The sequence below is a fragment of the Sylvia atricapilla genome, chromosome 6 (genome assembly GCF_009819655.1).
Source record: "Sylvia atricapilla isolate bSylAtr1 chromosome 6, bSylAtr1.pri, whole genome shotgun sequence".
Classification (NCBI taxonomy): Eukaryota; Metazoa; Chordata; class Aves; order Passeriformes; family Sylviidae; genus Sylvia; species Sylvia atricapilla.
Window position 1 is genome coordinate 6133729 of NC_089145.1, and position 72089 is coordinate 6205817.

Consider the following 72089-nt stretch of genomic DNA (forward strand, 5'->3'; position numbering starts at 1 on the left):
GGGCCGGCGGCCAGCAGCGAGCCCTGCAGCCGGGGAGCGGCTCGGCGCCGGAGGGGTCCCGGCGGCTCTGCCCCATCCGCGGCGCGGTTCGGCTGCGGGGCCGGCCCCGCCCGGCTGCGCTGCGCGGGAGCGGCTCCTCCGCGCTGCCCGCGGCCCAACTTGTGCTGGGGCCGGGCGCGCTCCCTCGGCGCGGGTGGGGTGCGTGGCCGCCGGCGGGCGGTGCTGCTGCCGCTGCCCTCTTGCCATAATTCGTGTGTATTGTTGTTATTATTTTATCTGCCCGCAGCCGGCCCCGGTGTCCCCGAAGCCGCGGGGGTTTTGTCTGGCACCTCGCGAGCCGCGGGACTCGCAGGCTGCCGGGCTTCTGTTCCCCGCGTGGAAAAAAGAGAACTTTTGATTTGCTTGCTTGCTTGTTCCCGAAACACGAGCAGTCGCGGGGATTAAAAATTCCCGATGTTGCGGGATTGCTTAGGTTTTAATGAGAAAATCCCTAAAAGTTGTGTTAATTTGCGTTACTTTTAATGGAAGACTGGCGGCCAGGCGGCGTGCTATGAGGATCTGGGTACCCAGCGAGGTATGTCTGAGCGACATTCTGTACAGGTGGGGGCCTTTTGGGACCGTGTGTTGAGGATGGACCCCGGTAGGATGTAATCCAGGTGGAGTCCTTATGGCTGAAATTTAAGAGTAGCATTTCACCTGTGGTTCGTTGAGACTGTTAATGTGTTCAGACCGTGGTCAGGTGTGGGCTCTGAGCTCCCAGAGCTGTTTATTCAGGGAGGATGTTCAGTCGTAGCCCAGCTGGTCTAGACCCAACTGGGCACTTTGGATATTGGTTGCTGTGGTGGGGGAAAGGGGTAACACAGATTTTGGGGCACTTGGTTGTTTGTTGGTTTCAATGTCTCTGCTGTGTGGTGATTTCCTCCACAAACCTTACCATTTCTTCCTTCTTTAAGTGTTTGTTTTGTATTTAATTGCTAATTAATTGGCATGAAATTAAATTTGTTAATAAATCCATCTCCACAGTCAGAAATGCACAGAAATTAAAAAAGTGCATCTTATTTTTACTGGGGATAATAAGAATAAAACCTGATCTAGATATTAAAAAATGTTTGTTTGTGGCTGACTTGAAATGGTTCTTTCAGCTTCAGAGGATGCATTTTCCCCTCTTGTTAATATATTGTTTTAAATATATGAAGGCTTAATGTAGCTAACTTGGGCAGTGACAATAAATACCTATAACACATGGTCCTAGGTTGGAGGCATGTACTAGGTAATAAATCAAATAGATCCTCCTGTGTTTCCCCAGAGAGGCTGTTTCCATGATGGTTAAAGCTGAACACTGAATGCACAGGAACTTCCCAGAGACTACACTTTCTTCCTTTTTCTTTTTTTCCCTAGTTGAGGGGACCCTTAACGTTGTGTCCTTAGCTGCACTGGTTATGTCATGCTATTCCAGGCATGGCATTACACGATGTGACTGATGCAGTCTCATGTGTCACATCACAATGAAATCACTGGAGGGAAAAAGTTTTCCTTGGTGGGACTTAAGGATACTTATAAAATTTGGGGGTTTTTTTGGTTGTGATATTGTTGCCAAGGGTCAGAGGCCGTCTGTTGCCTTCAAGGTATCTGTCTGATTTCTTTGGCTATTGGCAGGTTTGAAACCACAGATTTAGGAGGGGAGTTCTGGTTGAAAATAAAATTAGAAACATCCTGTTTCTCTGTAAGAGTGGGTAGATGTGTTTTTAGATTACTTTCAAATGGCAAAGCATTGCTGCAATCAGCTGTATTCTTTCCTTCGCTCTTTAGAAGAAAGAGAACTGGCTTAATGACCTACTGCTTCATGGTGAGAGAGCATTTGAAGTGATGAGGCAAAAGCAGTATTTCTACCTGTTGTCTTGTCAAGATTTATGCCTTGGCATAACAAGCACCTCAGCATGCACAACAAGCATTTCCACTGGATTGTGAGAAATCTATTTTTTATGCTGTTTATCCTTCAGTGGTGGGAGTGTCTGATGATGTTCATATTATTAGTTCCTTTGTTACATAGGACACAGGTTTGGATGTTTTTGGTGCTTACCAGGCTTGTAACAACATGCAGCTAAATATGTGCTCTTACACCATGCTCAGCTGAGGTGGCTAGAATTGATTTAACGTTTAGCCTTTTTAGTATGGAATTCAGTCTAGTAAATATGTTTTTCCTGCTGCTTGCATATTGAAGCCGACTGATATTGATCCCACCTTACAAATTAACTCAGGAGACTCTTTGTCTCTTGCAGTAAACTTGTGCTTCTCAGTTCAAAGGGAGCAGCATTTGAAGCTGGTTGACCTGCTAAGCTGTGATTTCAGGTGCTGCTCTGCTTTCTTTCCCAAGTAATAATAGAACCTGTTTGTTCACGCATTATCACGCTCAGGATTTTGGGAGGTGGCACTCAATAACTTTACAGACTGGGGAGAAAGGTCTCTGGGCAAGAGACCCCAGAAGAATAATGGATTTGGCTTTAGATCTGTGACTCTGAACTCTGGAAAGCTGAGTTTGAGTTGATCCTCGCAGGCTTCAGTCAATGTTGTTGCAGTAGGTTCACCTCTGATGTACCATATTGTTATTCTGAACTGGTTTTATGCAAGAGGCCCCAAAGGCAAGGTAACACTTTAAATAGGCATCAAAGCCTTTTGAGAAGCTTGATGAGGAGTGTAGTATGTTCAAAACATGTAATTATTGTATCAGTTCTGACTTGTGGCTCCTGGTGGTGGGCAAAAAAATATCAGTAGCTATGTTTTCTTTCAAGCTGGTAAAAACTGCCTTTTTTTTTTTCCTCTTCTAGGTATTTGTTTGAATACATAGAAGAAGATGACAAGTGTGCATGGATGATTTTACGTAATTAACACCTGCTAGATTTGCAAAAGGCAATTATCACTGCGAAGTGTTTACATTGATTTATGGAGGAAGGTGGCCCATGAGAGGGATGCTGAATAATATCAACACAGTGGATTAAATGCACATTTACACCTTTATTGACATATAAATTATCTGTGCCAGGAATGCACTGAAAAGGCTGCTGATGGAGCAATAATGTGGCACCAAACTACTGGATTTGGATTCAGCTCTGTCATCCTCTGTAAGGCACCTACTGGAAAACCTTCAGCTGAGCCACTCTAGGATATAGAGGCTCACAGAATGGCTGCTTGTTAAGATAATGGAGCAGTGATGGCAAGCAGGAATTTAGAAGGATGATAAGAGACATGGACGAGTTTGAAGGAAATGATCTCGCCTTTTTTTAAAATTATTTTTAGATTTTTGTTGTTTATACTATGGATTTTTAGAGAAAGCTTAAAGAGGCTGGAAGAGTCTTTGTAGCAGGGAAATGGAACCTGGCTCTGAATCCAGCCAACATCAGAAAAGAAAGACTGTGACACATGGACTGGAAGATCAAAAAAGGGTAAGTAACAAAAGGTGGAAGCACTTTCTGCTTAAAATTACTGAAGGAGATGCAAGTGGCAGAAGAGCTCCACATAATGCTTTATCACTTGCACTTGCTGCTTGCTATGCTCAGTCAGCTGTACATCTCTTCTCCTGATTATATGTTTTAGAAAATGTTTGTCTTTCGCTTCAAGCTTCTTCCAATGTGTGGAGCAAAGAGCTGAGGGAAGGGGAAATTGTGATATGAGTGGAAAAAAAAATCTCTAGAATTCTGGCTGTTGATGAAAGAGACATAGAGTGCAACTGAAATGTACTGACTCTTACTGAGTCTGGTCAGATTATTGATTTATTGTAAGTTTAGCTTTTTTGCTTGTTGATATCATTAGTGGAGTGGTTAGTAAAAAATGCTTTCTTGGCGTTTGTTGTTGTAAGTTGCTGAGAATGGTGTACACTTGTTGGTGTCCTTGTCTGGTGGTACTGTTTGCATTTTGCTGCAGTTGCCAGATGTAATTTTGGCTTGAACCAAAATGTACAGTGGAACGTGCTTAATGTCAGCTGTTGGTATTTATTTTTGCACAAGTGGCTTTATGGCAGCTCTGCGTGTCCAGGTGGTGTTGGGTTATCCCATTCTGATGGGTTTGTGCACTGAACTGACCTAAGGAAGTCCTTGTCTCAGACAAAACTGTAGCTGGTGAACAACTGGGGACTCCAAAGTTGTTTTGTTGGCACCAGTCAAGCAAACTAAGACTTGACATGTTTCTGCTGTATAAATCATTGATGTCGTCCTCCATGCAGAGTTGATGGGAGATGCAAAATGCCATGTTCAGCTCTGTGTGGAGAGTTCCTTTCCCCTGCATGATTTTTATTTCAGTTGAAAACCGAGTTAGAAAAAAAAAATTGACCGTCAGCTATTGTTTTGCTGTTCAACAGCACTGTCTGATTTTAGGGAGAGGGAGATTTGTGTCACAATTTCATCAGGTCTGCCGAAGAATAAAAGTGATTTCCCTGCCACTTCCATTAGAAATCTAAGCAGCCTGGAAACTTTCAAGAATTGGATAAAATGCAGCTGTTTGCTTGGAGAGAAATGGCATTTGGGGAACATTTATTGGGGAACAAAATAAAACTCCTGAATGTATCTTAATTGCGCCGAGCATGATCTATTAACTGACAAGCTGCCAAAGTCTTCCTTCTACTTTTTTCAAGGAAGCATTTTGGGACTGGAGTAAATCAATAAGGGTTGAAACAAAATACCTCTATTGACTTAATTTCTGGAGGCTGCTAGAACACTTTTACTCCCCTCTTCATGGTACAACATTATACTGCATGTGGGGCTTGATGGAAAAAACATTTGCAACTTGTGACACCAAAGTATGCTGTAATTGTTTTGATGCACCAGAATAATATGCAATTATGTCTGTCTCTCCTTGCTGATAGGTATGGGAGCCTACATCTCCCATCTGCTCCTGGCTCTGAGTGTTTGGTGCACATGTAGCATAGGGTCTCTGAATGTACAATATAACCCCAAGTGAGGCTCAGTGGCAGCTGGGATAACATCAATTGGTCATGCTTTGCTGATGTTCATTTAACTTGAACTCTAGCCGTCATGGAGATTATTAAATTTATAATGATATATGTTAGTATCCATTTTAATGACTCTGCATGCTTGGGTGATCTCTCTTGCTTCTGTTTGCAAAACAAGTCTTAATAGAGTATTACATTTCATTTCCTATAGAATTTTTCAGGGAAAGCATACTGATGAGGGTTTTGCTTAGGCTTACTAGGAAAAATCAGTTTGGAATAATAATAATAATAATAATGGTGATGCACCTCAGTTCGTGTTATTATGGAGTCGAATAGTGATGTAAACTTCAGTGTTCTGAGCTTAAAATTCTTAGACTTCTGGTAGGGAAAAGTGTATGTATGATCATTAAAATTAATCATCAATAGACAGATTTTTGTTATTGGAAATGAGACTTGTGCTGGAAGAAATAAGCCCAAGCTCATTTTAATCAGGTGAGTACATTACCGTTTTTATCACCACATCTTTAATGGGCATAAAAGTTAACCATTGTTTAGTGTTTCTGAAGCAGTAAGAAATCAGTCTGTGCATGCACATCCCTCGATGATGGATCTGTCTTGCCTTTTCCCAAGTGAAATACAGAACGCTATGTCTGCATTTGTGGTGTAGAAATGAAGCTTAGTTTCCTGTTTGTTTTTTTTTTATAAATGTATTTTTAAATATCAACTTAGTAGCTATATTGATCAAAGCAAGACAAGATTTAGGATTAGTGCTTGTTTTTTAGAAGGATGAGGTTTTGCTTTTATAGTATTGGCTGGTCTTCAAGAATTCAAAACTGGCCTGCCTCTGACTTTGCTAAAATCAGCCAAAGCAGCTTGCTTTTCCACTCATCACAGCTTTCCAGGCTGACTTTGAAGAGGACTCATATTATCTTTGGGGTGGCAATGCAGCCATCTACATATCTTAAGTTGGCTCTAGTGGGAATTACATAGCCAAATTCCGTGTGACTGTTAAAGTACGAGTGAAGAATTTGATCAGGTTTAACAACCATGTAAGCTGACCATCTGAAGGTAGCAGGATTACCAACATGAATACTAATGTGAATAGTGAGCAGGCTTTATGCCAGGATATGACCTTGGCAACAGTGTCTTTAAATACAAGAGTAATACAGGTGATGCTGCAGACTTTTTGTCAGTCAAGTTTATATGTAGAGTAGTGTTTTGGTATAAAATGGATGATCACTCATAGCCGTGAGTTTTACTTTTTTGGTTTTCTTGAAGAAGAGAATTGAGGTAAAAACTGCTGCTAAAATATCTAGTTAGGTACATTTTCATGTCCTGTATCATGAATAGTGTGGTGCTGCCCTGTGTTCTGATAAAATGCATTTTCTGCTGATGAGTAAAACAAAATATTTCTGCAGTTGATTTCCATCCTTCGTTCCCCCTTCTTGACTTTCATTCAGGGTCCATAGCTCTAAGTTAGTGGGACATCCTTAAGCAATGTGTATGTTCAATAGTGACAGAAGTGTCTTCTGCTCTGCCTGACTGAACCCTCTTTGACTGGATGATGAATAAATGTAATTGTGAAATGCATTCTGACTTTGGAAGGATCTCTGTAAATGTGTATTTTGTGCTTAGATGTGCTGTACTAAACATTTGTCTCTGCTTACTTGTGTTTTCAATTATTTAGGAGATTTGCACTTACCTGGTGTACTGGGCTGGTTGGTTTTAGGAAGGAGTGTGTTTGTTGTCAGTAGCACAGAAAGTAGCCTGGCGTGCTGCACCTCACAGGATTATAGATGGCCGATTGCTTTTGTACATTTTGATTTTGACTGCAAAAAAATTGTCGCCTTGGACTTTGAAATATCAATGCAAGCTTCCTGGCCATGCTACTTCAGGGGCAAAGTGTGTCTGGCACTGGACCTTGAAAAGCCAAACTGATGGTGGTCTATTAGCTTGTTCCCCCTATTGCTACTTGATAGTAAACATCCTTAGCTCCTTTTTTTTTTTTTTTTTCCTTTATTATTTTTATTTTGAGTGAAGAATGTGCGAGTGCAGTTTTACAGTGTTACAAGCAGACTAACACTGTTTTCAAGGGGTGTCTTCTCTCTTGCCTTGTTTTTGTTGGAGCAGTTCTTGTGATACTCGTGACCGAAGCCATATGCTTTAGCTTTCTCCTGGCTTGTGTTTTCCCTGGCTTATTATTGATACACTTCCCATTTGCTTAGGATGCTCTGCTGCTACCTTCATCTCAAAGTCGGTTTAGAGAGCAGAAGTAGTCTCAGATGTGTTGACCTGCTTTATACTGAGGACTTGTATTGCTAAAGCAGAGTGATGGTGGCTAGCACTGTGTTTATTAGCAGAATTTTGTGCTGAGACATTAGTGCAATTGGGTGCTGTGCTGCTGAGCCAGTGTGGAAGCACTCAAGTATAACCATTTATAAATTGCAGCAAGACTTAGCTTATGAAATTACAGCAAGCTGTGTTGTGCTGTTTTGATAATTTCACTAACAGGGTTTTTATGGAAATATACCTGCAATAAAAATCCACTGAGCAGGAGAACTGACAATGTCAGCTTCTCCTTTATTTCTCAGACATTTAAAACCTTCTGTACACATTAGAATATCTGTTGAATTTTAGTTCCTGACTGGATTTTATGTTTTATTATGGTAATTAGGATTGTTAATAAATTTACTTTAAGCCGTATAATCACAGGATGATATTTGGGAGCTTTTAGTTACATAGATGTATCTTGGTGGTGTGTCCAGGGCTTGGCTTCTGCTTTAAGGTCCTAAGTTTCCTGGTCTTTAAGATGCTTGTGTAACCCTTTTTGTGGGTGTGTTGTCTGTGACAATTTTAAACCAGTCTTCACTGTGAAACTCAAAGAAAACAGGTGTTTTAGTGATGCAGATTTTCACCATAATGGTTGCTACAAGGTATTTTGTTCTTCTGTCTTATCTGGAAGTTCTTTCTACAATGGTTTAAGAGAGAGTCATAGGATTGTGGCTTGGTATTGCAGCCAGACCCTGGTCATGAAGAAATTTTCCATATTGGTCAAAAATGTTTATGTATACAAACAAAGGGTCTTGCTTATTCAGCTGATGTCTCTTGTAATCTTTGTCTAGTTAAAAGAATTTGCAGACTTTTTAAGATTCAAAGATTGTGTTTCTCCAACTTGTGTAAGTTTGTGTTAGGATGTGATACAAAGGATCTGTGGTGTGATGTCAACCAAGATTAGGCTGCAAGTAGTGAACTTTGTGTGCCTGAGGGCTCTGTGGCATAGTCTCCACCAGAACTGACTGTGTTATTCTGTCAGTCTTCCATCTCTTGCCCTGACCTTTCCCTAAGTCTGTGTGTACTGTACAATGAAAAAAGCTGCTGTGTGATTCCTTGAGGCCTTAGGCTTGCCCACGTTTTTGAGCTTTACCTCTGTTTTGTAAAGTGAGTAAAGTACCTGTGGCACAGGTACATATGCCATGGCTCTTCCTCACACCAAGTGAAGTTCATTATCTCGAAAATAACTTGACTCAGGAGTTCCAGCTGAAGTTCCAAGTATGTGGTAGAAATACCCATGTGCAAGCAGGTGGCTTAAGCCATGAAGGACAGTCGTGGCTTTCCACGTGGACTGTGGCTTAAAACTCTTTGAGAGGGAGGGAATGAAGTCGGTCAGGAGATGAAAGCAAGTGGATGATGAGATGCATAAACAACTGCTGCTTGTGCTGTGGCTCTGTATTGATGGGAGAAATGTGAATGAAGCATTACACCACAGGGATAGGACTCTGGGAAACTCTGTGGGAAACATCTGTAACACCTTTTGCAAATTTGCTGATGGCACTCTGAGCAGGGTGCCTGGTTTTGGATCTCTAGCTTAAACAAAAATAGAGCATGGGGGTGAACTACTATATGCTTGGAGGCATATCCACTTTCCCCATATGAACAGAAAGCAGAACAATTATTCTTGAGGGTTTATTCCAAAATCCTGGCAAGCATGCCTCTGAAAATGCTTGCATAGTTGATAGATTATGCAGCAGATAAGTGCAGATGCCATTGCTAATAGAACAGTACAAAATCAGGCAGAAATTATTTCTGTTTGCTGAATTTTTCTTGAATAATGTGGAAGAGTTGATTATTTCCAATCTTAAAGGAGTGAGGATCTTATCAATCACTTAAAGGAGTGCTGATTAAGACTTTATATGGCACCCCTGACTCTGCTCATGCCTGGTGGATCTTCCCTGCTTCCATCTGTGTGTACCTACACAGCATGTAGTTTTAAACTGGCTTTTTCTCCCCTCTTCTCTGATGGTAGATCAAGACTGCCTGGTGTGATCTGCTGCTTCAAATCCTGTGACAGTGTCTGGTGTGCTGTAGTGCCAGTGGCACTGATCAATAGCTGATCCTTCAGAGCTGGACAGAAAGCCAGCAACATGATGCATCAGCTGCTTGCCTTGTGTGCAGGGAAGAAATCCAGCCCTTCTTCCAGCTGCTGCTGCTGACAACAAGCTTTAAAACCCTAAAGCATTGCGTATGATTGTTGTTATCTTGGATGACTGTGAGTATTAATGGTCATAAATTAGCTGGGATATTTCAAAATTTAGCCAGGCATCTTGATTCTGTGGAAAATCCCCAGTCTGGGCTGGATTGTGTATCCTGTCTCCTCTAGCTGGCTTTGGGGTGCCTTGTCTGGGGCCCTTGTGAGTGTGGGCTAAAGAGTGAAAGCTGAGCGTGATGCTGTAGCTGTGGCTCAGTGCATTAGTGAGCCTCTTACTCCAGTTTTCCACATCCTGTGGTATAAATGAGGATCTTATTGCTAGGATCCTAATGGTTTCATCAATCTAATTTCAAAGGTAATGAAACCAAAAGGTTCAAGCAGTAAATACAGGTAAGTGCTAATGTAGTATAAGGTGTATTCTTTGGAGTATAAGAATACTTGTTTCAAAATAAAGTTAACTTTGATATTAAAAAGGGTTGTAGGATGCTAAAGAGAACTTTCTGCTTAGTAAAAAAAAAAATTCTTCTGTTAATAGTTAGATTGGAAAAATAATTATCCCTAATACCAGAGTGTTTCTGGAAATGCTTCTGCAGCTTTGAAATGCACTTTGTCTCTCATTCCCTTCTTTTACAGTGATTTAGCAGAAGTTGCTGTATTTCCCTCATTCTTTCTGTGATTAAGGTGTAGCAAACCCATGTTTTCTGTGCCACAGGATGCGTTTCACCTGATGCACTGCTTCAGGAGCCAGCCCACTTCCCAGCCCTTACACATGGGAAAAGTCCAGTGGAAATTCCTGAGTGTCAGATGACTCAGGGTTGCAAAAATTAGTTCTATGTCTTGTGCATTTAACAAGACAGGTGTCTCTCTCTCTCTCTGTTACATAAAAGGCAGAAGAAGGTAAATACTAGAGGTTGTGTTTTAATTATTTTTATAAAGCAAGTGTGACTGTCAGATAATGTACATTCTGACTCATTAGTGTGTAGTTTCCCCACACACCTCCTCAGAAAAATGTTCATTATTATGCAAATGGCTATCCTCTGGCTTTGAAGTAATTGTCACTTGGAATAATGTGTGGGCCATGGTATAAAATACTTCAAAACCTAAATAGCTGGGAAATTCAAATTGGACAGCCAGACATTGCCTCTTGTTATGTCTGTGCCTGGAAGCAAATTTGATATCCCTGAGGTCTGCTATCTATTGTGATATTCCTGGTGGAGGGAGTGGTAGGAAAGGGAATGGGGAAAAGGAGGAAGGAGTGTACAGGAAATAGCCTCTGTGATAATTCAGACTTCTTTACTAATTTTAGGGTGTATTGCAAAGCTTGGAGTCTTCCAGACTCAAGGATCTTCCAGAAAGGGAGGCATTAGGGAGAGACAGACATGCATTTGTCAGTGTTTATTTTTAGGCATTCAGTGTTACGGGGTTTTCTGCTTGATTATAGTCTAGTTTGACAGATGTGGTATAGATTTATTTATGCTTGCACACTGCAGCAATTCATAACTTTAAGAAACAAGTATTAGTGTCATCTTCCAGTAGCAGCAAAGCTCTAGCATATTCTTTAACAAAGCAATTAGGTTTCTCTGTTAAGGTGTAGATCCAGTAAAACAGACAACTTTAAGCATATTTACTGGTGCAGTGCAGATAAAGAAATTCTTGGTGAGTGTGACAAATGTGTATTTCTTGGGTATTCCTGCTTGAAAATCATCATATGTCTGTGTTTGCCCTCACGTTCATGTGTTACTTTCAGAGGGTAGTTAGGAGGAATACTTTAAATGTAACAGAACCTGGCAGTAAAATAGGTGTGTTACAGAAGAAAATGGATATTTTCTTCTAAAATTGTTCAAGGTCACATTGCTTTAACTAACTGGTAGGAGACTGCTGGACTAAGTGAACTTACCCTCCCATCTGAATTCCCTTTGTAATGCAGTACCTTATTATTGTTTTCTACATCAAGGCCTCATTTCCCTTTGCAGAGGAAGACTGGAAGGGATAATACCTGTGAGTTTCTTGCACAAACCCTTGTGCCAGTCAGTTCACTCTCTGTTTCTGCCCTTTATTTGGGAATGCAGCGTAACCCAGAGGAAGGATGTGACAGTGACCCCTGGTCTCTGTGCAGGGCATTGTGAGGAGATGGAGCCAGTGTAGGTACTTCAACCTTTCCCCAACTGCTTAAGAGTCTACTGCACCTTCTGCTGGGGGCCAGACTCATTTTGGGAGATTGGGAGACTCCTGAAACATTCTATGGAAGTAAAAGTCAGTGAGACAATGGTCATATTTTTTTTTTTTTTTTTTTTTTCTCTCTCTCCTCTTGTGGTAGAACTATAAAAAATCCCTTCTTTACAGAAGAATGTCATTCATCCTTTGGAAAGAAGTGATCTGGCTTACAAATTAGCCTGTCCTTGCAGCATTAGGGAAAAAAATAGCCTGGTATTGAAGACTGCGATTCCTTTTCTTGCTAACAGATTATGATGTGTAGATGTCTCTTGAGGCCATGGCACATTGATGGTAATAAATAAGTGCTCAGACTTGCATAGCTATTTTTCAAGTATTCTGCACTAAAAAAAGGAGTTGTATTCAAGGCAGCTGAGGGGCAAGAGGGTAGCTTCTGAGATCTGGTAACAGTTGAGAAATTCTAGACAAGGTAGGCTTGTTATGAAAACCCTCTCTTATAGGTGGAAAATGAGAACTCTACATGCTGCTAGCATTTAGCTTGCAGTTTATTTTCTAAAGTCTTTCAGTTCTTCATTGTGATGACAGCAGTGACTATCAGATCCTCAGTAACTTGGAGGATTTGTTTTGGATAAACAACATACATCCGATATGACTACTCCAAAATGTAACAAGGCAGATGGAATTGCCTGTGTTATTTCCCTGTCTCTCTCTAAAACCTAATTCAGATGCCTTGTTTTCTTCATTGATGTTCACTGTATCATGTCAAACAAGGTAATGAATTTTAAAATGTCATCAGTTTAGTACTGTGATACTCAAAATTTTTGAGTAAATCCTGTGAACGCAGTAGGGATGATAGTGGTTAGAAACTGGAGAGATCACAGAATTGCCAGGCTTTGGGTAAGGAGAGTTGGATTGTAGTTAATTTTTTTTTGTGATATGAGCATGAACTGGACCTCAGTTGTTCTATTATTGTTCCATTGGTTCATAACATGAATGTTAAACTAATCAAAAACTAGATGGTGCTAATTCAGTTATTGAAAGTGTGCCCTTCCCATATCAGCCTTGATCAAAATCAACGTAAGATATTAGAAATGAATGAAAGTTGCATCAGCCATATTTAAATTGCTTAGTATTTGAGCTTTAATGCTATTTAGGCTGGTAGCTCACGTTCTGTGAATGAGAAGACCACCACAAAACACCAGAAAGATCTTTATTTCAAACATGTAATTTAAACAGGTTTTAAATACTGCACTCCATTAATGTGAAATTCATATTAATCTTATGGGCTGGTTTGTTGTTATTGTCTCTTTAATTTGCCTTCCAAACTGGCATAATTTTGATTAATAAACTGACTGCTGGAGCTCAGGCTTGGCAATAGGAAGAGCCTGTCTTGAAACTCCTTTTCCTTTAAGATGCTTGACTTAATAAAAGGAAGATCAGTTATAGTGTGTATGTGTTAGGACTGGAATAAAATATTCATAAATATTTATCAGGTGGGGAAAATAAATACATGGGTGCATCCTTTTAAAACTCAGATGACATGGCATAATAGACCAGCTGGCAGAAGATGAAAGGTGAATGTGGGGGAGATTTTTTCACCTTGTGTAAACTATGTAGTAACCTGAAGTGCAGTACAGCACGTCAAAATGCCAAAATGGATGGCAGCATGTACAGGCAAGGCCCTTTCTAGGTAGATAGACAAATGATTGCTTTCCTAAGAGCCTGGAACTTGGAATTGATGGTGGGTGGTCTGATGCCAGGTACTGTATTCACAGTGGCTGAATGTGAAGTCAGTGTGTGTAATACTTTGACAGAATCACAGTGAGAAGATACGTACTGAGTGGCATTAGCAGAAAATCCAGGTTTTGTACCATCCATTATGGTCAGTAATGACATAAACACAATGATTTGAGTCTTCTGAATTCACCTGTCTTTATCTGTAGATGTATTTTCGGCTTGTAGATGTAGCTGTTGGATTTTCCCATGTGTATAAGCATATTTCTTCCTGGAGGAGAATATTAGCTTTCAATTGTAAATAATAACAGAAAGATGGAGCTCTGTGGTTCAGGAGGGGAGTGTGTGAAGGGGGTGGGAAAGAAAATCCTCCCCCTCTCATTTTCTAGGTTGTTTTGGCAGGATCTGGGTTGGGAAGTGCTGCAGCCTTGGTGGTGATAACCGGCCCAGCCTGGGTGGGTCTCAATAGCAAGAAGCATCTCAGGAGCTTTACTAAAAACTTCAACCAAAAAGAGCCTTTCACAGTCTAAGTGTGTCACAGAGGTTGGACTGATCTGTCTGCTACTGTCCTCCTGCTGCAGCTTCACATTTCAAGGGCTACCTTGTTTGGATGACCCCTTCAGTGCTGCTCTATATCACAGATGAGGATATCTGAGACACACAGCTCCCAGTGTTGGATTCCTCTTGGATTAGCTAAGTTGGTTTGGGTTGGTTTGGGTTGGTTTGGGTTGGTTTGGGTTGGTTTGGGGTTGGTTTGGGTTGGTTTGGGTTGGTTTGGGTTGGTTTGGGTTGGTTTGGTTTGGTTTGGGTTGGTTTGGGTTGGTTTGGGTTGGTTTGGGTTGGTTTGGGTTGGTTTGGGTTGGTTTGGGTTTTGTTTTTTTTCCTTTTGGGAGTGGATATCATTTTCAAATAAATCCAGCTGTCAGCGTGGCCCTGTGTGGCTTTTAGGCAATGTAGCTCCAAGGTCTTTGGCTGATCTTTGGGAGAGTGGAAGAGAGATGGAGGATGGGAAGCTGGAGTAGAATTGACTTGTTCTTGCAGTGCTGGTTTTGTTTTTTATTTTTGGGTGGAGGGGGTTTTCTGTTAGTTAAATGACAGTTAGAAATGGACAGTCTTGATAAATGATGAGAAATACTTGTTCAAGACTTGCAGGAAAGAGCACAAGACACATGGAAAGCAAGTATGATGCAAGCATTCACCTCATATGAGGAAAACTGCTTAAAAATTGAAGTGTCCTTATTTCTAAACAATAACAAAAGCCCCCCTAAACAAACAAAAAATACTTCTTATAAACCTCTGCAGCCTGTGAATAACTGTACTGCTCCATAGTGGCTTTTTTATTGTTCCTTGGTGGCTTTTCGTGTGTGCATCGAGGTGCAGACAATTCCTGTCTGTACAGAGTTTTGGTGTGTTCTGAAAAAGAGTGAAAAATGTCCCACGAGCCAGAGGTCTTTGTGGAAATGGGGGTGATCCTCCTCTGGTGCTGCCCTGTGCTGCTTGGGAGCAAGGACAGCTGAAGAACTTTGTCTCATTGACATCAGTTGTACAGTTTTTGAAGATGATGGAGTAACTGCTGTCCTCTCCTCCGTGTCATTTCTTCTGCTATTGGGTGATGGATCATGACTGATAAGACTTTGTCTGCAGTAAAAGCTGGTCACTATCAAGTGCAGAAGGATTTAGGATTAAGATTGTTCCAAGATGTTTTGAATGTCTCAAGATGTGTGTGTGTGTATAAAAAAAATCATAGATGCTAATTAGTTTATCTTGCTAGGTATCTTCCAAGTAAACCACAAATTTATTTAATAGATGTCATGATTTTGGATGAGAGCCTATTATAAAGGTCTCTTGTGTCCTGCTTCTTTGGGTTACAGTTGTGGTTCCAATAGCAATTTCTACACTAAGCCTTTTCAGCAGGTGTATTTTAAATATTTTTTATTTTTCAGTGGATCCTTTCTGGGGTGGAAAGCTGGAATCCATAAACGACTTTACAAATGACTTGATAAAGCATTTCAAACAATGGCAGCAATTCATGAAAGCTGTTCTGTGGTTGGGGAGGAGTCTAAGCTGGGGAATGGAGAGAGAAAGGGGCAGAGTCTGTCCTGCCTCAACCCTGCCAAGTGCTGCGTGTCCCACCATCCGTGCTGGTAGATGTGCTCCGTTCACCCAGCAGATCCTCAGCTGCATCTTTTCCTGGGGTCAGGAGGACAACCCCATTCCAGAGGAACCTCCACGTGGACTAGCAGCAACCTCAGGCTGCCAGGAGTGCCCCAGAGTGTGTTGTAGCTGCTGCCCCAGCTGGGTTTGGGCCTCTTGAAGAGAGGTGGTGTAGAGTCTTGGTGTGATCCTTGGAGGATACAACAGCATCTAATTCTGTTTCCTTAAAAAAGCACGTGCTTTTAGCCAACCTAAGGGGTGTCCAGTTATCATGACCAAATTCATCTGGGAGTTTGGAATGGCTATCCTTCTTCTGAAAGGGAACAGTGTGCCGAAATTATTCTATTGCAAGTCAATTGCTGTGATGAACTTCAATGATAATCTTTTGTTGCCAATTAAGGTTAGTAAGCTAGAGTGCTTTTATGTTATGAGTTATTTTCCATTCCAATATCCATTTCTACTAAACTAGAAAGTGTATTTCAATTTAGAGTTTTTTTACAGCCTCTAAATAATGAAAGCATTCAGTCTTGATTTGTGGTTAATGGCTGGATAAAGACTGTTTTTATTTGTAGTGCAGTGTTGTCTCCTTTACAGATAATGTCAAAGATACCATAAAACAATGTGGTGACTGTTTAATAGGTTCATTTCATCTTCAGTGTCTGAGAGGAAGGTGTGACCGTGCACTTCAGCAAATGGTTCAAAATTGAGTCTTAGGCTCCAATATCTTAACTTTTTGTGTGTCTACAGTCCAGGCACGTTGTCAGCCAGCATATGTGGCAATGCACTGCATGTTCACAGAGAACATCGTGCAGTTAAACCCTTCTGAAATCCAGGCCTTTGTGAGGCAGATCCAGGCAGCATGTCAGATGTTTGAGTGTTGAACTTTGGAAGCCAAGAACTATTCATAACCATTGATGATAACTTAATATCTCTGTGTGTGTGTGTGTTTTTTTTTCTTTTTGGCCACGTGCCCAGATTCTATAACGATGAGTAGTTATCTTTGCAACCTTTCACATTGTTGACAGTGATTAATAACGTGTTGTGCACACTTCCATTGCATCAAATACCAATTTTTTTGGATAATGGGAAAAGAATATCTAATTAGGGAATTAATATCATTGACTTCACACATTGTATATAATTCAAGTTGTTTTTTTTTTTTTTTTTAAGTAAGAGTAGAAGTAGTAGATTGAAGTATGATTTTTGTGTAGTCATGAGAGTAGAATATTAGGTTTTAGGTTAATTTCTATCAGGTTTCTGTAATACAAATGAAATGCAAGCTTATGAACACAGAAGCATATTTTTAAAGGATTTTACTGTGAGAAAGAAAATCTTCTAAATTACTAGATTCTGTATATACCCTTTTGAATGTTAAATCCTAAAGCAACAAAGATAGCAGATGCTTGTAAAAATGAGATGGCTGCAGCTTAGAAATCTTGTTTTTCCTGAGCAAAACTGCTTAAAATTGCCAATGTGTGCACTGATAAGCACTCAATACTAGGAACTTATCTCTCAGGCAGTGTGTAAAAAGTGTAGAACTGATGATTGGAAATTAGGAGATGGGTACTATTATCATACTTGGATACCTTCCATGTGAGTACATGTCCTTCAGTTGCTGTATTTTTTTTTTTTAAGTCAATGGCATCTAACCTGAAGCACTTCTTTTTTTTCCCCCTTTTTGCTAGTATTGAAGTAGTTTGCATATCACTGTATCTCATCAAGAAAAACTGAACCATAAATAAGGTCACCTATGCTAATTTTCTACATTTTTTCCCCCTAAGGTGAAATTTAGCTTTTCTACTGTTTGTTTGTCTGTTAAACATCTTTACCTTTCAGTATTCAAGGTGTGGTGGTTTTTTTTTTATTGGTGATGTGTTTTTTTTTTTTTTTTTTTTTTTTTTGGTTTTGTTTTGTTTTGTTACAGCTGCACTATTAGCAATGCAGAGCCTGTAGTTGTTTCATGATTTAGATGATATCTATGTGTATATATTAATTTCTATTCATGTGGCTAAGGACTGACATATTAAATTGGTATTCTTTCTGGTTTGTGTCATGGTTACTTCATTAACCGTGTTGAATTATGCTATAAATATTTGCAGGAGCCCAGTCTTTGTAGTCATTCTCCGTGGGGAATTTGCATTGAAATTGATGGGGGGGATCTGAGTGTAGAAAAGCTGCTTGAGTGGGCATCATCTGCTCTTTCAGGCACACAAGCCTAAGTGGTAGAATATATATGTTTTTAACTGCTAATGTACTGTTAGGGCAATCAAGGGGATGATTTCCTCAACAATGTAAGTGGTTAGGCAAGAGGGGGATATCTGTTCCCTCAGGAACAGAGGAGATTTTTATCCAGAAATGCTCTGGATAAAAGCAGAGGCCAACAGAGGAGATGCAGGAATATTTCAGTAAAACTGAACTGTGAGATGATGATGGGAGGGATGCAAGTTCACTGAAACAGGGTAGTGACTATCTGAAAGCCTTTCATTTGTTCCTTCCTTTGAAGTATTTTGAGCCAGCTATGAAAATTATACTGAAGGTGATATATTCTAGAAGTTTGTTCCAAAGTTGCTGTGTGCTGGGACAGGAGCTCACACAGAGCTACAGGAGCTCACACAGAGCTACAGGAGCTCACACAGAGCTACAGGAGCAGGGGAAATTATTTTTTGAAAATGAATTTAAACAAAATTCACACCACTGTGGAAATCCTCGTACAAAGGAAGAATGATACAAATTTGATCTTTTCCCTCTTGGAGAGGGAATGTTGTTGAGTAGCAGATCTTATGCTCCATGGAGGAAAAACACAGTTGGAAGAAGTTACTTTTTGCAGATATACAAGAATAGCAGAGAAACAATGCAGTGCTGTCACTGAAAAAGCTCAGATTATTTGCTTTTGCACTGAGTATTTGGCTTTGACCTGCATTTCAAAAATATACACACAAGGTGAATGAAAAACTGTTAAATTGTGGAAAGTTTGTGTCTTTGCAAACTTCATCTTGACATTTGTCTAAATTCATGGTGAGAACTCTGGGATAAGGACTCCACTGCTTCTTTGTGGAAAGGTGCACACCAAACTGAAACCAGAAATAAAAGGTGGTGGCTTTGCCTGGATCTTTCTGTCTGTAAAGGTGCACTAACCTTTTTGGAACAATAATTGCCTCAGTGCCTTCCTTTTCCACTGACGCAAGGAATATGGAGAACCAAGAAACTTAGCATGGAACAGCTTTTTGATGGCTCACTGTGTTTCAGCATATATTCTACCGTGGTTTTTAGCTATCATCTTTCCAATTTTTGGCTGACATAGATCAGTTGTGTTTGTAGTCCATGATCCCAGTGGTTTATCCAAGGCTCAGCAACAGAGCACAGTCAACTAGGGGCAGAGACAGGAAAAAAGCTGAGAAATTTTTGGTTTTGTTGGTTTTCAGAGGGTGGAAGGGGTTCATATTCTTTTTCACAACCTAATTTGCCTGGTGCTGGAAGTGATGATATTAAGGCCTGTGTTATTTCCCAGGGTACTTGGAATTCATAAGTCTGAGACTCTTGCAAGTCTGCCATGAGTTTCCCTCTGTGATCAACAGTAGAATTTTCTGTCTAACAAAAGTAAGACCTTGTGGTTACGCTAGGATGCCCTAATGAAAAATGGATTTTCTCATTTTGAGCCCTTGCGTAGGGGCTTTATTTTGCTCTTTGTTCTTTTTAAACTTGTCCTTGAAGTATCCTGGCCGTTTTAGATAAGATCCTAAAGTACATCTGAAGAGTCCTGAGAAAGGTGATGCCCAGTGGTCATACTTGCTGGAGCCCTGCTACTGTGCAAATAGAAAAAATTTTTCCATGAAACTCCAGGGTTTTCCAGTCTGGCATTTCGAAAGGTACAGTTTCCCAACGGCAGAGTCATTTGCAATTAATGGCTTAGAGGCAAGGAGTGAAGCACAGAATAGCATGGGAAGTCCTGTGAATATCAGCCACGAAACAGTGCATATCTTTTCCATCAGAAGCAGTCGATTTTTTATTAAAATGCTTGGAGATGAGTACTGCTGTGCATGGGAACAAGTCTGGCAGTGGTTTGGAAAGCAGAACTGGCCTATTGCACTGCATTTACAAATTGCATGATGGTCATGTTGCTTTGAATGTGGGATTGGGGAGCTCTCTGTTCTGAGCCTTTGCAAGTTAATGGCTTAGTCTGAAATCCTCATATTCAGTTGAAAAAATTCCCTGTTGGATAGGGAATTGCTAATTTGTGATATTGATTCAGACAGAGTGTTTTTTTTTTTTTTTTTTTTTTTTCCTCCTAAGGAAGTACATTTTGTTTCTTAGTGAATGCGAGGCGTGGGTGTGATGCCATGGAAAATGAGCACTAGGTCTATTGCCAATTTGAGCACTCTAATGGTTGCACTAGAGGCAGCTATTCTAGCAGAGAAACTTGTCTGTTATTGTTCATATTATTTCTCCACATAAAGGAATCCAATTTAGTAATAAGAGTTCATTTAAAATACACACGAGTGAGTGAATAATAAAAAAGCCAGCAGATAAAAAAGTGGTTCCTTCTTGCTTAACCTGTGTGGTTGGTAGCTGAAATACCTATCTTAGGCAGGAACAACTTGTATGACTTGTCCTTGAACATGCATTTTGAAAGTTAGCCTAAAAGTCTAATCAATTAGCGTATGTTTTCATCGTGTACTGTCAGCAGGTTCCCCATCAGATTGTTGTGGGTCTTCTCTCCTGCTTTAACATGCAGTCCTTGCAGCTGTGTTGTTTAGTGGTGAGGTCTGGGAGTTGTGGGCTGCTAGGAGAAAGTCAGAAAAAGTAGTGTCTGGCCCATTTGTCACACTGCTTCAAGTAAATACTGCATATTTTGAGGTTTGACTAAAACCTGTACCCTTTAGTTTCTTTCTTAATTGTATTTTGGTTTTATTGGATCCTCATTCTAGACCTTTGAAAGATTATTATGAATATTTTGCTAAGTGGCATTGAAAATACAAGGGTGATGTATAGAAAGATACAGGTCCATATCTGCAAACAATCTGTGGTGGCCATCATTTGTTGTGGCTCCCAGTGTAGCCATTACTGCCAAGGTTTGAATGTTTGAGTAGTCTGAAATTAAGGCTTTTTGAGGTACCTCTGAATTCCATGGATCAGCTGATACCTGTAATTCCATGGCTGGGGGATGGCAAGGAATGAACCAGAGTGAGATCTTAATTAGCACTCCTCCTGCTGTATCTCTTCATTTAAGATTAGAATTTTGTTCAGTGCTGCATCCAAGTAAGACTTTTTAATCCTCTTCTGAACTGATGGGGTACACCTGGGAGCATCTGTTGTGGTTTTGAAAACAAACCAAGTGAGAGGCTCTAAGTCAGAAATTAAATTTAATGAGAAGAAAAGGAAAATAAAATAGAATAAAATAAAATAAGTACAAAAAGAAAAACCACTGACAGAGTCAGAATACAACCTGATCAGGGTGATGGAAACAGTCCAGACGAGGTGGTCTTCCTGAAACAGAAATCTTGTAGAAAGGTCTGGTAGCTCCGGTCCTCTGGGAATCCAGTGGGTGAGGGCTGCTTCTACTGTCCCAAATCCCAGCTTATATCCAGGTGAGAATGCTTGGCTCTTCCCCATGGACGGAGCATCTCACAATGGGATGATGAGTCATGGAAGAGGGCCTTGATGGCCCATTAAAGAGAGAGATAACTCCCTCTGGGAGTTATCTCTGAGTCATGCAGAAGGCATTGATGGGCCATTAACTGAAGATGGTGATAGAATACATCCTAAACTACAACCCAGGACAGCATCACTGTGTCGTCAGGAATGATGTGTTTTCCTCACTTGGTGTGACAAGGAGGTTGCTGAAGATGTATTTTGTTTCAATGGACTTCTAAGAGCAGGAAGACATCTTATTTGTTGCCTTCTGCTGGAGAACAAGTTGGTGAAAACTTTCTAGTGATATTTCCCTAGGTAAAAGTAGAAGTTTAAATGTTTTGGTTTCTGAAAGTTTGGATAAATGTGCAGTAGTGCAGAAAAATAGAAAAGCTCAGCAACAGACATCAGTAGAAATGAGGCTGCTTCTTTTGGGCTCAAAAGTAAACAGGCTGTCTAAACACTGTCTTGCCAAGCAGCTGCTTACCAGGCCTGGTGTTGTTTTTAAAGTGTTTCTCTGTCAATGAGGCTAATGATAGACAGCTCCACTTATCCCATGTTATCTATGTCAATGCTAAACTACCACAGTCTCCTATTTCAGTTTCCAAGCTCATCCAGGGGTTGCAGTGATTCCTCCTGTGTCTGTGTGTGTCTTCTGAAGTGGTTAATGACTTCTGGTGAATCTTGTGTCATCCTTTCCCTCTTGTCACAAAGAGGTGCATCATCTCTGTGCACCAGAAATTGTTTGGTCTGTGCAAATCGATATCCCTGATGAAATTTAAGTAGTGGCTTTCCAGAAGAAAAGTGTCTTGGTTTGGAAAGGCAGGCGTCTGCTAAGGAAGGCAGGAGCCTCCCTTGAAGATGTAAACCCCCTTTCTCCAAATGACTATAAATTTGAAATTAAGGGGTTCTCAGGCAAAGATATCGGAATAGGAATAACAGTTCTTTACTAGGAATATTAAAAATAAAAATGTAGTAGTGCAAAAATCCCAAGCAAACAAAAATAAAACCCTGACAGAGGCAGAACACCACCTGACACCCTGTTGGTCAGGATGTTGGGAGCAGTCCAGTTAAATCCTCCTGGAGTGACAGACGTGGTTCTGTTGGAGCAATGATCCTGAAAAAGGGAGTAGTTTTCCTCTGAAGGTCCAGTGGTGGTGAGATGGGTGTGGTCTCCCTCTGGGAAATCCAGTGCAAACAGGCTGTCCTGGTGTTGTGAGTCTCAGGTTTTATCCAGGTAGGAATGCCTGGCTCCTCCCCCTGGGTGGAGCATCTCCCACTGGGATGATGTAATTGTATCAGCCATGCAGTGAGCCTCGATGGCCCATTAACAGCAGATATCCCCTGGAGGGAGGATGGGTGGTGGAAGAGATAAGAACACTGCCCCACCTGGTTTTAACAGCTGGTGATAGAGTGCATATTTTTGGTTGCATCTTATGTTCCAACTTAAGACAGAGAGAAAGTGCTGAATTTTATAAAGCATTTCAGAGAAGGCCAGCAAGTCTTGAAAGCTATCCTTATCTGTGTGGACATGGGAACATAACAGTCCATTGGGTGGTATGGGTGATGTGGACGTCAGGGCTTTCTCATGTAAGTGTAGAGCGTCAGCATGTTTGTTCCTGACGTCTTCAGAGCAGTGGGTGATGTGTGGTTTACTGATTAATACTACTACTATTATTATTATTATTATTGTTATTATTATTATTATTATTATTATGGTATACAGAACTGTGTGGCATGTCCGCAGCGTTTCAGTGAATCTCTAAAGTTGGGAAGATGGATCTGTGAAAAGAGTTAAATAGTGGAGCATAAAATGAAAGGGATGTGTTTGTCTGAACTAATGTATGTGCATGCATATTTATTGCACAGTTTGGAAGTCTGAAACCCCCTGTTCTTTCATAAATATTTGTATGTTTCAGCCTTTCATCTTGGTTTAAAGTATGTAATCTACCATAGCAAATACTTTTTTTTTTAATCCCTTGACAGACTTTGCCAAATGAATACTTTTACCAGCTGTTCCAAATAATGGAAGAAATAATGAGCTTTGGAAAAAAAAAAAAAGGCAGCAAATTGCAGCTTGTTGCTTCCCCATTCCAGTGTCACTAGAAGATTTGGACTGTCATTAAGTACCTACTCTTGTCATTAAGTACCTCGCTCTGTCATTAAGTACGTACTTATTTTAAAGCTTATGGTTGCAATAAAAATAACGGTTTTTCCATTTAAATTTGTACTTGAAAATCTCTTTTTTGAGGGGAGACAGTCATCTACAGTCATGTAGACCACAAGTGCAATAAAGTGACAAGTGCTATGTCTTAAAAATTGAAAAATGCTCAATTTGCTCCCACTCCTGTCCAACATTTAAGAAACTCTAGTATCCTTAATGACAGTTTCCATATTTCTTCTGTGCAGATAGTTTCACGAGGCTTTTTTTTCCATTAACTTTGTGTAAGATCTAAGGTTTGGTTCTGTGGAATAGAGTCCACCTTTGTGAAGAATCACAGGGTGCAATGACCCATTGTTGAGTTGTACTCATAATTTAGATACTACAGTGGGGTGTTTGGGTTGTGACTTCCCAAAAGTTTGTGCCTTTTTAAAACTTCCTTCCATACAACATTAGCCCTCTTTTTAGTAACACCAGCTGTATTAGTATTTACTGAGTGTATGACAGTGTGAATGGAGGCTGGGGTTTAATATTCACTTCAGATTAAGCTCAGACGTGTTCTCAGTGATGAAGAGTAAACCCAAAGTTTAAAAGGTTGAAATAAGTCTTATAGTGGTCAGAGATGTCAAATCGAATTGTTAAGTTTATATAAATGCACTTACAGTGACTAAGGCAGAGAAGTGTCTTAGAGAGGGTCTTTCTTGCTATGGGCAATTCAAAGTAAAAAAAATATTATTTTAGTAACTTTTTTCCTGTTTTTAGTTATATGTCTCTCCCTGCTGATACTGGTTTGTTGTTTTTTTTTTTTTTTTTTTTTTTGTGTTGAGGTTGTTCAGGGTTTGCTAGATAGGTCTTTTCCCTAGTATTTTCCTTGGCTGTGGTACCAAAAGTATAAAAGCTGGAATCCATGGCCTCCTGCTTCTGGTGCTAGCCTGTGGTCTGTTGTACACATAATTATGGTCAGTAGAAACAAACTAATGATGTCACTGATAGTTTTGCTAATGGGGTGTGTGTTTGCTGCTCTTGTAAATAGAAAAAATTATGTAGATTCACATTTGAAAATACGGGGAAACCTGGAAGAAAATGGCAACAGTCACTGTGTAGGTGACTTGTTCTGGCACACATTTTCTTGTGAAGCTTGTTGTCTGCACTATTGACTCACTGCTTATGTAAGGGTTTGTCTGGTATTTAATAGGGGGTCCAGAGGGGCTGTTCTGATTGTTGTTTGTTGTTGTTGTTGTTTTTTTTTTTTTTTTTTTTTTTTTTTTTTTTTTTTTTTTTTAATTATTTTTTTGTTGGTGTGCATGAGTCATTTATTTGATTACCACTGCAGTTTTGGGTGCATGTGTTTGCAGTGTTCCTTGCTTACAGTACCTGTAGTAGCTCTACACTTACTTTAGCCCCCAGCAAAGACTAACACTTTGTCTTGCCCCTTCTGTGAAGAATTTCCTGTTTTCAGGGGAAAATAAGAAACCAATTCCCTCCTGGATGTCTCTTTTAGATGAGGCTGCTGCTTTTCAGACAGCTAACCCAATAAATGGGATTGTGGAGCAGGGATTAACCTTGTAGGTAATGGAAAAGTCCAAGTTTTATCTACAGTGTTTCCTCTGTGAGTGAAGGTCCAAGTCTGAACTAGCCTGATGCATCTGTTCCGTGCTCAATATTCTTTCCAGTATGGGCTGAGTGATGAACTTGGGAAACCTTTAGCATGTCTCTTTGTACAACAATGATTTAAAGTAGGGTAAGTGTTCTACTTCTATCTTTTAATTCTTTCTTAAGAAAAATGGCTCTTCTGTCTGGCATCCCTCCAAATGTGCCCCCCTAACCTGATGTGTTGAGCATGACACCATATGGTCCCTTGGGTCAGCTGGGATCAGCTGTCCCACCTGTTTCCCTTCCCAACTTTTTATGTACCCCCAGCCTGCTTTGCTGGGCAGGAGGAGCACGAAGAACTTGACTCTGTGTGAGCACTGCTCAGCAGCAACTCAAAACATCCCTGTATTATCAGCACTGGTCCCAGCACAAACCCCAACGATACCTCCATATCAGCTGCCAATGAAGGAAATTAGCTCCTCTACCCCAGAGAAAAGCAGCACAGGCATCCCGAGGTCCTTTATTTAGTGAGCTTTCCCAGCTATGCCTCTGCAGTAAGGCTTATCTGTGTGTTAGATCCTGAATGTGAAATGAATAGTCCTTTGTGTAAACACAAATAGATAAAATTATATCACTCAGAACAGCTCTTTCCATGTAGTGAGTTACATCTAAAATGCAGAATGACTGATAAAGGAGAAGATAAGCTGGAAGATGTGAGCAATAGCTTGTGAATAAAAATGTTAGCACTGTAGGTATCAGGGAGGGACTGTAAATAATTAGTGCTTTTGGAGCTAGAGATTAAGGTAAGAAGAAACTGGAAACAAGGGCTGTAATACTGGAAACACATAGTCCTGCTGCATTCTGTTGTGTAGTCTCTGCTCTGAGATAGTGGTCAAGGGGCTGTGTGGTGTTGATATTACAAAAATCTGAATGAAGGGGCCTCTTTCCCACCATGGAACAGCTTCTCCCAGTCTTTTTTTCCACACCCTCCCCATCATTCCCGAATAATCTTAAAGCAGTCAGTGTAAATTAGCATTATTTTGGGAAACACATTTCCTAAAGCCATTTCATGCTTTTCGTTTCTATCTGGGCTGTGATGAGGCAGGCAAATGACTGGCTGCAAGTTCTCCAAATGCTAATACTTCCCTTTGCCCCTTTATCATAGTCCTGGCCCCCAGTTCTTGACTGACAGCTGATCAAGGAGGAATCCTAGAACATCTCAGCATGGAAAAACCTCAGATGTTTTGAGGCTGGAGCCAAGCTGATGAGGATATGTGGCCAGAAGCGTTGGGGATAATCCAAATTAAATTAATGCTTACCTGTGTCTAACATGTAACTGTGCAGAGTAGATGCACAGTGGAGACCTGAGAGAGCATTTGAGACAGAGCAGTCCTGAGTAACAGACTTTTTTTTTTTTTTTTTTTTCTCCTCCTATTTATGTTGCATTAGCTTTGGTATTTCCTGTGTGTACACAGGTATTCCCCACTGAACTGGGTATTTACAGTCCTGCAGAAATATTTATAAAGCACTTGAATTTGCTGTTCTCTTAACAGCTTGGTACAAGCTCTAGGGAAGCACTGCTGCTGGGAGCAGTAGGCTGCCTCCTTTTGTGGGATTTAGTGAATCATTATATGTCTCAAATTGATGTCCGTTATATTAATAGAAATGAAATGAGCAATACTACCTGGCTTCAAAAATTATTCTCTTCTTTCCTGTCAGTGTCATAAATAGCATTTCCCTGCTTCCTGTGTGTCAAGCAAAAGAGCAATCCTGTACAAGAAGTTACTCTCAATTTCCTCTTAGTGCTGTCTCAGTGCTTACTGATTTGGTGGAAAGTGTGTGGATCTTCCTAATCTTTTTGATGAAAATTTGGGTGTTTTTTTCTCCATTAGGAATTTATTTATTTTAGAAAACAATGCTTAGCACTTTCAGAGTACTTTAAAGGTGTTGTCTTTGGTCTTGTACCTGATATTTCAAATGTTCTGGTTATACACTATTTTAAAAAGAACAGCACTCTGCCCTTCTGAGAGAAGAAGTTGATAAAGAGCTAGGAAAGTCCCATGGTACTAATTATATCTGAGGTTACATGGGGATGGAGGTTAGACCAGTTTGTCTTTGGTTTGTGAACCCTGATTTGTTTAATTTGATATATGCATATAATAAATAAGTTAGTTATAATTGGCTAATTTATTATATGCATATATATATATAGCATTAACAAGGATAGAATATATTATATGCATAAATAAAAAATATATGCATACTATACATATAATATATACAAAATATACATATGAATATAAAATATGTGTGTATATATGCATATATATATGTATCAATTGACAAAGACAAAACTGCTTTTAAAAACCAGCCTGCTCTTTCTTCCCAGGGATGCTTGTAGGTGACTTCTCTCTTTTCAAGGAGCCTGAAGCCAATTTCTCTCAGAGCTCTCTGTCCCTGACCTTTCCTTCCCTGTTGCGTGTGATCCCCCTCTCTGTGCTGCCCCTGCACTGAAGGAGACGCCTCACCTGAGCAGTTTTGCTGGAGCAGCTGTCTCCTCTTGTTGGAACCCTGGTCACTGGGAATTTCAGCTTTCTGTGCTGACAGGCACTGACCCCCAAGAGAACACTGCATTTCACCTGAGGCTGTGGAGAAGGCTTCCAAAATTGAATGACAACACTGGGATTATGGGTGTGTAGTATGAATAGAAGTGGGTAAAATCATATGGTAGAAAACCTAGAGTTTAAGGGTTTAGAATACAGTGTGTATATATATATATATATTTATATATATAAAGCAAGATGGAGGTTTTAGGGCAGAGGCCAGTCCTTCTTTTTCACCTTCTTCATGGGTCTGGGTAGTGTTTTGTAATTGGATGGAAAAGTCCACATTTCAGGCCACAGGTGGTTGGTTTTTGGTTAAAAGTAAAAATAATTGAGGTGTCATTTCTTAATTAGACAGTTTATCCTTAAAAGGCCTTGTAGAGAAAGAGAGATAGGGGCCATTTTTAGTTTGTTAGCTAGAAGTGCTGTAGAACTCATGGTTTGTGAGCCTGTAATGTAGGTAAGAATTAATAAATATCTGAGTCCGAACAAGAAATACCATCTCTTGCATTTAATCTCGATCCTGGCAAAAAGAAGATAAAAGCAACATCCTCTCTCCTTTTGTGTTCTGCTGCCAGCTTGGATAACACTGTGTGCTCCTCAGGAGGACACAAGAGCCTCTTGGTTGGAGCAGCAAGGTTGCAATAACAGACCTGTTGTTTTTAAGCCCAAGTGATGCTTCAAGTTTTAGCTTTCATGTATTTCACATTCTATTAAGTGTCACTCAGTTCTCTTCACAGAGCAGGGAGACAAAAAACAAATCCTTTCCCTGCTGGAGACCAAGGACAACTTTCAGGCCCAAAAGCACAAACCAGGGTGGGCTGGAGGGAGGAACAAGAAGGATGGGACCTCACAACCGGAAGCTGGAATTGGACAATTAAACCCCAATATGCAAATAGACCAAAACTTATAAAAATGTATGACTTGGTCACTGGTTCTCTATTTTGTGACCATTCTAAATCCACCTTGGGTGTAGCCCTGCTCAGGCTCTTGTCCTGCCCAGGGTGTACCCAAGGGCATTTCAATAAATCCCTACTTTGTTCTTTGGCTCTGTCCAGTCTCTGTTTCAGGTCAGCCCTCCCAAGTCATCACGGGCACCACTGAAGATGAAGCTCAGTCCTGCTATGGGATCTGGCTGCAGGTGGAATTGTGCTCCTGTGGTTGGATTTCTGTGCTGTGTCAGGAGAAGGGGATGCAATCTCTTAGGAGAAACACCAGAGTCCTTGTGGGAAAAGCACCTTGCAAGGAAGAGAGCCTTGAATTTCTTACTCCAGTCGATTAAATGCCCTTTAAAATCACTGTTTCAAAGTGATTTCTCAATATGGCTTTTTTGCAACATTTTTATAGGGGCTAATAGCTCAATTTGTTCTTTTTTGTTTTCCTGTCAAACACTCCTAACTTGGAGCAGACTGGCTTGTGTTGTGACTTCTTCTGAGCCAGCTGGTTCTGTCAGGGCTTTGGGAGGGGAAGCCTGGGAAAGGGAAATGAGGGCTGGGACATCAGGGCTGCTTTTTTCCCAGGTGAAGTGAAAATATTTTTATTAGGCAGGACTCTGGAAGAGATTGGCATGAAGAGCTGAAGTCCAGTGCCTTTCAAGGATTTACAGAAAGGATTTTACATCATGGGAGAACAGCAAATACAAATCCTGTGTTGAGCACTGGCAGTTCAGATGTAGTGAGGTAACATTTTCAACAGATTCTGTGCTTTAAACTTCAGTATGCATCGTTGGTGTCAACTCTACACCTTTATTCCACCTTGAGCCCCACCAGAAAACAACCTTTTCAAGTCCTTGTTTTTTAACCTTAAAAATTGTAGGCTTCCTGAGTAGTTTGTTTTGCATTAACTCAGTTTTTTAATGATAAGTCCGAAGGATAACTGAGTCACTGTCACAGTGCAGTGTGGTCAATGAGATTAATCAGGTGTGAGCAGGACACAGGTAAATTGTTGTTCTGAAAGGTAATGGTAAAACAAAAAATGAGACATTTTCATGTCTCAATTCACATGTACAAGTGGAGAGCTGTAAATAGTGCTTTGTTAATATTCCCAGTAGGATCTGAGGCAACTCAAAACTGGGTGAGGAAAAGAAAAATGCAATTGCTCCTTGTCATGGAGGCAACTGCTGGACTGCTGTGGTTTCTTGGGGTTTTTTTAAGGCAGTAAGCATATCATCTGTTTTCTGAGGGTTGAGGTTTTGAATTTCATAACATCAATCACTTTCTGAAGGTGTTTGGAATACACATTGGGCTGTGATTAAACCAACCCTCCACTCTGGAGGGACAGCGTAGCATTGCTACTAAAATATATCACCTACAGAAAATCAAGGTCTGTTTGTAACCTGATATGGAAATAGGTGATGTTATTTTGCTGTAGTAATATACTGCTTTTTCTTGTTTTACTCTGATAATGGCGGTTCTGAATTTGAAGTGACACGTTTTTGTACCTTTTGAATACTGATCTTACTGAGATATATGCTACTTACAGTAAACTGATGTAGTATTACATAAAGTAAAACAAAATCAGTTGTAGCAGAAGCAGTAATTGGGAACCAGCAAATTTGTCTGGTTTTGATTTGGGTTTTTTTAGATTTTTTTTTTTTTTTTAGGTGGTGTGGGGTTAGTTCCTCTTCTTGCACCACATGGCAGGGTGTTCCAATCCTAAGCTGATCTTACTATTAATGTCTTTTTAGGATGGTTTTTTTGGTGGGTTTTTTTTTTTTTTTTTGTTTTTTTTTTTTTTTTTTTTGGAGGGGGGGTGGGAATAGGGAAATTACTTATTCCCATTTCCTGCGTGCTGGTAAAAGTTTGTGAGATTGCAGGTTCTCTTTTGTAGCAACCAGGAGTCAGCTATGGATCAGATACAGAGAAATAAGGCTTAATGCTCAAAATAATGTGAGGGTGGGGGGTTTTTTTGGTTTGTGTTTGTTTGTTTGTTTGTTTGTTTGTTTGTTTGTTTCCCTAGTGTCTTTGTAATGATCTTTTACCTTCAGAATAATTCTTGTCTGTGGAAGAGAGGTGTGGGTTTGTTTGTCGTGTGGGTTTTTTTTACTTCGATATATTTTCACTCAGATTGGTTTTTTCCCTTTTGAAGATGATTTTCTTGAAGTACGCACTCTTGATTTAATTCCATGTACAATATACAATCTTCTGTGGGTACACACTCTTGATTTAATTCCATGTACAATATACGATCTTCTGTGGGTACACACTCTTGATTTAATTCCACGTACAATATACGATCTTCTGTGGGTACACACTCTTGATTTAATTCCACGTACAATATACGATCTTCTGTGGGTACACACTCTTGATTTAATTCCACGTACAATATACGATCTTCTGTGGGTACACACTCTTGATTTAATCCCACGTACAATATACGATCTTCTGTGGGTACACACTCTTGATTTAATCCCACGTACAATATACGATCTTCTGTGGGTACACACTCTTGATTTAATCCCACGTACAATATACGATCTTCTGTGGGTACACACTCTTGATTTAATCCCACGTACAATATACGATCTTCTGTGGGTACACACTCTTGATTTAATCCCACGTACAATATACGATCTTCTGTGGGTACACACTCTTGATTTAATCCCACGTACAATATACGATCTTCTGTGGGTACACACTCTTGATTTAATCCCACGTACAATATACGATCTTCTGTGGGTACACACTCTTGATTTAATCCCACGTACAATATACGATCTTCTGTGGGTACACACTCTTGATTTAATCCCACGTACAATATACGATCTTCTGTGGGTACACACTCTTGATTTAATCCCACGTACAATATACGATCTTCTGTGGGTACACACTCTTGATTTAATCCCACGTACAATATACGATCTTCTGTGGGTACACACTCTTGATTTAATCCCACGTACAATATACGATCTTCTGTGGGTACACACTCTTGATTTAATCCCACGTACAATATACGATCTTCTGTGGGTACACACTCTTGATTTAATCCCACGTACAATATACGATCTTCTGTGGGTACACACTCTTGATTTAATCCCACGTACAATATACGATCTTCTGTGGGTACACACTCTTGATTTAATCCCACGTACAATATACGGTCTTCTGTGGGTACACACTCTTGATTTAATCCCACGTACATATACGGTCTTCTGTGGGTACACACTCTTGATTTAATCCCACGTACAATATACGTCTTCTGTGGGTACACACTCTTGATTTAATCCCACGTACAATATACGGTCTTCTGTGGGTACACACTCTTGATTTAATCCCACGTACAATATACGGTCTTCTGTGGGTACAACACTCTTGATTTAATCCCACGTACAATATACGGTCTTCTGTGGGTACACACTCTTGATTTAATCCCACGTACAATATACGGTCTTCTGTGGGTACACACTCTTGATTTAATCCCACGTACAATATACGGTCTTCTGTGGGTACACACTCTTGATTTAATCCCACGTACAATATACGGTCTTCTGTGGGTACACACTCTTGATTTAATCCCACGTACAATATACGGTCTTCTGTGGGTACACACTCTTGATTTAATCCCACGTACAATATACGGTCTTCTGTGGGTACACACTCTTGATTTAATCCCACGTACAATATACGGTCTTCTGTGGGTACACACTCTTGATTTAATCCCACGTACAATATACGGTCTTCTGTGGGTACACACTCTTGATTTAATCCCACGTACAATATACGGTCTTCTGTGGGTACACACTCTTGATTTAATCCCACGTACAATATACGGTCTTCTGTGGGTACACACTCTTGATTTAATCCCACGTACAATATACGGTCTTCTGTGGGTACACACTCTTGATTTAATCCCACGTACAATATACGGTCTTCTGTGGGTACACACTCTTGATTTAATCCCACGTACAATATACGGTCTTCTGTGGGTACACACTCTTGATTTAATCCCACGTACAATATACGGTCTTCTGTGGGTACACACTCTTGATTTAATCCCACGTACAATATACGGTCTTCTGTGGGTACACACTCTTGATTTAATCCCACGTACAATATACGGTCTTCTGTGGGTACACACTCTTGATTTAATCCCACGTACAATATACGGTCTTCTGTGGGTACACACTCTTGATTTAATCCCACGTACAATATACGGTCTTCTGTGGGTACACACTCTTGATTTAATCCCACGTACAATATACGGTCTTCTGTGGGTACACACTCTTGATTTAATCCCACGTACAATATACGGTCTTCTGTGGGTACACACTCTTGATTTAATCCCACGTACAATATACGGTCTTCTGTGGGTACACACTCTTGATTTAATCCCACGTACAATATACGGTCTTCTGTGGTACACACTCTTGATTTAATCCCACGTACAATATACGGTCTTCTGTGGGTACACACTCTTGATTTAATCCCACGTACAATATACGGTCTTCTGTGGGTACACACTCTTGATTTAATCCCACGTACAATATACGGTCTTCTGTGGGTACACACTCTTGATTTAATCCCACGTACAATATACGGTCTTCTGTGGGTACACACTCTTGATTTAATCCCACGTACAATATACGGTCTTCTGTGGGTACACACTCTTGATTTAATCCCACGTACAATATACGGTCTTCTGTGGGTACACACTCTTGATTTAATCCCACGTACAATATACGGTCTTCTGTGGGTACACACTCTTGATTTAATCCCACGTACAATATACGGTCTTCTGTGGGTACACACTCTTGATTTAATCCCACGTACAATATACGGTCTTCTGTGGGTACACACTCTTGATTTAATCCCACGTACAATATACGGTCTTCTGTGGGTACACACTCTTGATTTAATCCCACGTACAATATACGGTCTTCTGTGGGTACACACTCTTGATTTAATCCCACGTACAATATACGGTCTTCTGTGGGTACACACTCTTGATTTAATCCCACGTACAATATACGGTCTTCTGTGGGTACACACTCTTGATTTAATCCCACGTACAATATACGGTCTTCTGTGGGTACACACTCTTGATTTAATCCCACGTACAATATACGGTCTTCTGTGGGTACACACTCTTGATTTAATCCCACGTACAATATACGGTCTTCTGTGGGTACACACTCTTGATTTAATCCCACGTACAATATACGGTCTTCTGTGGGTACACACTCTTGATTTAATCCCACGTACAATATACGGTCTTCTGTGGGTACACACTCTTGATTTAATCCCACGTACAATATACGGTCTTCTGTGGGTACACACTCTTGATTTAATCCCACGTACAATATACGGTCTTCTGTGGGTACACACTCTTGATTTAATCCCACGTACAATATACGGTCTTCTGTGGGTACACACTCTTGATTTAATCCCACGTACAATATACGGTCTTCTGTGGGTACACACTCTTGATTTAATCCCACGTACAATATACGGTCTTCTGTGGGTACACACTCTTGATTTAATCCCACGTACAATATACGGTCTTCTGTGGGTACACACTCTTGATTTAATCCCACGTACAATATACGGTCTTCTGTGGGTACACACTCTTGATTTAATCCCACGTACAATATACGGTCTTCTGTGGGTACACACTCTTGATTTAATCCCACGTACAATATACGGTCTTCTGTGGGTACACACTCTTGATTTAATCCCACGTACAATATACGGTCTTCTGTGGGTACACACTCTTGATTTAATCCCACGTACAATATACGGTCTTCTGTGGGTACACACTCTTGATTTAATCCCACGTACAATATACGGTCTTCTGTGGGTACACACTCTTGATTTAATCCCACGTACAATATACGGTCTTCTGTGGGTACACACTCTTGATTTAATCCCACGTACTATATACGGTCTTCTGTGGGTACACACTCTTGATTTAATCCCACGTACTATATACGGTCTTCTGTGGGTACACACTCTTGATTTAATCCCACGTACTATATACGGTCTTCTGTGGGTACACACTCTTGATTTAATCCCACGTACTATATACGGTCTTCTGTGGGTACACACTCTTGATTTAATCCCACGTACTATATACGGTCTTCTGTGGGTACACACTCTTGATTTAATCCCACGTACTATATACGGTCTTCTGTGGGTACACACTCTTGATTTAATCCCACGTACTATATACGGTCTTCTGTGGGTACACACTCTTGATTTAATCCCACGTACTATATACGGTCTTCTGTGGGTACACACTCTTGATTTAATCCCACGTACTATATACGGTCTTCTGTGGGTACACACTCTTGATTTAATCCCACGTACTATATACGGTCTTCTGTGGGTACACACTCTTGATTTAATCCCACGTACTATATACGGTCTTCTGTGGGTACACACTCTTGATTTAATCCCACGTACTATATACGGTCTTCTGTGGGTACACACTCTTGATTTAATCCCACGTACTATATACGGTCTTCTGTGGGTACACACTCTTGATTTAATCCCACGTACTATATACGGTCTTCTGTGGGTACACACTCTTGATTTAATCCCACGTACTATATACGGTCTTCTGTGGGTACACACTCTTGATTTAATCCCACGTACTATATACGGTCTTCTGTGGGTACACACTCTTGATTTAATCCCACGTACTATATACGGTCTTCTGTGGGTACACACTCTTGATTTAATCCCACGTACTATATACGGTCTTCTGTGGGTACACACTCTTGATTTAATCCCACGTACTATATACGGTCTTCTGTGGGTACACACTCTTGATTTAATCCCACGTACTATATACGGTCTTCTGTGGGTACACACTCTTGATTTAATCCCACGTACAATATACGGTCTTCTGTGGGTACACACTCTTGATTTAATCCCACGTACAATATACGGTCTTCTGTGGGTACACACTCTTGATTTAATCCCACGTACAATATACGGTCTTCTGTGGGTACACACTCTTGATTTAATCCCACGTACAATATACGGTCTTCTGTGGGTACACACTCTTGATTTAATCCCACGTACAATATACGGTCTTCTGTGGGTACACACTCTTGATTTAATCCCACGTACTATATACGGTCTTCTGTGGGTACACACTCTTGATTTAATCCCACGTACAATATACGGTCTTCTGTGGGTACACACTCTTGATTTAATCCCACGTACTATATACGGTCTTCTGTGGGTACACACTCTTGATTTAATCCCACGTACTATATACGGTCTTCTGTGGGTACACACTCTTGATTTAATCCCACGTACAATATACGGTCTTCTGTGGGTACACACTCTTGATTTAATCCCACGTACAATATACGGTCTTCTGTGGGTACACACTCTTGATTTAATCCCACGTACAATATACGGTCTTCTGTGGGTACACACTCTTGATTTAATCCCACGTACAATATACGGTCTTCTGTGGGTACACACTCTTGATTTAATCCCACGTACAATATACGGTCTTCTGTGGGTACACACTCTTGATTTAATCCCACGTACAATATACGGTCTTCTGTGGGTACACACTCTTGATTTAATCCCACGTACAATATACGGTCTTCTGTGGGTACACACTCTTGATTTAATCCCACGTACAATATACGGTCTTCTGTGGGTACACACTCTTGATTTAATCCCACGTACAATATACGGTCTTCTGTGGGTACACACTCTTGATTTAATCCCACGTACAATATACGGTCTTCTGTGGGTACACACTCTTGATTTAATCCCACGTACAATATACGGTCTTCTGTGGGTACACACTCTTGATTTAATCCCACGTACAATATACGGTCTTCTGTGGGTACACACTCTTGATTTAATCCCACGTACAATATACGGTCTTCTGTGGGTACACACTCTTGATTTAATCCCACGTACAATATACGGTCTTCTGTGGGTACACACTCTTGATTTAATCCCACGTACAATATACGGTCTTCTGTGGGTACACACTCTTGATTTAATCCCACGTACAATATACGGTCTTCTGTGGGTACACACTCTTGATTTAATCCCACGTACAATATACGATCTTCTGTGGGTACACACTCTTGATTTAATCCCACGTACAATATACGATCTTCTGTGGGTACACACTCTTGATTTAATCCCACGTACAATATACGATCTTCTGTGGGTACACACTCTTGATTTAATCCCACGTACAATATACGATCTTCTGTGGATAGCAGAAAAGGATGTGTATAGAAAAATGCAGCTCCTGAGATACAAGAGCTTACCTTGACATCACTGAAAGCCTGAGGGAGATAAACCTGATGACTGCCCATAAGGCAGGTGACAAACTTTGTTCTCAGTGGAATTTGGTTTGCAATCCTGGTTTTTGTAAAAAAACCCCAAAGCACACAACTCCCAAACAAACAAAAGCCCCCAAGCACAAAACACCAAATCTGTGTGAATCTCTCTTAACTCTTTAAGCACTTCATTTTGAGAATGTGAAAAGAGGTTTTTTTCATATATTAACTGCAGGACAAAATACTTACCAGGTCAGAGCATGGGCAGCTCTTGCTGCCTTCATTTTCTCAAAGACATAGAAGTATTTTGCATTCAGTTCCATGAATGTACCATAGTTCTTTCATATTCATGCCAATGGCCAATCAGAAAGTGAAGATGTAAATTACAGATATTCAGTATATTCTTTGAATTAATGCTATTGTAATTTTTTAGATGATGATTCTTTGTTCACTAGGTGGAAGTGGATGAGTTGTTTCTTTCTTTTAAAAGTAAATGTTGAAGAATTCGTAGACAAAATATATTTAAGTAAGCTCCTGTCTCTTTTCTTCATCCCAGTTGTGCTGTGATGTGTTTTTGCTGTTGAAAGCAAACTTTAAGTCCTATCTTCAGCCATTTCTAGAAGTGTAAGCAGAAATGACACAGTTAGAAAACTCGTGCTATAAATTTTATGGTTGTCTTTTGGTCTCTGCTCTTGGTAAAAGCTGAACTCAAACATGTTTGAATCAGGGGAAAAAAAAAAAGGATGAAATACTCCTTTGGACAAACTGGTGTAACGGTTCTTGTTTACTGATTAGTGGCTTCTAAAGTGAAAACTTCATTATCAGTAATGATAGCTGCCAAAAAACTGCTTATTCTCAAAATAGCCATTACCACTTAGCTTGAATCTCTTTGCAGATACCTCCAGCTATTTAAGATGAAAATAGCACTTAATGGGTTTAAATAATCAATAGCCCCAAAGACTTCTGAAGATCTTGACACATAAAATATTAATAGTTTATATTTGTCTTTTTAAGAATCTGCTAAGTGGTGTTAACACATTACAAAATGCTAAGATTGCAAAGTGCCTCTATTAAATGATGTTAAAATGCCTCCAACAAGCCTGAGATGCTTGTTTTCTGTATTGATGTAAATAAGTGCTATTTCTATTTTGTTGAAGTACACGGTTACTTTGAAGTTCAGTGTTGAGTTTGATTTGCTGACAGACTTGATTTATGTAAAGATAGCATTTAAAAATGTCATTTTTTGCAGTCTTTGTGTTCGAAACTCTTCTCTGATAAATATTCTGTAGAAATCCTTTAACACTTTCCTCTAAGTAAATAACAAATATCTATTCAGCCAATTCTGTTTAATCTGGGGGCATAATTAAGGTGTGTGGTTAATGCCCATAGCTGGTTCAGGCACTGCAAACCAAGTAGGAACAGAAGTGCTGAGTGGGGTGCAGGTTGATGCATATCAGGGTGCACTTCTAAAATCCCACAGCAACTCAGAATTAATAACCTGTTGTAGCTATCAAACATTTCAAGAGGAATGGTAATTTCTAGTGGAATTTGGAAGATGAGAATGAGTCTCAGCCTAATTGTTTTACAATTAGTGACTGCTCATCTTAGATCTTACTACGACCAACCTTCAAATTCCCTTTTAGCCTTCTATATCTAGTAAATCAGATTTGTTTACTAAAATTAAATACATTATTTTCCCTACTGGAAACTAAACATCTTAAAGAAGGGTTTCTTTCATTAAAAATGTCAATACATAAACAGACAGGGGGAAATTGCTATTGATCAAAATAGTAAGATGTTTCTATCTGGTCGGTTTTCTGCATTACTTAAAACAGCTATTTTAGTCATATTGGCAATTTTGATTTAATGATCCCTCCATCTTTGTGATGTGTACAGAAAATGGAAGGGATTATGGTATTTTTATTTCACTGATATTCAGCTCCTTTCAAGGTGAAACTGGGGATAAAAAAAAAAACAACGAAAAAGAAAATTCACAACTCCTTCTGGACTTTGCTTGACTGTGGGAGTACTTGAAGACCTTTACTTGGAGCATATGGTATAAAATTGCTGCTGATTTGGATGTTTTGAGTCTAAGCATAGAAACGGTTGGATACTGTCAGTCAGTAGCTGCCAAAATTGAAATTTAATGAGGCGAGCTTTAACCTGCATAACTAGTGGGTACCTGTCTCTCAAATGTCACCTGCATACAAGATGAAAGACTTCTTTTCTAGTGGCAGATTTGTAGTGAAACCTGATAGACCTTTTAAGCTTTGCCTTTTCTTTCCTCTTAAGCAAATGTGTGGTATTGTTTATCTTGAATTACGCTTATGGGAGGAGAGAGAGAGGCTGAGAGACTGTCCCGTCCCTCTTCCAAGGGCATGTTTTTAAAACCTCACTGCTCTGTCCCTCTTTCCAGGGCACGTTTTTGAAACATCATTGCAACTGCTTCTGAAGAGCTGTTTCTGGGAAAACTTTAAGGCCACCAGTCAATTTTTGTTTAATCTTTCCTCTCTCCTCTTAATAAGGCATAAGAAAAGGTGGTGAGTCTGGCAGCTGAATATCTCTCTGCTCCAACGCTTCCCTTGCTGCTCTGGATGGTAAACACCTGAGTTCTTGTTATCTCCCTCCTGCTGGCAGAGCCATTAGGGAGGTTTTAAATAGTACCAGCACGATGCTGGCTGCTGTCGAGATTCAAAATCCTGTTATGACTGTAAACTGTGAACCGTGAAATATTGGAGGACAGAGGTTGAGTGAGTATTCTGCTTTATCTACCTAAGATTTAGCTTTCCTTTTGCTTCGAAAGAAAAATACAATTGGCTCTCCTAGTTTGAAAGGAAAAAAAAAAAAGTAAAAGTGAAACCTGCAAAACCTGCACGCATGAAACAGGAGTGGATTGAACAAAGCCTGTAACAAGTGTCCTTTTTTTTCTGTATTATCTCATTCCTGGCTGACAAGGGGAGAAAGCATCATGTTTGGAGCATATGTAGGTAAGCACTGCACTCTGTTCTGTTGGTGTCCAAGATCAGTGCTTGTATAGTTGCAAGATATAAACCCCCCTATCTTCCCATTTTATGTTATCAAAGAGGGTCTTTTCCTTCCCAGCTGTTGCTGTAGTTGGCCTATCTGAACATGTAAGGGAATACTAAATAACACTTGTTGGAGGCCTTAGCTCTTATTTCTGCTGAGAAAATCCTCTGTTCTTTTAGAAGGGTCTGTGCAAAAGGCTTCTGTTTGTCTTATTGAATATTTTTGCATGTAAACTATTTGGTTTATCTGGGTGACTGTACATCCCCAATTCTGTGATTTTTGGTTAACTGCTGGAGCTTTCCTTGGTGATGCTGTGTGTTTTGCTTCTGCTGTTTTCCTTGTATTTTCTAATGCAGAGACATAAGCTTGAGCCTCTGCTGTCAAGTCTTTCTGCCAACCTGTCTGGCTGATGGTCTCCTTCAGGCCACTTTAGTGTTTGTAAATAGGCTTGATGCAAGTCATGTCACAGCAAAAATAATGAAACCCCCTGTTTTGAGTGCTGTACTAGTTCAATGATGCCGATAAGATCGGTTCATCCCTACATCAGCGTAATTTAGAGAAATTGCTGTGTTGTGAATGGAATTTTAACAAGAAGTCCCCACGGAAAAAAAGGGTAGTTAAATTAAAATGATGTTTAAATCAGGACAGCACAGAGAAGACATTGAATATAAATCAACTATGTTAATGGCAAACAAAGCTAATTCTGGGAAGTGTGGTGTTAGAAGGTGGCTTTGTTGTTTGCATCTATGCATTTGTAATATGTTGATATTTTAAACTTTTTTCCATCGTGTGGATTTGATGTTAATATAATAATATAGTTTTTTCAACGTCAAAAGTCAGCTTGACCACAAAACTTAAAACTTGAGAACTGTTTTAGCACAAGTAGGGGACAAAAAAAGAATGTGCATATGAAGACTTGGTAGGCAATAATGAACTGCAGGGTCTTTAATTGTGTAATATTTATGTCTTGGATTTAAAAAAAAATATTCCAGATATTCTTATCTAAATAGCGAGATGCCATGAATTGCTTGGTTGTGAAATAAACCTGTAATGCATCTTGGACATAATTTAAATGCCCTCACCTCCCCACTCCAGATTAAAAAAAATAGGGAAATCAGATTTGTCTTGGTTGCTCTGAAGCAAAGTGAGACAGAGGCACGAAGACAGATATGTGGAAACTCTCTGCAGCAAGAGCAAGTATCCCTCCTGTGTGCTGTGACAGAGAGCTTGCAGCTGGTCCTTGTATACACGAGCTGTCCTCACATCCCTGGTGGAGGAGGCTGTGACTGAGGACCCTTTTGGTACAATGTACCACCCAGACTGCTCTGCTTGTCTCTCCAGAGTCCTGCTCCTGGCTTCTGATTTTATCAGTGAGCTCACTGTCACTGCACATCAATCCCTGCCTCTCCTAGATCCCTGCAAAGCTTCCTCTCCACTGGCTGGTTGAAATGGCTTGAACTAAAAAATGCACAATAACCTCCAAAAAATTGAGTCTGACATTTCTTGGCCTTCTTTTAAACAGTGTTTGAGCCAAGGAGTTTGAGCTCCAGCTCATTCCTGTTCAAGTTTGGCTTTGGAAGAATCTAGAGAAGCTGGTGGTGTGTTGGAGAAAGGGACTTGTTTGGGACAGCTGGCGGGTCCCCAGGGTGCCACAGGGAGCTCTTGGTTCACCTCATGAACAATTATTATGCTAACTTGAAAAAAAAAAAGTCACTAGGACTAGCCATTATCTTCAAATAATATGGGATCAGCACATTTATCAGTGCTCAGGGTAGACATGACAGACTGTACTCAGAGGATGTTTTGTTCCTTTGCTCCTTTCTCTGCACGGTTTTTACTCTATGGTGTGAGTTATTAGATTACAATATTTTATTGACTGGGAGGAAGGAGAGAAAGGATGATCATGATGATAATGTAATAGAACATTATAATGATAAACTGGTAAAATAATGATCTGCATGTAATCAATACCCAACTCTCTCATGGTTGATCAGATATGCAGATGCTGGGGTTGAATTTTACACTTACCTTATCTACTGTAGAAGTGCAATGCGATTGCCTCCAAAGTGCAAGTGAAGTGTAGTTGCAGCTGAAGAGCTCAGAATTTGGAGATGGAATGTACTGCTTTGAGCCTTTTTCCATGAGGTGGGAATTGGATTTTTCTTTATTTCCCAGTCAGGTGACATTTTGCTTTGTAAGCCTTGGCATACCCAGGACTTAGCTGTGTTCACCACTTTTTGTCCTTGCTTCAGTTTCATTCCGTGGTCCCATTTTGGTTTCACTCATTTCTGTGGTCCCATCTTCCCCTGTCTTCATCCAGTCTCAGTCTCTTTGTTTTTTGTAGGGAAAGCTTGCTGGGCTGGTGCTGATCTCCAGCTGGTGGGAGAGGCCATTGCTGAACCACAGCTTCCCAAGAGTTCCAGTTCTCCTGCCTGAACCTTTGTGTGCTGGACACCTTCCCATGAGGTTACATTGGCAAGACTGTGGGAAGGTTTGATTCTCTTAGAGGAGAAATTAAGGAATAAGTTACCCCTCAGTAAAATTAATCTGAAGCCAATAAAGAAGAGACAACCTGATAGCAGACAGAGCAGCAGAGTGATCTCAACTGACCACTCAACTGACCAGGAGGCTCTGATGGATTTCACTGCAGCACTTAGAGCAAAAGCAATTCAAAAATCCTAATTTGCCTCCTTTTGGGCTGAGTTTAAATGGGCTCTTAATTGCCAACAGCAAGAGCAGGGCCTGAGGCTGAGAAGCTGATGGCAGCTGGCAACTTTCAGAAGGATCTTGGCAACTTGCAGGATCTGTCTCTGTTCCTCTCTGGGCGCTCTTCCTGCATCTCTAGGGGAAAGGAGAGATGTAACTGCAGAGAATATTTATAATCATCAGCTTGTCAGAGTCCTTTGTACTACCCTGTGCAGAAGAGCAGTGCCTGAAGTTCTTGTCTTGCTGTGATGTACACACTTTCTACAAAGTTGTGTTAGGTATCTCTGATCATTTTTGTGGTTAGTGGGATATGAATTTGAAAAAATCATGGACTTTAACTCTCTAGGAGCTGCCACATGAGCTTGGTGTCCTGGGTAAGCAGATGCAAGAAGTATGAGAGGTAGGAAACTAAGTATGGGAATGTGGGAATATTTCTGCTCCTGTCTTGTTGATCATTACTTCAGTTATTCCTTTTTCATCTTTTGGAATTAATCATTGCTTACAAACAGTGTGGGGTTTTTTGTGTTCTGGAGAGTAGGAACTGATGTTGGCAGAAATGGCTGGAGATCAGAGTTGGGTTTTCAGCTCGTTTCTGGCTGCAGAGATCTGCTGGTGGTGTGCTCACTATTTGAGCCTGCATATCCCTGAAATGTTCTAACCAAGCTTTTCCAAAGCAATCCATCAGGATTTTCACTTTATCTCCATGGTGCATGCTGAAGGAGCACTTGGGAGTGGAATTTAGGGAAAAATAAAATTTATTAAAAGCACTGAATGTGTTTCAGTTTAAATGCCATTTAATCACGGTTGCTCTTGCCTTTTTCTCCTGCTACTTTCTGCAAATTTGAAGGAGTAAAGTTCAGTTAGTCAGGAGTATAACTCATTAAAAGGTCCAAGGCTTTTAGACTTGGGTTTATTGAAGTATTTGAGCTTTGGTCAAATATTTTTTTCTTCTGACTGTGACAAGGTCAGTGGAAGAATCTTCCTTATTTTGCTTTGTTCCACTCCAAAGGAAATATTAAATGTCTCGTACAGTTTTGAGACAGCGTTTTTAGGAGAAAAGGCAAGTACTTCTTTAAACAAAAGTGAGATTTTGGGGGGATCTATGTGGGCTTAATTTCATAGAGTAATTTTTCGGTAATTACAATACAGGTGCAATTGAATATTATCCAGATGCTAATTTGAACCTTTTTGGGGGGGTTTTTTTTGGGCAAAATTCCTGTCTTAGGAGCAAGGTTGGCTGGCATGGCAGTAATGAGAGATCATGCTGGATAAGAGCAGTGTAGGGAGAGGGTGCAGGCAGCTAACATTAACTTATGGCAGTCAGGGTTCTCTGGGGATCAATCCTCAGCTGGTGTGAATTATCACAGATTCATTAATGCAAGTGAGTGATGTCAGGCTGTACCCAGCTGATGTTCCAGCCTTGTGGCTGTAAAACCTTGGGTGGACAGCATGGCTCAGTGTTTGCCTGTGTGTTCACGTCTGCACAAAATTATTTAATGCATTAAAATGTATTTAAGGCATTAAACACAGGAATTTCAGACTTGGCATGGCTGTGTCACTGCAGAAGGGCATTCCAAGGACTTCTGTGAGTGAGGCATTAAGGCTGAGCAGAAAAGATGCTACATCCAGTTGGAATCTCTTCCAAAATTGAGGTATTGGGTGCTTCTGCATGCCTGTTTGAAGTTCCAGCCTGGCTGGTACATTTCCCTTCCCGATCATTCCCTCTTGAAGGAGAGCCTGATGCTGTAGTGCTCCCTGAAGCCCACATTTTGGGCTGAGTGCTGCAGGAGCTGAATTGCTGGGGATGCCAGCCCTCTGACAGTGCCTTTCTACTTGTGGTACTAATAAACTGCTGCTGGCTTTTGACTCCCCAAAAATTCAGGCTCTGGCTCTGGGGTGACTTCAGCTGTCCCAAAAGGGACATATCCCTTCTGTGGTGTGTGCTGCTGGATTCTGCTGGAGGAGAAGCAGACTGAGATGTAATCTGTCTGGAGCCGAAATACTTTGATGAACCATTTCCCTAGAGATGACGAGCTAATGGTTTGTCCATAAAGCCATGCAGCTTTTCCCATTTCTTTGGGAAATGAATAGAGCTGGAACAGAATCATATGCTGCATTGTGATAGCCTAATGCTCTTACAGAGCTGGGTGTTATTACCCAAGCTGCTTTAGTGGACAAATTAGACATGCGGAATTTCCAGATTTTGCTTGATTCAGATTTTAATTAGCTCAGTGTAATAAGCTGTAAGCACATTAATATCAACAAAATACTTTGTACTGTATCTGTTAATATTTAGATGAAAAAGCCAAGAGTATTGTTTTCATACAAAGACCAGTGAGGTTGGAAATAATGGGGATCTTTTTTAGGAATTTGGAAGGTGCTTTTGAAATCATTGTGCATTTTTAGTGGTAGATTTCAAATAATAGCTGTGCAGTGGAAAGTGCTTGTATGGGATTTTTACTGTCACATGCGTTTTTATTTTTTTTTTTTTAAGCTTATACTTGAAAAATTGATGGAGTCATTTGCATTCACTAGCTTGGACAGATGGTGTGATCCGTAACAAAATACTCAACAGCATACTAAAAAGGATCATTTCAGCACCTATCCCCTGCAAACAGCTTTCATCCAGACAACAAGGAAAGGCTTCTAAAATCCCACATCCTCACAGAGGCCTTTCCAAGGTGAAAGCATTACCTGAGCACTGGCAGATGCATGTCTGCAGTGGCTCTGGTAGGCACCTGCACTGGGCAAGGCTGGAAAACACCAGCTGAGAAAAGAGCCAGCTCCTGCATTTGCTTAAGGATCTTGTCTTGGGAATTGGGAGTTCATCACCTGTCTTGGAAATTGGGATTGCTGCTGGCTGCAGTTAACCCAGTGGCAGGAGATACTCTGGGCACTGCTGTGTGAGGAAATCAGTAACTGAGGGGAATCAGGGCTCCTCAAATTGCTTTAAGGCACTGGGAGCAAATGAGGGTAGCTGTGCTCTGTCTCCTGTCCCAACAGGAATATACATGTCCTTTCTTGAGCTATTTAGACTGTGTGTACCAGACTAATTGTATGGAAATGTAGAAGTCCAGATTATTTTTATTTAGGGAAAAAAAAGCAAACCCAAATGCCACTTTATCTTTTGACCAAAAGAGGAAAAAAAAAAAAAAGTGTTTTCCACCATCTGCTTACTCTAGCATGATTTAGTGGTTTTTATCCTGTGGAGACCTTGGAAAATTTGGAACTGATTTCAGTAACCTCTGTTCTGTGTCACTTGTGTTGTCTTCATTTTGCATAGAGACCAGAGAAAGCCTGATCATCAGAGTATTTTTTTAAAAAAATTCATTGGAGAGGATAATTATTTTAGTAATAAAAATATTTAGTTGGAAATTATTTTAGTTAAGATAACCACTGGAATTCTAATAAAGAACACATTTGTGGTTGCAAATTAGGAAAAAAGAAAAATGTTTCAGATACTGCCAACTGAGCAAAGCTGCAATATGTTCTTAAAGTCAAGCTGTGTTTTCTCATTTTTGCACATCACAATCAGTAGTAAAGTCTTTGGGCCTAAATTAGATGCTGTTTTACTTCTTAAACCTCAATTTCTATTCTATTGTCAGAGCAGACTCTGTGCAAACCAACCTACAGAAAATAACATTTCAGCAAGGGTCAGTACAGGGATAATTCCAGATCCACTTGGGAAAGTCCCAACTGGTACAGCAGTATTTCTTGGAGATCATTTTGCTCTAGAAGATAATTTTTGATACAAACTGTTTTGTACTACACTACTAGCAATAAAGGCAAGACCTTTACAGGCTCAAAATGTTGTTTTATAGAAATGGGTTGGTATTTTTAAGATAGAAGTCAGCCCTTGAAAACTTCCTGCTCACGCAAGTGATGTCAGCCCTGGAAAGCTTCATGCTAACACAAATGTGTTTTATTTTTTTTTAATTTAATTTTTTGAGAGATGATGGCCAGGTTGCTGCCACCAGGGCTTGGGTGGTGGTTTTGACACCATCCTTCTTTTTCTGCAATTTTTTATTTTTTTTTAATGAGAAGGGATGGATTTGTAAATTATGAAGCTTGTCTCTTGAGTCCCCACTGGCTGACCCTGGTGCATAAGGGGCCATTGCAAAGTCTCAGGCACTGGTGGGTTTGTTTTTAGGGTTCCTATACTTTGATAAATCACTTTTTGCATGGGAAAAATATGATTTTAAGATGTAATGGTACTTTCATGTGAGGGTGAGTTACAGAATATGAAGTGATGCAGGTTGTTATTGTTTTCTGAGCTTTTATTTTCAGTTTATAGAACTGGTTTCTGTAAACACTCGTGATCCCCATGTCTGGTGTTAGGTGCTTTGGGCTCTTAGTTCAGGACCAAAACCCAGAGCAAGTTTTTGCACCTAAAAATGAACTTGGCTTGGAAACATCATGTAGTCTCAAATTCTGGATGACAGCTGTATTAATGGTATTCCATAAGGATGAAAAATGGACAAAAAAGACATGCTCTTTAAAGTAGTTTATATTAAACATTTGGACCATTCCATTCATTAATCTTTTGGTGAATAAATTCTTTGATTAATCCCTCAATTGCTGAGTCCACTTTAGGTACCTAAACTGTCTGGGTGTTCAATTTAAATGAAAATATCTAGTTTTTCCTTCTCAAAGCTTTTATTACCTGTTGCTTTCAGTTCATTGTAAGAACCTGGGGAGCCCTGCATCTGTCCCAACATCCTTTCTCAGGGTTAGGCCAGTAGACTGGATTCATTTCTTGTTTCTGTCACAGATTTCTTGTGTGTGCTTTGTCCGTCTGCACATGGGTTCCAAATTAGCACATGACATCCTGTGACACCAGCCTGCCCATGCTTGTAGATGCTGTGAGATGTCTGGCCAGGGTAAATTTGTCACTGGTTATCAGAGACTGATCCCTTCTGGTCCCAGTGTGAGACTCCCTTGCCCTTCAGTACAGCCAGCAGTAGGAGACATGTCAACAACACAAGCCTGGGATCTTCACTTGCTTTTAGTACTGTCTGCATGGACATTGCCTATTCCTGGTGTTTACATGCCATGCTCTTGGGGAAGTGCATTGCTTTTTTTCTTTCTTTCTTTTATTCCCCGCCCCCCCCCCTTTTTTTTTTCCTTGGGTTTGTTTTTTTTTGTTTTTTTTTTTTTTTTTTTTTTTTTTTTTTTCCTCTTTTCCTCCTTTCCTCCTCCTTTTTTTTTTTCCCTTTGTTTGTTTGTTGCTGCTGATACAAGCTTTCTTTGAGTTTGGACACACTTCTGGCTCACTGTGTAAACCAGCCTATTAAATATCACTTTTCAGAGTATCTTCTTGGTAATAAAGACGTGGTAATCATTTGGTGGTACATTTCCAAATGAACATATTGAACAGCCCTTAATTTGAAAGCCCATTTAGGTCATCTGTCATCTACTGCTGACACCCACATCAATGTGTGGTTTTTTGTTTTGTTTTTTTTTTGTGTGTGTGTGTGTTTTTTGGTGTTTTTTTTTTTTTTTTTTTTTTTTTTTTTTTTTTTCCTTTTGGAGTTTGTTCCTTTGCAGCTCCTGAGAAGCATAATGGTCTAAAGGTTTTGGTGTTTCCTCATGCCACCCTTGAGAAATAACTTCAGATGGCTACAGCCATGTAGGTGTAGAAGAGCCTCCCTGCTAGGGAAACAGAGGCTTGAAATCAAAGTTCATCTCATGTAAAGGCAGAACAACTTCTCAGCGTTTGAAACAGTGCGCATGCAGATGGAAGGGCAAAGTTACTGAAGGTGGCTTTGTTCCTCAGTAGCTTAGCCCCCTCAGTGCCCAAGTCAGTGACAAGGCCACTGCTGAGCCATAATTTCATTTACTCTGCCTCACTGTGGCTAAGGTGACACCAGCTTATTACTGCAGCCTGTTATTACAGCAAAAATGTCCTGGTGATTTTGCCACTGAACGCTGTGGGATTAGTCCTTTATGTGAAGAGGACTGTCATGTTAACACAGTGTTACAGAGTCATGCTTGGCCTTAAAATGTTCCCTCTCCTGGAGGGAAGGGGGCAACTGTGCTGTAGTCTGGAAGGATATAAAAACCTGTAACTCCCTCCCAGTGCAGATTAATTATGGAAGGATATGAAAACCTGTAACTCCCTCCTAGTGTAGATTAATTATGCTGTTCTGTTCAGATTTGGAAATAAGAATCCTGCATGCATTGACTAAGCAATGTGTCGAAGATAGGACTGGCTCCTTACCTTTTCAGGCTTTTAAGTTGCTGAGAGAACTCCTCTATATTCCCTAGTTTCTGTGGCAAATTTCCCCTGGGCAAGCACTTGGCATGGTAGGGCTGTTGTGTATGGCAACTTTATTCCTGGCATCTTTCAGATGCATTGTGAGATGTAAGAGAGGTTCAGTGCCCTGGGTCCAAAATCAATGTTAATAAATTATCAATTGATTTACTAGATCTACCAGTCAGGCAAATCAGGATCTTTAACTCTTAATTAGTGACCTTGATCTGAAAGGGAGCATTTAGGTTAAAATAAAACAAATCACTTGTGTCTGAGCCAGATGGAGGCTGTGCTTTTCCTTTCCTAAGGCAGGCAGAGCTTGTTCCTGCTCTCATTCAGCAGTACAGAAAATGTACATGTCAGGCTGAAATGCCTTCAAAGAACCTGGGATGAATGCAGTATTTAACTTGCTGGCAGCAGCTGAGCATAAAGACCGATTAGAGCAGTTACTCAAGATGGATTCAGATTATTAGGTAATATGGAACAAACGTCAACAAAAATAAGATGAATAACTGCAAGCATATCCCGACAGTGATTTATTAGGCTTTCAGTGTAGTGGACTGCTAATAATCTCCCAGGGGATGGGGGAGTGATCCCCCTTTAGAACATTTACAGGTGGGTCAGTGACAGTGTCAGCAAATGTGCTGGAGACCTCATGTCCCTTTTGTCTGCTTGCCACCATCTCCACTCTAAACAGGATAATAATAATATTAAATATTATTTGTTGTCATCAACCTGGAAGTGGCCCTGCACAGGTTTAATATCCACAGTATTTAGTTGTTTTCTTGAAATATGAAGTATCTCTGAAACAGGCTCTCTGAACCTTGCAGTAAAAATCAAGTGTGAGTTGAATAACTTAACATCAAATCCATTTATTTTAATGCTTGCTGGCCTTCCATTCAAGACTTTAAAAATTATAGTTGAAGTAGCTGAATAGAATTGATACAGTTGAAAAGAATGATTTAGATTGAAATCTTCAAGAAGAACAAGGCCTCTGAGTAAATAATGTTTCTGAATCATAACAGTGATTCTCAGAAAAATAGTTTACGTGGATATTTTCTGCTTAAAAAGGAATGGAAGATGTGAAGGGTGATTACGTTTTGGTATTTCCTAAGTATCTTAGTCTGTGCAGTGTGAGAGTATCTTGTCATGTCTTTCTGTGGTTTTTAGTTCTTTGTGGACTACACCGTTCAAGTTCTTGGTGTTCCTGGAATGAAGCATTGAGTTGTCAGAAGAAAAGTCAGAAATACATCCTTTTCTTGATGAAACAGCAAGATCTCCAAATCGCAAGCTTTTTTTTTTTTTTTTGATATCTGGAAGGCCCTCCTGTAGTTCACAGCCCTGACAGCTGGAATTGGTGTTCCTTCTGTAGAGAGTGGCTTGAGAATCTCAAACACCTGTTTGGAAAGAACACAACTTTCTAAACCTCCACTGTTCCTGCATCTTGTGTTAGCCAGGAACAAGGGGGAGACGAACTAAAAAAATGGATATTCAAAGCTTGATATGAGTCTTACTAGTGAATTAAAGTCTTTACTGTGGTGTTTTTGGTGTTTTTTGGTGTAGTTTTGTAGTGTTTTGGTGTTGTGTACTGGTGTTTTTAGCAAGGTGTGGGCTGTGTGTGGGCTTAGGAAAATTAGTATCTCTAAATGGGAGGTTTGAGTGCATGAACTAGGTCTGTGTGAGGGCTTTAAAAATATTAAGGTGTGAGAGACCTCTGTCACAACCATCCCTGAGGAGATGGGCTTGAGAGGCTGGTGCGTTTCTTGTTCAGATCTTTTTTTGTGTCATCAGTGCTCTCTGGAAGCTTTGTTCATCTGACTTGGGTGCAGCATGGCTTTGACTTTTCCCAGGAGGAGCTCTCTGGTTTGAGGCTTGGGTCCTTGCAAAAAAGAATTGGTAAAATGGAGCTTTAACAAGTGTTGAATCTTGGAATATAATAGAGTTTTGCTTGTGCTGCTGCTGCTCCTCTGGAAAGGACGTGCTATCAGTGAGTTTGGTTCCATCTGACACAGCTGCTGTTCTTTGGTGTAAGTGAGGTAAGACAGCAGTTTTCTAGTGTTTTTTCTTATTTTTGTTTCTGTATGTATTTGTGGTTTATTTCTGTATATTATTTGTGGTTTGTTTTTTTTTCTTCCCCCTTCCTGCAGTGTGTGCATTAGAATTAATCAGGATTTCCCTATCTAGTCTGTATCTTTCTGGGTGCTCCACTTGAAGCTGCTTTCATTGGCTTCTAATGTAGTCTGGAGGTTTCACAGTCTTCTGTAGCTGCTAGTGAGGGAAATACCATAATTTTCAGTAATGTGGTGGTTTATGTGTAGTTTTTCTGACTCCTGACACTTTCTATAAACAAGATTATGGCTCGTTATTGTATTTCAGTTGCATTCAGAAATGCATGTCAGTTTTTAGTAATTTTAAACCCCCCAAACCAACAACAAAAGAACACAAAATCCAAACACAAAAGCTTATTCTGTTTTCCTTCCTGAGATGTGGTGGTTTAATACAGAGGCAGAGAGGCTTGCTGTCTTGCATGCTGTATTTGTTTTTAATTCACCCCATCCAGGAAACTGGCATTTGGTACTGGGTCCAATTCTGGTTACCTAGATTTTAATCCTTGGGGATGTGGTTACTTCTGTGGCTACATAACACCCATCAGCAAAACAAAATGTCCATGCTTGTTTCTGGCTGCTCTGGGAGGGCTAACAGCAGAAGCTGTGCTTTGGTCTGGCTGTAATTAATTGGGGGTGAACGAGTGTCCCAAGTAAATAATTTTTCATTTTCATTTTGTGCTAAATAAGTCATCTGTCTTGTACAGATGAGAGGGGCCCATCTAGCCATGAGCTTGCTGAGAGCTGGGGAGAACCTGGACCCTCAGAAGTTCTCTGTTTCCTCTAAAAGAGCTGACAGCCTCTCACCTTTAATTCCCCCCACCTCCTGTAATGTGCCTTTTCCCTATTCCTGCTGGCAGTGTAAACTTCTTCTTTTTTGCTAAATCTGTCTTGCAAAACATGATGGTTGGGTAAGATGCAATTTTGCTTTAATTATGATTAAATTACTTTATGAATTAACCAGAGGATCTCATGGGACTGGAATCTTTTGACACATGAGAAAATTGCGTTTCTTTAACAAGCTGCTTCAAGCATGCAAGGTAATATTAGCATTTTTCAGTTATAGCTTCAGGGGATTAAATAATAAGGGGAAGTATTGTACCTACAATTACATGATGTGCATGTGTGTGTTAAAATCTTAAAGACAAGTAGACACAGAAGGAATTAGCTGAACTGCTGAACCTGTGACACTGTGCAGTAAGTGTGAGTAGGGATTTTTTTTTTCTTTATAAAATGGCTTTTTAAGAAAACCTGTGGGTTATCTGAAGAATTTTATGTTGCAGACTTGCAAAGGCTGGTTGAACTTTGAGTTTATTCAGCAAATAAAAGTATCCTGAACTAGATACACCTGTTTCACCTTAAGGGTAATTAACTCAGTGCAACTTTAAAGGGAGTGACAGGTAATTTTCATACGTGTTACTTTGTTTTACTTGATTTCGTGGAGGTAGCAAATAGGCTAAACCCAGGAATTGGTTTTCGAAAATATGTTGCACAATTAACCTTTCTTGAAGTACATGTGAAAAAATAGTGCATGCTGTCCTTACAGGTCTGTGAATAACTTGTGATGCATATGATATCTCCAAACTCATATTCTTCTGTTCTAATACCTCTAAATGTACACTTAAAACTTTTATTTGCACACACTATGTCTGATGAGTTGCAGTTGTTTGAGGTGTCACAGAAATTGAAGGTGATGATTTATATTCTTTAAATGAGGGTAAGAAAACAGTACAACAGCTTGTGCCAAATTGGGAAGGAATGGGACAAGCTAAGTTGTGTGACATCTGCATATGTTGTATTCAGTGTGGACTTGCACCTGCATGACCCTGCTTGGTTTCAGAGGGTTGCCACTGCCTTGTGGTATCAAATCCAATGAAGTGGAAAATTGACAATAAGGGATTTCAGCTATTGTTGTCATTGCCCCAGCTGTTTGGTTGTTGTTTTGATGACAGGATTCATTCATGTTCTACACAAATCCATAAGGTAACAGTAATTAGTGGGACTCAGAACTTGGGGGGCTGGGGGTTATACAGGGATAGGGAACCAGATGACGAAGAAGAATTGTTTAAGCATTGCAGCAGTTTGGTTCTGAAAGGAAGGTGTGTGCATAATACATGATAGATTAATTAATGTGCTCCACTAGAAAAGGCAAATTACTTGCCTTGAAAACAGTGACAGAAAACCAACACCTTCATCTCCAGTTGTGTTTGAGGCAAAACTGTGCATGTGCAATAACTACCATAAGCAATGCTGGTGTGCAAATGCACTCAAGATTTTTTTCATCTCTGTTTGTCATGTCTTGCTTTAATCTAAAATTAAATGCATATTGGCCATTACAACTATTATGAACTAGCCTGTCTGCATTCACAGCCCAAAGACTAAATGAGGTTGGTAATTTTAAACCTAAAGCTGTTCTGTGCTGACAGTAGGTAATACCCAGAAGATAAACAGCACGAATTACAACCTTGTGCGGGCAAAATCAGATCAGTGTTGGTAGTCTCTTGATTGCATGTGGCTGAATGTTATCAGAGAATTTGAGAAATAATTCAGAAGAAAACAATGTTGCCTGATTGTTATTTTTTTTTTCTTATGCTAACTGTAGAGATTATTGAGAGGGTTCATATGGAGGAAGAACAAACTCCTCTGCTATGGCTGTGTGCTTCTTGTTCGAGTCTTTTCTTTGTGGTTTCGAATTCCCTTCCATTTGTTAGTTGACACTGGAGATTGTCTTGATGCAGAAGGGAGCTTTGTGCTGTGTACAGATTCAACCCAAGGCTCCAGAAGTTTGCAATCAACCAAGTAAATTATTTGTCACCTTGGATAAATATTAGCTCTGACAAATTAAAAACGCATTTTTCTGGTGTGCATTGCACTCTATCTCACAAAATGGTAATTGTTCTTACAGTTATTGCTCTTGCTTGTAGTGAGGCATCTGTTTCTTGTCTAATTGCTAGCATTCAGATTTCAGTCAGTTTAAAATAACTTTTTGAGCCTTCAAGATAGCTTATCCGAGGCATCATAGGCATTCCTGATTCATACCTTTGGCATTGTGCTTTTTATGCAGATACATTAAAAAAACCACTCAACCAACCAACCAACCAAAAAAACCAACCCACAAACAAAAAGGAGTGGTTGGGCATGGGTTGGTTGTGTCTTGTGCTGTAATCAAAGGCAATAAGAAGGAGTCCTGGGGTTGGATTTGCCTTTCAGCATCAGTGTCCATCCTCTGAGCCTGGCTATAAATCACAGAGCCTGGAATCCACCACTGCCTCTTGCATTGCCACTTGAAGTTGAAAATGTATTAAATTATTTTTACACTCTGACATGGCCTTGCATGAGTTAAGAGTGAGTATTTTTATTTTTTCCCCTTTGACAGTTAATCTCTTTATTTTTTTCAAGCTGGAATAATCATCTTTCTTCATACTTGTCCCCTGCAGCCCGTCCTGCTGCTTTGCTTCTCCATGGCCCTTGGCTGTTGTTTTAAAAATCCTCTTTAGGGTTTCAAGACTCTGTACAACCAGTTGGGAGCTATATCTTTTCACAGTCCTCCTTGAAGAGTGAATTCTCTCACCTACTGAGAGGATAATGATGATAAAAACACAGAGGCTCCAATTTTCCTGGATTCTCAGGAACCAGTGTGGGAATTTTTAAACTTTCATTACTGCTAGCATCTTTCTACTCATCTCCACCAATAAAACAAGAAAATGCAATAAATAATAATAATAATAATAATAGAATCCCTGTCAGGAGAGCTAAAAAAATGTCAAGTACCTTAGATGAGAAACAGGAGAGCTGCAGGGAGTGGGGGGTGTCCAGAATGGGTTTGTTCATGTCTTTATCTAGAGATTTTCCAATGATACTGCTGTAGTGAAATTTCCCATTATGCTTATCTCTAGGGACAGAGGATCATGTTTAGAGGTAGTTCCTACACAGCTTTTGGGGGACATGCTGTGCTCTCTGCACCCTTGCTTGCTGTGAGCCCTTTGGGTTGCTGTTTACCAGTAGCAGTGCTGATGCTCTGGCTTTATCCTCATGCCTGCCATGGGCTCCTCTTCACACTCCCCTGCTTCTTTTGTGTGAGTACAAGGCCAGTTCTAATCCCTGACAGTCTTGTGTTTATTCATTAAGTGCCCGGGATCAATTCTGGTCCAGTTCTGGCTGTTTCCCTGGAAGGGGAGGGCAGAGCTGCATGCTCTCAGTTAAAAGGAAAATGCTTTCAAAACGCCCCATAGAGCAGAGGTGCTCTCAATATGGGTGCCTCTGAGTGATACACGCTCAGGACTTTTAGCTGTTACAGACCTTTTCCCCTCCCTGAACTGTCCTTATTAAATGTTTCTGTGCTATTCCACAAAACCCTTCAAGTTTTCAATAGCAATTTCACAGTCTGGGAAGGGGAGAGAAAAAGAAATTGAGGGCTAAGATTTCAGGTGCACGTTAAAAAGCTTGAACATCTCTTATTTGGAGTAACATAGGAAATATGAAAGAGCTCTTTACATTTTTGTGTGCAACATCCAGCAGCACATGGGGGGTTAGCTACTGGGGGTGCCTGCAGCTGCCATCATCCCTGGTAATGGCCAACACGAACCTTCAGCAGATTTTGGTGAAATTAATCAATTTTTTAATTATAAACCCCTCTCTACTTCTTTATCCAATAGTGTTCATGCACCTCGGCAGAAAAGTCTGAAGAATGTGGTGGAGCACACTCCTGAATGCAGGGTTGATCAGGATGTGATTTAATTGTTACAGGAGCAGTGCTTGGTTTTGAGCCAAATAAAATGGGGAGAGTTCTCTCTTCCAGCTGCCTGCTCTGTAATAGCAGCTTATGTAAGAGTTTCAATGTTTGTGTCTGCCCTAAAGGAAGTTAAGAAGTAAAAATGAGATGTGACGGATATTAGCGCTCCAAAGATGAGGCAGATGATGTCTTATAGCCACCAGGAAAGCCAGGAGCCAGTGATAGCTGTAAATACTTTTATCCGAAGTTTGCTGGTTGCTGCTGCTGAGCTCCATTGACTTCTTATCAGGTCAAAGGGGATAAATCAGTACTTGTGAGTCAATTATTTCTATGGCTGTTAAGTGTCTGGGCAGGCTGCTCAGTCTGTGGATGGCCTGATGTTGTGAGGAAGCACTAGGAACATTTCCCTGCTACTGTGTGCTTCTAAATGCCACAGCTATTGCCTCACTTGGCAAACAGCCACTTGAAATCAGGGCTGGACAGCTCTCAGGTGTCAGATGTGACATGCCTTACCTTTTATTTATTTTTTTTTTCCTTTTTCTTCCAGCAGTTTTCCATTTTTCTGGAATGAACAGTGAAATTTCACATATGCTCTAAATACACATAAACTTTGAAGTAACCTTCCTTACCTTTAAAAATGTGTTTTTCCCTGGGTCAATTCATCCAATTTGCTGTTTCAGCCACATGGTGCAAAAACCAGAAAGGTGTGAGGGTAGCAACAAATACACCACTGTGTTTGCAAGGGCAGGCTGCTTCCTTTGGTGGCTGTGCCAGTTTTTGCAGCCTTAAATTTACAGGAATGGATGGCAATACTTTCACAGCTTGTTGGTGGTGTTGTGCTGAAACTGGGCTGTGCTCTAGGAGATGCAACTTTGAAGTTGTATGAGGGATTTCTGAAATTTCTGTATAAGGAAACCAGGAACACTGCTTAGGATAATTCACTCACTTCTGAAATGGGTCTTGGCACTCTGAAAGACAGTTCTTTAGTGTGGATATTAATCCACATTAAGAGAGCATTTTAATAGTAATTCCATGTGGGAGATCAATGATAAAAAAAGGCTTGAACTGTAGCATGATGCATAAAATTGCCTGCAGAGTCCTTGTCCATAGTACTTGGAACAGAATTGGCCTGTGTCAGAGCAGTGTTTGATTGTTGTGTCCCCAGAACACTTTCTACTATTTCACAAATTAGCAGAGCTTTTAGTGACTGTGGTGTCTTGGTTTCTAGTGGTTGGGGAAAGACTGGTGCAACTTTCTCTCCTAGCACTTAATAATCTGTGTGTTTCCTCTTTAGACTGAGTCTGAACCTTCCAACAAAGCACAACTTGCATTTTTAAACTCTCTACTGTCACTGCCAAATAATGACTCATGGTATTTTACCTATGCCTAAAGGAGCTCTCTCCTCTTTGGGTTAATCACTGAATGAGATTAATTATGCTGATTAGACACCAATCCTGATCCTTGTAACTCATCACTACCATCAGAGATATTTGGAATGGGATGATTAAACCCTTTCCAAACTCAGATCTTGCAGCACTGGTGACTATCCCAGTTAAAAACTGCCTGGAACAAAACATATGGTGTAGAAAAGCATGACACGCATAAACCTCGTGCATTTCTTGTCCAAGTTGTGTCTCCTATCACAACTTCTCTCAGTTAAACCAACTTTATCAAATTGTTTTCTTCCTGCTGGGTTATGGTGGTTGGTCCTGGTCAGGTGTTGATGTTTGTGTCTCTATGCCACTCTTGAATCCCTCTGCAGGAATGACACTCAGAAGTTCACTTGGACAAACAAGATTTTTTTTTTCCCCCCCCTCCAGCCTATGCATGGAAGTCTTTTTGAGTGAAGACTCTTGAAAACCAATCCCTGAATTTCCAAGGGAAAGTCTCCAGGGCATGGCAGAGCATGTACTGCTGCTGTGACTGGTGCTGGTGCTGGGCTGCCACCCCCCTGGTGTGGGCACAAGCCACCTTTTGGGGACATCCAGAGAACTGGTCTTTGTTCCCAGCCTGTCTGCATGAACACTGATGTTCAAAGGATGGGAGGAGCAGGAATGAGCAGCTGAGGGTCTCTCCAGCACCCTTGGTGTACTTTGTGCCAGAAAAAGCCTTGCTGGTGCCAGGTTTTTGAAAACAATGTTTCGTAGCATGTGTGTATCTCAGTATTTCACTACTGTTAAGGCTACCACATGATACTGTAATGTTGTTTTTTTTTTAAAAAAAGCAATAAAGCCAACAACACCCAAACAAAAAGACCTCAACTTACACACCAGTGAGGCATCCGGAGGTCTCTCTGTTTGCATTTCCAAATTGTGAATCAGAGGAGTCCTGTTCGGGGTTTGAGCTTGGGAACAGCAGGCTCCTAGCTCTGCCCTGGGGTGAAATCTGGTGTGTTCTCAGGGTTTATTTAAAAAATGAAGAAATAAATTTTCAAGATTCTAAATATGGCAGGAGTTGCATCTAAAATGAGGAGACTCAACACGAAAGTAACCAAATAGGAAATCAGGCGTATTCCTTAAGGTTTTGAGTGGGTTCTCTTCCTGTCCTTGGAAAAGTTTCTTCTACACCTAAAAATCCTCTGCTAAAAAGGAAAACCAATATATGTTTCAAAAACTGTCTTTATTTATGTCAAGATTCATGTATATAATATCTAATCCACATTCAAATTATGTTTTAAAGCTTTAGTAGCTAAACCACTTTTGGAGGAAAGCAGGGAGAAACTCTGAAAATAGCCATACTTGTACAGATGAACAGATTTCCAAAGTGCAGTTTGGTATCTGCTTTGTTTAATTTTCTTCAGCTTGTGTGGAGACTTTATTTACTCCAATCCCTACCCACTCATCTGTTTCAGCCTCGTGCTCAATTACATTTCGATAGTCTCGTATCTTGTCATCTTACCCTCGTTTGAAAAGACTGCAGGAACGGAGCTGTAACAAAAGCTACCTTGAAAGAAGACAGTTCTGTGTGTTTCTCCTAATTATTCACAGTAAAACATATGCCAGATTTCTGTGGGTAGATGTGCCAGACAGGCACAGACTGTTATTATTTGTGCCCAGGATCGTATCGGGGTGTAGCGGGCTCCGTGACTGCTGATGATGTGCTGCTTGTCCAAGGAAGGTTGCTCTTCCCTTTGTGTCTGTGCCTGGATGCACCAGGAAGGGTAACAAATCCAGCTTGAATTATGTGCATTTCTATAAATTAATATCCTTTAAATTCAGGTAACAAACCACAGGGCGAAGTAGATTCTAGGGGAATGGTTTAAGCTTGGAGTGTGGGCATAAATATTGGATAGTGGGAAGATGTGGGAGTCTGTTCTGTTCAGAAAATAACACCTGCTTGTGGGGACCACCTTAGGAACTGCTGAGAAGACAGATGTCACAGCTCTTCTTGAGGTTTTGGGTAGTTATTTCCCAGCCCTGAAAGGAGATGCTAAACCTGCAAGGCCCTCACTCTGTTACACAAATGTGAGATGTAAGTCATACTTAAGTTCTTTAACATGGTGCAGCAATGTGTGTCTCCATTTACTTCAAGTATGTGATTTGAGTGGTAAGTTACATTTATTTCTCTAGTTTTATATTTTGATTTCCTTTTTCCTCCCCCTCATGTTCCCCTCTGTAAGGTCTCCTCTAAAACTGAGGTTGTTTCACTGCTGTGAGGTGGACCAGTGTTTTTTTACTTCAGTCGATAAGAGCATTGTGGTTTTGCAGTTCATAGTCTCTTGCTATTCAAGCCCATAAAGCAGAGGAACAGCAAAAAGCATCCATCTGGCCTGGTGCCAAAGGCTGGTGTCCAAAGATTGGCATCCTGGCTTGGGAACACATGGAGCAGGAGCATGTTTGTTCCCCTGCCATGGGAAACGCTGCCAGGACAGCAGCAGCACCGTGGCTGGCAAAGGCCAATTTACCAGTTGAGGGCAGCTCCAAAGGCTGGAGCAGAGGTGTGTTGGGAGCAGAATATCAATATCCACGTGCACCAAATGCTGTGGTTCAGCTGCAAGGAGGAGTGAGAGGGATATCCTTGGATGCAGTAGAGTCTGTAGCACTTGAAGACTGATGGATGCAAAATATTTGGGGTCTTGAAAAAAAAACCCCCCAAATCCAGCCATATGTTGTATTCTCAGTGCTGCTTTCGATATGAGCATGGCTTTAAGGCCGGTGGTTTGGTGGTTTCCCTTAATAATTGTAGGGAATTTATTACCCGACAGCTTACATGCTGGTCAAATACAATTTATTATTACTTTCTGATGGTTTATCTATTAAAAGAGGGAAAGAGTAAAAGAAATAATCAGCTGTGGTTCTTCAAAAAAACCCTCACCAACTCTGTAGTAGTAATAACTAATGTCCTGTAAGGCTGCTGTGCAATAATCCAAAGCATCCCATTAAGCAATCACTGCTGGTATTTATAGTAATAATTTTGAGCTCTTGCCTGTGAGGGGGTAGTTGCTCACTGCCACACGTGAATGATGTAGACCTTGGAGTTGCTGTGATCCAAAATGGGTTTGTTTGTGGGTTTTTTCCTCCCAGTTTGGAGGCAGTAATGTATTCCATATTGAATTGTTTTGTTTTGTGATCAGGATGCTTTCAGTAGAGTTCAAAAGGTAGAAAGAGATGATGAGGCATTGAAGACAAGTTTTTACAAGATTGATTAATCAAGACTCAGCAGTGTAGAAGAGCACAAAGAAAGAGTGTTGATATTATATGTAACAAAAGGAAGGGCAGATAAGATGATTGCTCTTAACAGTAAACAGGGTTTCTGCATATTCATGATGTCCTTTTTGCCTTCTGCTGTGCTTTGGAAATGATGCAGCTGTGTACGTGGATGACGCCTAATTCTGTGATAAGCTAATCCTTGAAGTTTGAGATTAATCCAAGAATGGAGCACATTTGTGTTTAAGACAGCAAAGCATTTTTAAAATGGAAAATAGATATTTTAGATTCCTAAGATAACTCACTATCTTTTTGGGTCGATGCTTACAGGTATGAAAGATAGTCCTGCAGCTCAAGAACTGAATATTTCTGTTATTTCACCATCCCCTCATTATTTTGCTTTTTTCTTCAGCTCTTAACTCCCTCTTCTTCTCATTTACTTTGCTATAAATCAAGAGCAGGTCTTTGCATTTGGCAGACTGAGGCTGGTATAAGACTTGTGTAGGCAATGTTTTAATCAGGGCAAGATGTGTTGTCTCTAATGGGAGCCCTGATAGCAATAGGGGAGGAGCAGCTGGGACCTCGGGGAGTCTGATGGCCTGTTCTCCTGCCAGCAGAGAAATTTATCTGGCAGCTCCAAATCTGCTTATTGGAAGTGACTGTGAAAGAGGGTAAAGGAGATTGATGCATACGTTTTCAAAAGTCTGTGTTGAATTTTTCCTCTCCCGTGTCAAATAATTCCTTTTTTTCTCCTTTAACACCTGAAATACTGGGTTGTGCAAGAGTACTGAGCCATACTTGAGATGCACAATAACTGATGATTTGGAAGAAGGGCTGAGACTTCAGGATCCTTGGAGCTGGGCACTGAGTGACACTATTGTGGCTGGTCAGAAGTGCTGCCCTGGCTGAAACACTGTGAAGGCACAAAGGGCACCAGCTCCTCTTTTCTGTTTGTGACACAAGAGCCAAAGAAGAAATGTTCTGTAAGATTCTGTTAAACTCCCTAAAAATAATGGCTGCATTTTTTCTCCGTCTTCTAACTGCAGCTCTAAATCCCACCTGTGCACACATTCCTGCTGCTTCAGCACCTGATTTCATACATGGATAATTCAGTGCTTTCTCCCTTGTCTTCCACTCCATTTCTGCAGTAGCTGGATGTCTGTCCTAGAGCACATCTTGCCCTTACTTCAGCACTGCCCTTGTCTTCTCATCCTTACACCCCAGATTCCTGCAGTTACAGCTCCTTTTCTCACACATGTCCTCACTCCACCTTGTGGTGTGCTCTCTTGCTTCCCTTCAGGAAAGGGAAAGTAGAAGTGGCATCTCCTACCCCTGTAACTTCAGGAAAGTTATGAGAAGGCTGTTCTGGAAATGATTGGGTTTTTTTTTTTTTTTGTCTTCATTGCATTGTAGTCCAGAGGATGCAAACTTCCACTTTGGCTACGGAAGAAACCATTTCCAATTGTTTTGCCTGGAGCTGCACAGCAGAAAGTTTGTGTCAACAGGCAGGAGTAGATCAGGGGCTGGGTGGAGCCCTGGCTGGCAGCATCACCTGTCTTGGGTCCTCCAGCCCTGAAGTGTGAGAGCTGCTCCCTTTAGTAAGAGAAGTGTGATGCTGCAATTCTTTCAACCTCAGTCTTTACAGTTGTAGCTGAAATAAGGACACGCTGTATGTGCTTTGTCTGACTTGATGAAAAGGGAATTGATCTTGCACGTTCTCTTCTGTGTTTTGTTCCAGTGATCTCGTGTTCAACTTTGAACTTGCAAAGCATGGGCATTGCCTTTGCTTTCTAACTGCATGCTTAAGGGCACACTGCACAAATATGGATTTTTCTGTCTCTCAGTTTGGGGCACTGACACCCAAAGCCATTTCTGCTGGTTTAGAAAACAGTTTGGCCTCTTCTAAAAAACCCTCTATTAATAGTTTAGTTAGATGCTTTTTTGTAGCCCACTTCCACTTGCCTTTGTGAGCTTTGTATGGAGTTTGCATTTCTGGTGATGTGAGATCCACGTATTCAGGGGGTCTCAAACCCAGCTGGTCTTTGGGTGAAACAATAAGGATACTGGGTATAAGACCCCTCTTAATAACAAAAAGGGCAATTGAGCCTTCTCCTCTTTAACTGCTTGATCCCATAGTTTTCCTTGCCCCACAGCTAGAACTCACAGGCTGTGAAAATCCTTGTGTGCCACCTTCAGCTGCGTAAGAGTCAGCTCTTAGGTGTATTTTCAAAATACAGCTGAACTGACCTGCTGGAGGCTGCCGACAAAAATGTTGGAATTGATCTTTTTCTCCCTTGGCTAGAGACTTCTCCATGAGGGTTTTTTCCTCTTGAGTGAGCACCTGAATCCTGGTTTAGCTTCTTAAGCTTGGCTACTTTGATGCCAGGTGGATGCCTGTGCTGGCAGAGGGGAGGGTGTGGAGCTGTGGGCAGGGTTGTGGGAATAGCATCACCTCCTCTGTTTGTTGATATGGGAATTTGGTTTCCTGCATCTTTAGCCAGCTGCCTGAATTTGACAATGCAGGGCAGTTTATAAGAAGGGGTTGGCTTGTTTGTTTTCCTCTTTGAGATTTGGCCCCTTCCATGGAGCTGCCTTGCAAGAGCATTAAGGTTAGGGGCTTTTGTCCTGTAGCCTTCTTTGCACCCAGGGCAGGGGATAGATGTGGGGATTTTTTATTCTGTGGTTGCCTTGCTGCTCTTTGAGGCGTTTGTGACAGGCCATGTGCGTGAAATTAGGAAGGATTCAGAAACTGTACATATGCAAATTCCCTCAATCACTTATGTGTGATTTTATTGTTTTAGCCTTGTGATCTCATGGCTAAAAATCCCATTCTCTCCAGTCAGTATAATTTGTTTTCTCTGTGTCAAATGCCGCTTATGTGTGGCAGAAGGCCACTAATGCAAGTTAGATATACTGAACCTGTGAAGAGATAGAATTTCAGGCAAAGCAGCTTACAGTTTATTGGCTTTGTTCTTTCTAGAAACCTTATTATTCTATCTCTCCAGAGCTGTTGAGGAGGTGAAAGATTCTGTGCAGCTTCCAGGAGTATGGTCATGCTGAGAGCAGATGGTCCATTCTTGGAAGCCATCCCAAACGATGGATTACTCATCTGATGCAGAATGATGCACCAGAAAATTGCAGATTCACCAGGACTGCTCTTTGACTCCTTTAAAGCTTTGATTCTTTTAGCTTTCAGCTTTTACTTGTCTTCCTGGTTTGTTGGTCAAAAATCCTTCAGTAAAATAAGCTCAGCCAGAACCATAAAGACACTTAGAATTTTAAAGGGGAACTAGTATAATGCACCTGAATGGAGTGAAGACTTTGGACACGTGGTTTCTTGTATTGTGAGGCTTAAAACAAAATCAAAACAGCCCCTGTTTTCATTAGAGTTTCCAGTGGGAATGAAGGAGCCCCAGTAGTACAATAGAATACTTCTGCACTTGTCAGTAGTATCACTGACTAATATTTCACCTACTCAAACCTGCCATCGGGATCGCTTCTTATATCTGCATTGTTTTGTGTTTGTGTGTGATCCTCACTTTTAAGCCACTCTAACAGTAAAAATATGTTTGAATTCATGTGATACAGGATTAAGGCATAAAAAATCAAGTCATAAGAATCTGAGAAGTTGATTATTATTAGTTGTAAATGTATTCAGTGAACCAACCATTTTGGAAGCTGGTGGCTCAGGGTGTTCCAGTAACTAATCTGGCAGGAGTATTTCTAGGTAAGTCCCTGACTGATGCTGAAGGATAGCTATGAAGGACAGGTTTTTTTTTTTCCTTCCTGTCTATTGCTCTGATTTTTCACATTGTTTCTCAGTATTTTCTTCCCTGCAGACAGCTCCAGCCTGCTGCTCATTGCAGCTGCAGTAAAACATCCACTTGTCCACCTCAGAGATCTCCCTTTGTCAGCTGTTCCAGTGTCACTAAATGAATGAAAATGGAATTTTTTTTTAGCCACGTCAGAATTATTTCTCCAGAAGACATTGAGTTTCCCCAGGCTAGAATAGCAGGAATCTGGAGCAGGTTTTTATGAAAATCTGATGAAGAATTTTCATGGGCAGTGGAAGAAGCAGATGCATAACTCCATATTCTCCAAAGTCCATCCTTTGCCATACTGTTGCTGATTGTGCTACTCAAGGCACTCTGGAGTTGTTGAACAAGGCTGATGGATGGTCTCCTTAATGTTAAGAGCAGGATCCTGGACCCTTTTTAAATGTCCTGGGCTGACACAGCCCCTGCCTCTCAGTGGACCATGGTGTGACGGGAATAGCTGTCAGTCAGGTTTTGGTCCCTCCTTCACACCTGCCTGCTGAAAGTGTTTTATTTATACAAATCAAAGGAATGAAAGGAGTCATTGAGGCCTGGAATTATTTGGCATTGGTTTTCTTTTCTTGTTTCCCCATCTATTTAATAGCTGTAGCCTTCTTCGTCTTTGGAGACTGATTTACAGGAGATTTTCCTGACTTCCCTGAAAATGTCTATAATTTTCCCAGGAGCAAGGCACTTGAACATTTTCTACTAGTGTTGGGGTGATGAAGACTTTGTTGTACCTGCACAAACACAAGAAAATGGGCTTCATTTTACTTTTATTTAACCCAATTTAACTCCATTAGCTACAAGGGAATTGACTCTTTTTTCCCTCTTCTTCGATCAGAAAGAGATTTAACTGCACTGTTTTTAATCTGGTGAGAATTTAACTCTTCAGGGCCGTATATCAATACCACTGTTATATTTAAGACCCAATGCAGAACTGATTGAATTAGTTAATTATCTCTAAATTTTCACAGACACTTTTTAAAACGAGCTGTAATATGTTACTAGAAGCTGTAGCTTCGTGTTTATCCGAACTATTCCTTTTGATATACTTTACGAGAGGTGGAGGTGTGCATGTTAATATGTTGTATGCTTATATTTTGAAATTGTGTATGTGAGGAAATTTTCCAGTCTCTTATGGCTCTTGCTGTTAGTATCTTGGTTGGTTGGTCACAATAGAAAGGAATTATTCTCACTTGATTGAGTTCCTAAGTATAGTACCAGTTTTTGGAATCATAAAGTTGATTTGTTGGAAGAAGAGTTTACTGCTAACAGACCAGTGATAAAATGAGTCGTGACGAGAAAGCATCCTGCAAACCATGGGGTTTGTGTTGCGTTGCCTCCACTCATTTAAACCTAAAATAATTTGAAGTCCTGCAAATTCACAGGAGGTGGGGTGCTGCAGAAGTAATCTGGAATGTACCTTCATAGCCAGTCTTGAGTCATCAGTTTAAATGTCATGAACGGAAGTGTATCTTTGAACAAACATTAAAATAATATATATTTTTTTCAATTGGATTGTTATTAGAAATTTTCCTTTATTTGCAACTTTGTTATGTGCCTTCTGAAATACTCAGAAATCATTGTGTTTTAATCACATGCTTATGCCTTTGGTAAGAATGAAGGATGGTAAGGGCATGAATATTTTTCAGGAGTAGGCTTTGAAATTTCATCACTCCTGTTTGGATCTGTACCATATGAAATTATACATATTGCTTGAGGTTATGTTACACTGTGTTCATACCATGGTAGATGTGGAGTAAAAAAGGCTGCAGGAGGATCAGAGGAAAGTAAAGCTGTTCTAAGACCTAGCAGTGCAGTTTACTCACTGATGTGAGTTACTAAAGTCATGTCTTGCTGTCTGCCAGCAAGAACAGTCCTGCCCCTTTTGCAAACTGATCAAAGAATTTTACCTTTCCCTCTTTGATCTTTAGTGACTTTAAAGGAAGTCAGATAGATTATATAGCAAATTTTCTCCAGTTAATTTCCAGTTCTTTCATTAGCTGGGTGAGAAAGGTGATTTGACACAGGGACTGGGATGCATATGATCCCTGCAGAGGGAGTGGTGATGGTGTAACTAACTTGAGGAGAGATAAAAGTGGTGTTAGGGAAGGCTGACCTGAAAGAGAGACTGGACAGAGCCAGAGAACAAAATAGGGATTTATTGAGAGGCCTTTAGGGTACACCTTGGGCTGGACAAGAGCCTGAGCAGGTCTACACCCAAGGTGGATTTAAAATGGTCACAAAAATAGACAATCGGTCACAAAGTATTAGATTTTTGTAAGTTTTTGGTCCGTTTGCATATTGGGGTTGTATTGTCCAATTCCAGCTTCAGGTTGTGAGGTCCCATCCTTCTTGTTCCTCCCTCCAGCCCACCCTTGTTTGTGCTTTTGGGCCTGAAAGTTGTCCTTGGTCTTCAGCAGGGAAAGCATTTGTTTTATGTCTCTGCTCTGTGAAAAGAGCTCACCAGCACTGAATATGAGGTTTAGAACTGCACCCCTGGGCAGCACAGAATGTGAAATACATGAAAACTAAAACTTAAGGCATCGTTAGCACAGTATTACGTTGTCTTAAACTCCCCTCAGCAACTTCTGCAAGTTAAATCCCCTTCCTTGCTGCCCTGGGAAGAAAAGGAAGAGAAAGTAGCTGGTGTTACTCTCTCTCTGTTGATGGGCACAAGCTGCAGGGTGTGTAAAGGGACTGACCAGGTGAGGTTTAGGGTGGGTGTGAGGGGGAAGCACACTTGGATTCTGCAAATGATGAGGAGACTAGGGGGAATTCTGAGGTTGCCTCAACTGGTCAGAGCATGGTACTAAATAACACCAGGAGTGTGGGTTTGGCCCTTGGATGTGTCACTCATTCACGAGCTGGACTTGGTGATCCTGCTGGGTCCCTTCCAAATGCGAATATTCTGTGGTTCTCTCAACTCTAAAAACTCTGAAAGTTGAGGTCATCCATCCTGGGTGGGTGAAGAATCCCATGTTGTGTTCCAATTGAATTAAGAAATTTGGTTAAATTTTTGTTGCTTGCAATAATACTTTTAATTTAGGACCTCCTAGTAATTCAAATATGGACCATGCTGGTGTTATCTCCAAACTGTGGATGAACTGAAATCTGTTCTTGGTAACTTAGGAATTTTCCCTATAAATTATTCATTCAGATTGTGTGAACACAAAAAGTCAGCCAAATAATTAATTCCCTTTATTCAGGTTGGTTTACTCATCACCATATTTTAATGGCATTAGAAGTGTTGGGGGTTTTTTTGTGTTTTTCATTTATTCCAACTGATGTAAGTGCAAAGAAAATTAGGAGTATTTTGTGTTTCCTGTTATGGATTTGTAGTTGTTTGGTGGAGATATAGTGGGATGCTCCTGTCCTGTACAGCACAGTGCTGGGCTTTTATTTTGTTTTTAAAAAGTCAACAACCAAGACCAAAAGAGCAGAAATATCAGATTTTAAGAAATCTGTATTCCAAGCTGCTTTTAAATTAGTGTAGCTATGAGGTGGCAGAATTACATTAGAATATTACCCAAAATTGAGGCCACCTATTTTTCAATTGTAAAACAAACAAAGAAAGAAGATAAAATCTTTGTATATTACCACCCGTTTTCCTGCAGGATAACTTTGTGAAGGATTGAGGTGCTATCGAGAGCAAACTGGAAAAGTACAATCCATTTTGTGCAGTCTTGTGCCTGGACTTTCTGATCCATAAACTGGGCTCAGTGCTCTGCTACTGACATTGGCTTGTTCCTGGAGTTTTGTTTTGGGCCCCCCCCCCCCCCCCCCCCCCCCCCTTCTCATTGTTAAACCCAGAAGATCTGTTTCCTTTCATTCTGGAGTGAAAAGAGAGAATGTGACAGCTGAACTGTTGTGAAAAAATGAGATGGGAAAACAGATAGGATGTATATAAATGTATAACTTCACTTCAGGGAGCAAATGTCACTTAAATCTCTACTCGACTTAGTTACAGAAACTAATATATATTAATGTAAGGCTGCTGCCCGTTGAAAGAAATGTTATTATAGGGCAGGTCTGGACATGTATGTGTCTGGAATCCTTAATGCAGGCACAGCAGATAGCAAACCCAGCGTTCTCCAGGACACATTTTGGGGAGTGTGCAAGGGCAGGGTGGTGCCTGTCTGTTCCCCTGGTGGGAACTGTCTATTCCCTGGTGTAGGGCAAGAATTGGGACCCTGCTCCTCTGCAAACCCAGCTGAGACCCCCCCATCTCCTCCAGTTTCCCCTTAGGACACCTCAACCCCAGGAGCTGCAGTCTGCCTGCTCTGGCACATCAGATCACTGTCTTGGAGTCCAAGATCTGCCTGTAGACCAGTGAGGTGTTTAGTATTCAGGAGGCACTAAGTGAAGCTTCTGGCTCTTTTCTGTATCTCAGGGAAACACTTTTAAATCTGCAGTGGGGAAGGTGGGACTGAGGGGGTATCTCTTTTAGATGGTAATAAAGTCAAAAGTTCTGGTATTGACAAGATTCAGCTGTGTTTACTGTCCTTTTCAAGTGCTATGCAGAACAGATCAGTGACATCAGCAGTACTGGCTGAGATTTTCATCAGTCTTTGTGTCTGTTCTCTATGATGACATGCACTGCAGTCTAAAACCACACACACACACAAAATATTTAATTTTTCTCAATCTGAAAATAAATTTTGTAGGAGATTCTTCAGTCAAAGGTAATGTGGACTTTTCGGCATCCAAACTTGGGGTTTTTCTTTTTTTCCTTTTGCATAGATGCAAGCATCACTAAGAGCTACTTCCTCTTTTTTTCACATATTGAATGTGCTTCTCTTGTCAGACCAGCAATTCACATTCAGCTGTAATAGAATCTTTAAAAATGAGATTATTAACTGAGATAATAACACTGGTGACCAAGAAAGGGGGAAGGAGGATTTTGTTCGGGTTAGAAAGAATTGGCTTTAACTATAGACAAATGTACCTTGTCAGGAAATTTTTGTATTCAACCCAGTAGTGATTGTGAAGGTTATTTCAATTCAAAAGCAAGTCAACACTGATAGTCAAACCTCTAAACGAGTTGGAAGGAAGTCAGAGATATTGTGCTTGCTGATTATTTTAAACTCATCCATAAATAAAACCTAATGCTTTGTTTTAGCTATGCTATTTACATCTCTCCTGTTGGGTATAAATTAAAGTCACCAAATCCCTCCTTGAACCAAAGTGAGCGTGTGTCTTTGTAACATGCTAAAATAGCCAGCTCTAATATTTTTAGGGCTGTTAGTCCTAATGGATGTGGACTTCACATTATTTTCTTCCGTGGCCGAGTGTGTTTCCATTTGTGTAAAACAACTGCATTGTTATATGGCTCAGTTGTTTCCATGCCCTAAGTGGAAGAGGAATAATAATAATAAAAAAATTGTCAGTTTTAATCAATATCATCAGACATGATGGGAATTGAATTCTACCTTGCTGCTAATATATTAGGTATATTCTGCTTTATCTTCTTTCGCAGAATTGATTTGCCACTATTCAGTTCCCTTGGCTGTTGTCATGCAAATTGTGCCATTTCTCCCCCATTGACTGCACAAACTGAGATTAGACTTGAAAATCAAGCCTCACTGACCAGCTGCTGCGATATTTCTCATTTGATTTCTCCTTCCTTGCCTGCCCAGTCCCCTTGCCTGGTGCTCTCCACCTTTGGCTGGCAAGGCGCTGATAATGCATCTCTGGGGAGTGAGCTGGGAATTGCTTGCCTGCAGCTGGGACTGAAGCCTGGGGATGCAGGAGCAGCCTGGGATGTGCTGCTCTTTTCAAGCAGCTCTTTCTTGTGGCCCCCAGAAGTTAGAGGGATGAAGAGAAAGAATGAGTTTATTTGCTCCGCAGATGCGTATGAAGAGGATGTGGAGTCCAAGCAGCGAGCAGAGGGTTTTGTTCTTACTCTGCCCACACACGTGGAGAGAGGGTATGGGGAAGAGCTTGCTGTCTTCCCTCTATGCCAAGAGGCTTGTTTTAAATCACATATAAATTGAAGTTGTGGATGCTCCATCCCTGGAACCATTCAAGGCCACTCCACTGCTTGGAGCAGCCTGGTCTGGTGGAAGGTGTCCGTGCCCATGGCAGAGGGGTGGAAGGAGATGATCTCCGAGGTCCCTTCCAACCCAAACCACTCTTGAGTCCAATTTAAGACAGGGCTAGCAAAATGCAAAATAATTATCAGAATGAGGTCTGTGCTTATAAGCTTATACATGTATTATAATATATATTAATACAATTATTTTGTCTGCTTCGTCAGAGTGCTGATGGCAGTGGCTAATATCAGGGTTCTTGCCTGGTGCTTGCTGGTTTTGAGGAGAAATAGTAGATAAAATATTTGGCCTAGGAGCATTTATTACCACAGACTGAGTTTCCTATGATCTAAGCTGTCATCAGCTGCAAAAGGCAGCGGTCAGTGATTTAGTAGCATGTGATGTTAGATCTTGTTTCTAGTGCTGGAGGCCAGGGAAGGGAGCAAAACCAGGTGTGTTCCTTTAGTTATATACACGTTATTGAGTCTGTTTTATGGAGAAAAACGTTAGAATGAAGTCACTTGAGGAAAGAAGGAGGGAGAAAGAGAAATTTTAAAAGAAAAAACATCCCCAACAAGTAGTTCAGCAGGCAAGATGGAACTTCTTGTGCTGATGGGACATTTTCACCTTAGCTGTGTTTTGGTCTCTTAGTCTAATGTCTGAATACTGCAGAACCCTTTGTGTTTTTATCTTTAGTGTTTCTGCAAGATAAAGAAAGATATTTTTAAAAACAAAAAAGACCAAAGCAGCAGAGGGACAGCAGAGCTATGTGAACTGAAGCTGATCATTTGCTTTTCCCAAAAACAAATTCAAAAGTTATAGGTCTGTAGTGATTCTAGACTTCAATATATTTATTTAAGAATCTGCTTCACCTGCAATTGCTGGATGGAAGGGCTGGAAACAGGCCTTTTCTTCCCTTCTTTTATCTCTCCTTCTGCTTCCCAGGTGAACTGGGATTCCTGTGGCAATGCACTGATACTCAGATTTGATGGGGGACTCCAGTCAGACCTGGTACTTTGATGATGCCCTGTGCCACAGATTTTGACAATAGCTACTTGAGTCGTCAGAGGCTTACCTTGAATGCTCTTCATCCACATGGTCTTTGCCTTGTTACTTCACTCTCTTGCACAGCTTGTTTTTAGCCTTGAATATTTGTAGCCTCAAAATTCAGCTAAAATTCAAAACTATATTTTGACATTATTTACTTCTATTGCATGGCTGTCAGCACACCCAGTATATAAGTTTGGATTAACTTCCTAAGAATATCTTGAAGGTTTTGCTTTCACTAATGAAAACATTTCATATGGGAGCACTTTTGAGATCTAATGCTAAATTTCTTAGAAAGTTTTCCTGAAAGTCTCTTAATTTACAAACAAATCTATGATTAAGAGAAAACATATTCAGTACCTGCATGGTAAATACTGTAATACATATAAAAGGAGAGTATTTTTTTTTCTTTTATTAAAAATAAGTTGGCTCTCTGCATAAGGTACAATGTAATTAATTCTCACTGAAGGCAGACAGACACACTTGTGTTTCAAAATGGGTAATACTGTAATTGTAAGTATTACAATTACATTTTAATAAGTAATGAGTTATTATTGTGTATCCACTTCCAGGTAAGTGATGTGTCCTTTGGCTCATGTTTGGCTTCTCTGCCAGCAAATAGAGGTGTACCTGTGGTGCCACACCCAGATTAAATGAATGTGCAAATCTTCGTGAGTGTGGGCTGTGCAAACCCCTGTGGCCTTGACCTGAGAGACTGATGCCCTGCTTGCAGCATCTGCAACTGCTTGGTTTTAAAAAGACTCTTGTCAGTCTTAGAGAGCAGTGTTTATTTGCCCTTAGTTCTCCCTGGGGAAGGATAACCCTGTGGGTGTTGAAAGGTAAGTGTGACTGGTACCGTCCTCTTGCCTGGACTCTCCATTCCAGAATTAACAGTCCAGAAGTTGCTTTTCACTTAGAAGATGCTCATTCAGGTTTCTAGGCAACCGAGCCCATTTTCACTTCCCCCCACTGAGAGATAAGAGCTGAC

General features: G+C 40.5%; 1 long non-coding RNA gene across 1 annotated transcript; it reads left to right on the forward strand.

Moving 5' to 3' along the window:
* Positions 1 to 2810: 2810 nt before the first annotated feature.
* On the forward strand, positions 2811 to 57985 carry LOC136362204 (uncharacterized). Its single transcript, XR_010743752.1, has 2 exons — positions 2811 to 3440; positions 57379 to 57985. It is a non-coding gene; the product is annotated as an uncharacterized lncRNA (long non-coding RNA).
* The last annotated feature ends 14104 nt before the right edge of the window (positions 57986 to 72089 follow it).